Source organism: Aegilops tauschii, chromosome 2, assembly GCF_002575655.3.
Source record: "Aegilops tauschii subsp. strangulata cultivar AL8/78 chromosome 2, Aet v6.0, whole genome shotgun sequence".
NCBI lineage: Eukaryota > Viridiplantae > Streptophyta > Magnoliopsida > Poales > Poaceae > Aegilops > Aegilops tauschii.
Window position 1 is genome coordinate 557,158,886 of NC_053036.3, and position 72,089 is coordinate 557,230,974.

At 46.7% G+C, this 72,089-nt stretch overlaps 2 protein-coding genes and 2 pseudogenes across 2 annotated transcripts; all 4 read left to right on the top strand.

Moving 5' to 3' along the window:
* Positions 1-39,024: 39,024 nt before the first annotated feature.
* On the top strand, positions 39,025-46,275 carry LOC109754759 (uncharacterized). The gene is made up of 4 exons (XM_073509614.1): positions 39,025-39,296; positions 39,450-39,510; positions 45,387-45,877; positions 45,971-46,275. The coding sequence occupies exons 1-4, from the start codon at positions 39,025-39,027 to the stop codon at positions 46,101-46,103; spliced, it is 957 nt and encodes a 318-aa protein (XP_073365715.1). The 3' UTR covers positions 46,104-46,275.
* A 3,612-nt stretch (positions 46,276-49,887) lies between these two features.
* Positions 49,888-52,209, top strand: LOC109754749 (uncharacterized; annotated as a pseudogene).
* A 10,203-nt stretch (positions 52,210-62,412) lies between these two features.
* On the top strand, positions 62,413-63,569 carry LOC109754750 (transcription factor MYB93-like). Its single transcript, XM_045233805.1, has 2 exons — positions 62,413-62,728; positions 62,882-63,569. The coding sequence occupies exons 1-2, from the start codon at positions 62,457-62,459 to the stop codon at positions 63,567-63,569; spliced, it is 960 nt and encodes a 319-aa protein (XP_045089740.1). The 5' UTR covers positions 62,413-62,456.
* Positions 63,570-70,173: 6,604 nt separating this feature from the next.
* On the top strand, positions 70,174-71,375 carry LOC109754748 (uncharacterized; annotated as a pseudogene).
* Positions 71,376-72,089: the final 714 nt, after the last annotated feature.

Below are 72,089 nucleotides of genomic sequence, written 5' to 3' on the forward strand. Positions count from 1 at the left end.
CGGCTCAGAGCAGCAATGCGACCCGCCAGACGTTGGACGTCGTTTATGCACGCCGGCTTAGCCAGAGAGGTGATTGCCTTGATCTTTTCTGGGTTAGCTTCAATGCCTCTGTGAGAAACCAGAAAGCCCAAGAGCTTGCCTGCAGGAACACCGAAAACACACTTGGCCGGGTTAAGCATCATCTTGTAAACCCGGAGATTATCAAAGGTTTCTCTAAGATCATCTACCAAGGTCTCCTTCTCCCTGGATTTAACCACGATATCATCCACATAGGCATGAACGTTGCGCCCGATCTGGTTATGAAGACAATTCTGCACACAACGCTGGTAAGTCGCCTGTGCACTCTTGAGTCCAAAAGGCATAGACACATAACAGAAGGCTCCAAAGGGAGTGATGAACGCCATCTTCTCCTGGTCCATTTTGGTCTGATGGTATCCAGAATAAGCATCCAAAAAACTTAAGCGCTCACAACCCGCCGTAGCATCAATGATTTGATCAATACGGGGGAGAGCGAAAGGATCAGCCGGACAAGCCTTGTTTAAGTCCGTGTAGTCCACACACATCCGCCAAGTGCCGTTCTTCTTGAGCACGAGTACCGGGTTAGCTAACCATTCTGGATGAAAAACTTCAACAATAAACCCGGCCGCCAAGAGCCGGGCTACCTCCTCACCAATGGTTTTCCGCCTCTCCTCATTGAACCGCCGGAGGAATTGCCTAACCGGCTTAAACTTCGGATCAATATTGAGAGTGTGCTCAGCGAGTTCTCTAGGTACACCCGGCATGTCAGAAGGTTTCCATGCAAAGATGTCCCTGTTCTCATGGATGAACTCGATGAGCGCGCCTTCCTATTTCGGATCCAGATTGGCACTGATGCTGAACTGCTGAGATGAGTCATCTGGAACAAAGTCAATAAGTTTAGTCTCATCAGCTAATTTAAATTTCATTACCGGCTCATGCTCCGTGGTTGGCTTTTTCAAAGACGGCATATCTGCCGGGTCAACATTGTACTTGTAAAACTTCAACTCCTCTATGGCACAAACAGATTCCGCATAAGCCGCATCACCTTCCTCACACTCCAAGGCTATCTTTCGGCTGCCATGAACCGTAATGGTCCCATTGTGACCCGGCATCTTGAGCTGCAAATACACGTAACACGGCCGTGCCATGAACTTTGCGTAAGCTGGCCGCCCAAATAAATCATGATACGGACTTCTTATCTTAACCACCTCAAAGGTTAATTTTTCCGCCCTGTAGTTGTACTCATCTCCAAAAGCCACTTCCAGCTCGATCTTACCAACTGGATATGCCGACTTACCAGGCACCACACCATGGAAGATAGTATTGGACTGGCTGAGGTTCTTATCAATCAATCCCATACGACGGAAGGTCTCATAATAGAGGATGTTGATGCTGCTGCCTCCGTCCATGAGCACCTTAGTGAATTTATATCCCCCCACCCGAGGAGCCACCACCAGGGCCAGGTGACCCAGATTATCAACCCGGGGAGGATGATCTTCCCTACTCCACACAATAGGCTGCTCAGACCATCTTAAATAGCGTGGAACAGCCGGCTCAACAGCATTCACAGCCCTTTTACGAAGCTTCTGATCTCGTTTGCACAGACTGGTGGTAAACACATGATACTGTCCACCATTGAGCTGCTTTGGATTGGTCTGGTATCCCCCCTGCTGCTGCTGATGACCCTGGCCGGACTGCTGACTAAAGCCCCCTTGAACATTCTGAGAATTGGAATTTGAGCCGCCGCCCGGGCCATGAAAGCCGCCGGCGCCTGAGCCGCCGCCCGGGCTATTGTTGCCTTTGAAAGCATTGGAATTCTTAAAGGCCTTCATGATTGCACAGTCCTTCCATAGATGAGTGGTTGGCTTTTCCCTAGAGCCATGCCTTGGGCAAGGCTCATTTAACAATTGTTCAAGCGTCGGGCCTGAGCCGCCGGCTCGGGGAGGTGGTCTCCCCTTGCGCCGGTGGTTGTTACCCTGTGAATTGGTGTTGGCCACAAACTCCATACTGCCATCAGCCTTACGCTTGTTACCTCCCTGGTTCGCCGGGTTATGCTGGGGGCTCTTGCCATTGCCATTCCATTTTCCCTTCCCTGTCCTTTCATCATCCGCGCGGGATCCTTGGTACTATCAGAGTCGGCGTACTTGACCAGAGCCGCCATCAGCGTACCCATATCATTGTAGTCGCGCTTGAGCCGCCCGAGCTTCATCTTCAGGGGCGCAAAACGACAATTCTGCTCCAACATTAAGACCGCAGAGCCGGCATCCATCTTATCATATGAAAGTATTATCTCCTTGACCCGGCGAACCCAATGGGTTGTAGACTCACCCTCCTGCTGCTTGCAGTTAGTCAAATCCACAATTGACATAGATTGCCTACATGTATCTCTAAAGTTTTGGATGAACCGGGCTTTTAGCTCAGCCCAAGACCCGATGGAGTTAGGCGGCAGTCCTTTCAACCAAGTGCGGGCAGTCCCATCTAACATCATGGTGAAGTACTTGGCCATTGCTGCTTCACTGACCTCCAGCAACTCCATGGCCATCTCGTAACTCTCGATCCATGCTCCGGGTTGTAAATCAGCCGTGTAATTAGGCACCTTCCTAGGCCCTTTGAAATCCTTGGGCAGACGTTCATTGCAGAGAGCCGGCACCAGACAAGGGACACCTCCAGTCCTCGTAGGTATACCCGCATCGACAAAAGCCGTCGGATAAGCCGGGGGCGGCTGGTAAGCCGTCAACTGAGGCGCCTGCTCTGCCTCTCGCCGTGCTCTGTCTTGGTCTGCCGCGTGAAAGGCTCCGTTATGAGCCGGGGCGTGGCCAAGAGGCAAATCATGGTGTCGGACATTGCTTGAGCCGGTCGCTGAGACCATGTGTCTACTATAACTCGGGCTCCGGCCTGGACGAGGGGTTGAATGAATCCTGTCCCGGCTATATGAATATGCCTCCTGTTGCACCAGAGCCGTCTGAAGGAGCTCTCTGACCCGGCGGGTTTCGACCGCCGTTGGAGAGTCGCCATCGATTGGGAGAGCTGCCAGTTGCGCCGCCGCGGCGACCATGTTTTCCAACGGGTTGGCATAATGACCCGGTGGTATTGGCACGTACTGAGGCGGGGCAGCGTTCACCCGGGGAGGCCCCATCACTTGAGGCTGAACTGACGTTCCAGCCCCAGGCGTCGTGATCTCTGGCGGGTTACTGGGCCCTGCACCAGGCGTGTTGAAGAGGTTTCGAGGATCGTAAACCGGAGGGAGTCGAGATTGGGCCTTTTGATGTCTCCTTCTCATGACCTCATTGGACGCGTTCTGATCCATCGTGAGCCGGAAAGACTGTGCCTGAATCAGCTGAGTCTGGGCGTCGAGAGCCGCCCTCTCTGCAGCCATCCTGATCCCTTCCGCTGCTAGATCCTCCTTGGCTTTTGCTAGATCGAGCTTTAACTGTGCCACCTCTGCGTCATGCTGAGCTTGATCCGCCGGGGCGACCGTAGCGGTTAACAGGACCGTCATCTTATCTGTGAGATCCATCAGCACCTGAGCCGGCGAGGGCACAGGGCTTCCTGCCCCGGCGGTGGGGTTTTGAACAGGTTGTGCGCCAGCCATGAAGATTCCAACCTGGCTTGGCGGCTCAAAGTGGTCCGGAATACTGTCGCCATCGGAACAACCCCTGAGCCTGCCATCTTGAAGTTGGTATAACGAATCGGTCTCCTCTGTGGATGACTCGCTGTTAGAGCAAGCGGCCGTCTCATCACCAGATCCAGATCCTTCAGAGAGCTCTCCATGGACGCATCCCACGAAAGCACGCTTCAAGGCAGGCAAAGTCCGGGCGGGTCGTGCACGTTGAGCCGTCTCGATGAGATCGGCGCAGAGGTCCGGCTCAGGCCCCGGCTCACCAATCTTGCCAATAAAGACATGGATTCCGCCGAAGGGGACCCGGTACCCGTACTCAATTGAGCCGGCGTCGGGGCCCCAATTTGCATCGTCGATGTAGAGCTTGCCGCGACGACTCTTGGTCATCCGGCCCACAGCGTATCCCTTGAGCCCTTCGAAGCTGCCCTTCAAGAACTCAAATCCACCGTGAGCTGGCCCCACGGTGGGCGCCAACTGTCGTGGAATTGTCATGGCAGATGCCCTCATGCAAGGACTTAGTCGTGGAGCCATCGCAGCTAGGAAGCTTAAAGGGGTTAAGCGGGTCAAGGAACACGAGGGTTATACTGGTTCGGCCCCTTACGATGAAGGTAAAAGCCTACGTCCAGTTGAGGTGGTATTACTTAGGGTTTCGATGACCAGGGAGCTTAATCGCTATGCCTGGCTCTCGATCTGTTGTCTCTCTCTGAACCGCCGCCGGGTCACCCCTTTATATAGAGAGGTTGACGCCCGCGGCTCTCAGAGTCCCGGCCGGCTTATAACAGTATCCGGCTCGGACTCTTAACTACTCTTGCCTTACATTACAAGTCTTGCCATAACGGCGGGTTATCACTACGGGCCTTAAGCCGCCTCCGGGTCTTAAGCCCATTATTGATCCGCCATCCTCAAGCTTGGTATTGGGCTTCACGTGATGATCATTATGACGTAACCCGGCCCCTCCTGGGCGGGTGACTCTAATGGTTATATCCTCAACAGTATCCTCCCCCGTCGGCCCTCGTCCTGTCTATGATTCGGATGTGGTATATATTATCTTTTCTAACTATTTTGTTCATTTATTTTTTATGACAATTATGCCGACCAACGTGACATAAATTTTATTTATCTAGGAGGTATGTGAACTGGAAATTCCAACCGACCCTATTGTCGAGAGGTTAAATTTAGTTGAAGAAGAAAACAATTACTTGAAGGAAAAAAATTCAAAAAAATTGAGGAGGAGAAGATGATATTGGAGTTGCATGTTGCGGATGTCGTCGATGATCACAACATCAAGATGGACGCAATGCGTTTGAAGATTAGAAAGATTAGAAAATATGCCATTCATACCGAGGCTTGGTATCATTATGCCGTAGGATCAATTGTTACCTTGGTTGCAATTATGATCGAATTTGTTGTTGCATTTAAATATTTTACATAGTTTCAATGTATGGTTTAATTAGATGCTCTGGAGAGCTATATGTTGTTCAATGAGAACTATGTATACTTTGGTTTTAATGTGATGATGAACTTCTATTAATTTGGTCACTTATCTATCCATGATATTCTGTAATGGTTTTTGACACACTTAATTATATATAATGCACGCAGATGAACCGACAATGGATGTACGGTGACAGACACACCTCCGAGTACGTTAAGGGCGTGCATAATTTTCTCGAAGTGGCTGAGGCAAACAAGCATAATGGTTTTATGTGCTGTCCATGCCCTCTATGTGGGAATACGAAGTCTTACTCTGACCGGAAAATCCTTCACAGCCACCTGCTTTATAAGGGTTTCATGCCACACTATAATGTTTGGACCAGGCACGGAGAAATAGGGGTTATGATGGAAGACAACGAAGAAGAAGAGGACGATGACAACTATGTGCCCCCGGAATACGGTGATGCTGTAACGGGGGAAACTGCTGAAGATCAAGAGGACCCAGACGATATTGTGCCCAATGATGATCTCCGCCGGGTCACTGTTGATGCAAGGAGACAGTGCGAAAGTCAAAAGGAGAAGCCGAAGTTCGATCGCATGTTAGAGGATCACAAAAAAGGGTTGTACCCCAATTGCGAAGATGGCAACACAAAGCTCGGTACCGTACTGGAATTGCTGAAGTGGAAGGCAGAGAATGCTGTGCCTGACAAAGGATTTGAGAAGCTACTGAAAATATTGAAGAAGAAGCTTCCAAACGAATTGCCCGACAGTACGTACGCAACAAAGAAGGTCGGATGCCCTCTAGGATTGGAGGTGCAGAAGATACATGCATGCCCTAATGACTGCATCCTCTATCACGGTGCGTACGAGGATTTGAACGCATGCCCGGTATGCGATGCATTGCGGTATAAGATCATACGAGATGACCCTGATGATGTTGATGGCGAGCCCCCCAGGAAGAGGGTTCTTGCGAAGGTGATGTGGTATGCTCCTATAATACCACGGTTGAAACGACTGTTCAGAAATAAAGAGCATGCCAAGTTGATGTGATGGCACAGTGAGGACCGTAAAAAAGACAGGAAGTTGAGAGCACCCGCTGACGGGTCGCAGTGGAGAAAAATCGAGAGAAAGTACCGGGCTGAGTTTGCAGGTGACCCAAGGAACGTATGGTTTGGTTTAAGCGCGGATGGCATTAATCCTTTCGGGGAGCAGAGCAGCAATCACAACACCTAGCCCATGACTCTATGTATGTACAACCTTCCTCCTTGGATGTGCATGAAGCGGAAGTTCATTATGATGCCAGTTCTCATCCAAGGCCCTAAGCAACCCGGCAACGACATTGATGTGTACCTAAGGCCATTAGTTGAAGAACTTTTACAACTGTGGATTGGAAAAGGTGTATGTGTGTGGGATGAGCACAAACAGGAGGAACTTGACCTGCACGCGTTGCTATTTGTAACCATCAACGATTGGCCCGCTCTCAGTAACCTTTCAGGACAGACAAACAAGGGATACCATGCATGCACACACTGTTTAGCTAACACCGAAAGTATATACCTGGACAAATGCAGGAAGAATGTGTACCTGGGCCATCGTCGATTTCTTCCGACTAACCATCAATGTAGAAATAAAGGCAAGCATTTCAAAGGCGAGGCAGATCACCGGAAGAAGCCCGCATGCGTACCGGTGATCACATACTTGCTATGGTCAATGATTTACACGTAATATTTGGAAAGGGTCCCGGCGGACTATCTGTTCTGAATGACGCCGAGGGACGCGCACCCATGTGGAAGAGGAAATCTATATTTTGGGACCTACCCTACTGGAAAGACCTAGAGGTCCGCTCTTCAATCAACGTGATGCACGTGACGAAGAACCTTTGCATGAACCTGCTAGGCTTCTTGGGCGTGTATGGGAAGACAAAAGATACACCGGAGGCACGGGAGGACCTGCAACGTTTGCACGAAAAAGATGACATGCCTCCAAAGCAGTATGAAGATCCTACCAGCTACGCTCTTACCAAAGAAGAGAAGGAAATCTTCTTTGAATACCTGTTCAGTATGAAGGTCCCGTCTGGCTTCTCGTCGAATATAAAGGGAATAATAAATATGCCAGAGAAAAAGTTCCAGAACCTAAAGTCTCATGACTGCCACGTGATTATGACGCAACTGCTTCCGGTTGCATTGAGGGGGCTTCTACCGAAAAACGTCCGATTAGCCATTGTGAAGCTATGTGCATTCCTCAATGCAATCTCTCAGAAGGTGATCGATCCAGAAATCATACGAAGGCTAAGGAGTGATGTGGCGGAATGTCTTGTCAGTTTCGAGCTGGTGTTTCCACCATCCTTCTTCAATATCATGACGCACGTCCTAGTTCATCTAGTCGACGAGATTGTCATTCCGGGCCCTATATTTCTACACAATATGTTCCCCTTTGATAATTTCATGGGTGTAACGCCCACGATACGGCTATATCTCCCACGTGTCGAGGCACGACTTAGAGGCATAACCGCATAGTGGTTTTGTCGCAAGAAGGGTCATCTTCACACAATGCCATGTAATGAACAAGAATGGGATAAAGAGTTGGCTTACAATCGCCACTTCACACAATACATAAATATTATTCATACATCATCCAAAATACAAACATATAGACCGACTACGGTCAAAATCCAGATGAAAATAAGACAACCCCAAATGCTAGATCCCCGATCGTCCCAACTGGGCTCCACTACTGATCATCAGGAAACGACACATAATAACGACCACGTTCCTCGTCGAACTCCCACTTGAGATCGACCCCATCATCTGCACTAGCATCGTCGACACCTGCAACTGTTTTGGTAGAATCTGTGAGTCACGAGGACTCAGCAATCTCACACCCGCCAGATCAAGACTATTTAAGCTCATAGGAAAGGATGGTGTAATGAGGTGGAGCTGCGGCGGCAATAAGCATATATGGTGGCTAACTTGCGCAAAAGAGAGCGAGAAGAGAAGCAACGGAACGGTCGTCATCTAGCAATGTCCAAGAAGTGATCCTGAACACCTACTTACGTCATACATAACTCAGACCGTGTTCACTTCCCGGACTCCGCCGAGAAGAGACCATCACGGCTACACACGTAGTTGATGTATTTTAATTGGGTCAAGTGACAAGTTCTCTACAACCGGACATTAACAAATTCCCATCTGCCTCATAACCGCGGGCACGGCTTTCGAAAGATAATACCCTGCAGGGGTGTCCCAACTTAGCCCATCATAAGCTCTGACGGTCAACGAAGGATAAACCTTCTCCCGGAAAGACCCGATCAGTCTCGGAATCCCGGTTTACAAGACATTTCAACAATGGTAAAACAAGACCAGCAAAGCCGCCCGAATGTGCCGACAAATCCCGATAGGAGCTGCACATATCTCGTTCTCAGGGCACATCGGATTGTCCAAGATTCCGATAGGCCAGCCCAGAGTTGCCCCTGGTGGCCACCGACGACTAACAGTTTGGACCAATACTCAAAGGAGCACTGGCCCGGGGGTTTAAAATAAAGATGACCCTCGGGCTCGCGAAAACCCGGAGGAAAAGGCTTAGGTGGCAAATGGTAAAACCAAGGTTGGGCCTTGCTGGAGGATTTTTATTCAAGGCGAACTGTCAAGGGGGTCCCATAAATCACCCGACCGCGTAAGGAACGCAAACTCAAGGAACATAATCCCGGTATAACAGTAACTAGGGCGGCAAGAGTGGAACAAAACACCAGGCATAAGGCCGAGCCTTCCACCCTTTACCAAAATATATAGATGAATTAATTAAATAAGAGATATTGTGATATCCCAACATATCCATGTTCCGACATGGAACAAACTTCAACTTCACCTGCAGCTAGCAACTTTATAAGAGGGCCTGAGCAAAAGCGGTAACTTAGCCAAACAACGGTTTGCTAGGAAAGGATGGTTAGAGGCTGACATGGAAAAATGGGAGACATGATATAGCAAGTGATAGGTAGCGAAGCATGGTAATAGAGCGAACAACTAACAAAGCAAAGATAGAAGTGATTTCGAGGGGTGGTCATCTTGCCTGCAAGGTTCTCAGAGTTGTCGAAAGCTTGATCCTCGTAAGCGTACTCGACAGGTTCCTCGTTCATGAAATCGTCTCCCGGCTCTACCCAAGACAAGAACACAAACAAACGGAACCACAATCAACCAGGAGAAATGCGCAAGCAACATGATGCAAAACATGTATGATATGCAAGATATGATATGCGATGCATATGCGTGCTCCGGAAGGAAAATGATGAACATGGCAGTAACTTGACAAACCAAGCATGCCACTGGAAAGATAGGATGATTTCGGTCGAAATCGATATAAAGATCACCGGAAACGGATGCACGGTTTGCAAATGGCAAGCAAAACAAGAATGACACGAATCTGCGATTAACAGCATGATAGCACTTAAATCCAACAAACAACAATGCTACAGCACCCCAACATAGCAACAAAGGATATGAAAGTAATCTACAGGAGATGCTGGACAAACGATGAACACTGAGCTACGGCTAGTTCACAACATATCAAGCTCAAACAAGCATGGCAAAAGTGCAAAAGATAACAGGATCACAGACTTAGTGAAAAACTGGACATGGCAGAAAACAGCATCAGGTAGCAATGTTCAGAGCACGAAATCAACATGCTGCAGGAACTTAACATAGAAAAACAAGGCATGGAAGTGTTCTACTAAATGCACATGACAAAAGTCCCTTACTGACCATAAGCCAAAAAGGACCAGAAGATATCATGGCAAGCATGTGAACATAGCAAGTTTCGTTATCAGGCCTCTTTGTGAGCTTGATGCACTCACTACAGAGCAATGCATAACAAACCAAGCATACCTACAGCAAGATGGCATGTTTATGAAGCTAACCATGGCAAGAACATAAACATAGCATGTACGGATCAACTACAATAAGCTTGGCAAAATTGCATATCACTTTAAGAATCTGCCAGAAATATTTTATAGCAAAAGTAGAGCACGATTGAGTCATGCTATGTTACTCCATAATTGCAAGCAATTGCAGGAATGGATCAATTACAACTATAGCTACAAAACATCCTTACTGAACATCTCCAAAATATGTATGGATCTCTCTGTAGCATCAAGTTTACCTGGCAACAAAATAACAGAAGACAAGGACTCAGAGAAATCACCAAGTCCCTGAAATCAGAAACATTACGGGGCCTACTTTGCATGCTTGTGCTAGTCACCACATAGATCACAAAAATACATGGACTATACCACTGGAATGATGGCATGGCATAATTCAAAACACATGTAGAGCTCATTCCCAAAAGAGGCACAGATTTAATAATACAAAAATGACAAATCTCCAAGTTCTGCTAAGAACCAGAAGATAACAGCAACTAGCCCTCTTTCAACAGAGATTCGGCCATCAAGATGACCTCTAATGAACATGGTGCAATTGAACAAAATGTAGAGCATCACGAGACGAACAATTTGAAATATTACACGCGCGAATCGGAGCTACATGCAAGAAGTTACGCACTGAGGAACAAGAGCACTTTCTGTGAAATAACAATGACTTGGAGAAAATTAGGGTTTCGGGAAGTCAACCTCGGTGCCCTCTCGATCGGATCTGGCCGGGGCGCGAGCGCGGGCTCGTCGCTGGCGATGGAGAGAGGGAGGAGACGGCGGCGGGGCAGCGACGTGGAGAAGAGGAGGCGAGGTGGCGGCGCCGGAGGAGGAGAGGGAGGCCGGCTGGGCTCGGGCTCCGGTGGAGGGGGCGCGGCCCTAGGCGGCGGTGGTTCGGGCCGGCGGGCCTGCGGGCCGCGGCGGTGGGAGGCCGGAGGCGGGCTATGTGGCGCCTCGCCACTGGCTCGGGGCGGCGGCGCGGATGTCCGGCGGGCGCGTCCACGGAGAGGGGATTTTAGGGTTACGGGAGACTGCGAATGTTATTTCTGGATGCTCACATATTTATAGGTAGAGGGAGCTAGGAGGCTCCAAATGAGGTGCGGTTTTCGCCCACACGATCGTGATCGAACGACCTAGAGCATGGAAGAGAGTTTGGTGGGTTTTGGGCTGGTTTTAGAGGGGGATTTTGCTGGACACTCAAATGGACATGGCGGATGCCCGGTTAACCGTTGGAGTACAAACGACCTCCAAATGGAACGAAACTTGACCGGTGGTCTCCGGGTGGTATATTAAGGCCACTTGACAAGCCTCGGTCTATTCCGAGAAAGTTTGACACCCGCTCACGAAAGAAAACAAGAGGGGTGCACCGGAGGAGATAGGAGCGCCGGATTGGAAAACGGACAACGGGAAAAATGCTCGGATGCATGAGACGAACACGTATGCAAATGCAATGCACATGATGACATGATATGAAATGCATGACAAGGACAAAAACAAAATGAAAGACAAAACCCGACCATGGAGGGAATAACATAGCACATAGCCGAAAATGGCAAGAGTCGGAGTTACAAATATTGCAAGTTACATGCGGGGTGTTACAATGGGAGTCCTAAAGAAATATGTCTGTAACCGCGCCAGGCCAGAAGGAAGCATCTCCATGGGCCATCAAATAGAGGATGTCATTGGATTTTGTGTTGACTTCATTCCTGGCCTTAATAAGATTGGTATCCCTAAATCACAGTATGAGGGGAGACTGACTGGAAAAGGCACCCTTGGAGGGGACTCAATAATATGCATGGACGGGCATTCTTGGTCTGAAGCACACTACACAGTTCTACAGAACTCTACCTTGGTGACCTCGTATGTCGATGAACACAAGAACAGTCTGCGCTCCAAACACCCGGAGCAGTGTGACGACTGGATTACATGTGAACACATCAGGACTTCCGGCAGTTGGTTGGAAACACATCTCAGAGGTGACAACACTGTTTGTGATGAGCTATACTCGTTGTCCAGGGGACCATCTTCGACTGCATTGACTTACAAAGGATACGAGATAAATGGGAATACATTTTACACGATCGCCCAAGATGAAAAGAGCACCAACCAAAACAGCGGTGTCCGCTTTGATGCAGTAACCAAGAGGGGAAAGGACACATATTATGGTTACATAGTGGACATATGGGAACTTGACTACGGACATGATTTTAAGGTCCCTTTGTTTAAGTGCAAATGGGTCAATCTGTCAGGAGGCGGGATACAGGTAGACCCACAGTACGGAATGACAACAGTGGATCTGAACAATCTTAGGTACACAGACGAACCGTTCGTCCTAGCCAATGAAGTGGCGCATGTTTTCTATGTGAAGGACATGTCTACCAAACTGAGAAAAAGAAAAGATAAGGAAGCGAACACATCATACGATGAGCCAAAGCGCCACATAGTTCTTTCAGGAAAAAGAGACATCGTGGGAGTGGAGGGCAAGACAGACATGTCCGAAGATTATGAAAAGTTTCATGAAATTCCTCCCTTCAAAGTCAAGGCTAACCCAAGCACCCTGTTAAACGATGAAGATTATCCATGGTTACAACGCAATAAGCAAAGGACAGAAGCGAAGAAAAAGTGAAGACTTTCTCTCCACGACTATTATGATGATGCCTTTGATCTAGAATATCCATGTAGCAGACGAGTTTCCGTATGAAACCCTGATGCTTCGAAAGAGATTGTCCGTTTTGTACACGAAGTGCATCCAGTTTTTGCCGTAACCCTCTCAACTTTTTAGCATATGCTATTTGGGTGAAATTATGATACCATGCCAACTTTCAACCTTTTCAGAGTTCATCTGTAGTGCTTTTCAATTTCAGGGTCATTTAGCTAAAAAATATCAGTAAATGCATGAAAAATAACAAATGAAGTCAGAAAGGGTTGAAAATTGCTGATGTGACTTTGAATGGTGCATTTTGAACACACAAAAATTCTGGAGTTCAAATAAGTTAAAAAAATGAAATTCCTTTGTAACAGATGAGTTTTCGTCCGAAACCCTGATACTTTGAAAAAGATTGTCCATTTTGTACACGAAGTGCATCCAGGTTTTTCCCATAACCCTCTCAACTTTTTAGCACATGCTATGTGGGTGAAATGATGATACCATGCCAACTTTCAACCTTTTTAGAGTTCATTTGTAGTGCTTTTCAATTTCAGGGTCATTTAGCTCAAAGAATGAACTAATATAAAAAAAGAATGAACTAATAGCCAAAAAAATGAACTAATAGCTAAAAGAATGAACTAAAAATAATCAATTAAAATATTCTATTATGATCAACTAAAACAAAACTATAATATTCTTCAATAGCAAAAACAAAATCAACTAAAAAACTTTTATAAAACTCTAATAGCAAAAGGAATCAACTAAAAAGCTTTTATAAACCTCTACTATTTTTAAACTAAAATTATATAAAATTTATGCAACTAAAATTATCAAAGTATTTTCTGTAAAACATGAAAACCAGAAAAATTATCATAAAGAATTTTTTCTTAGGAACTTTAGTAGCAAAAAGAATTTTCATAAAGAATTTTTTTGATAGAAACTAAAATAACAAAATCTGTTTTTGAATATAATGAGAAAACGCAGTAATATTAAATAGGAGGAAAAATAATCACTCAAAAAATATTTTTATAGTGAAGTTATTCACAAACTAGTGATTCACACAAATTTCAAAGAATTCAAATTTAAACTATTCAAATTTGGAAACTAATGGCACTAACAGAAAGTTTATAAATATTCTGACCTAAAAGCAAAAAGAATAAAAAAATAAAGCAAAAAATCAAAAGAAAATAAATAATTCAAAAAACAAAAAAATACTGGAAAAATAAAAAAATGCCGCCTACTAGGCCACACGGCGTGCATACGACTAGAAACCCATCTGTACATGGGCCAGGATGCAGGCCCAATAGGCCCAACATGGCAGTGACAAGGGTAGGCAAGTACTGCCTGCATATTAGAGAGGAGCTCAGCACCTGAGCCGCAACGCAGCTTATAAACAGGTGCTGAGCTCTCTCAGCTAGCGAGGTGGGACTAAATTCCCACCACACTACCGCTGTGCCACCCTTTGGTCCCGGTTGGTGGCACCAACCGGGACCGATGCACCCGTTTGGTCCCGGTTGGTGGGACGAACCGGTACGACTACCACCCTTTGGTTCCGGTTCGTGCCACCAATCGGGACCAACGGTCTCTGTTTCCCGCCCTATGGGCTGCTGAAAAGAGACCTTTGGTCCCGGTTGGTGGCACGAACCGGGACCAAAGGGGGCATTGGTCCCGGTTGGTGCCACCAACCGGGACCAAAGGGTTTGCTATATAAGAAACACTTGTGAAAATTTTGGTTTTCATCGCCAGTTACCCCCGACGACGCTGACCTCCTTGACGCCGCCAGGCTGCCCCGACGCTGTCCGCCGCCCCTGCCGTTGATGACCCACAAGTATAGGGGATCTATTGTAGTCCTTTCGATAAGTAAGAGTGTCGAACCCAACGAGGAGCAGAAGGAAATGGTAAGCGGTTTTCAGCAAGGTATTCTCTGCAAGCACTGAAATTATAGGTAACAGATAGTTTTGTGATAAGATAATTTGTAACGAGCAACAAGTAACAAAATAAATAAAGTGCAGCAAGGTGGCCCAATCCTTTTTGTAGCAAAGGACAAGCCTGGACAAACTCTTATATAAACAAAAGCGCTCCCGAGGACACATGGGAATTATCGTCAAGCTAGTTTTCATCACGTTCATATGATTCGCGTTCGGTACTTTGATAATTTGATATGTGGGTGGACCGGTGCTTGGGTGCTGTCCTTACTTGGACAAGTATCCCACTTATGATTAACTCCTATTGCAAGCATCCGCAACTACAAAAGAAGTATTAAGGTAAGCCTAACCATAGCATGAAACATATGGATCCAAATCAGCCCCTTACGAAGCAAGGCATAAACTAGGGTTTAAGCTTCTGTCACTCTAGCAACCCATCATCTACTTATTACTTCCCAATGCCTTCCTCTAGGCCCAAATAATTGTGAAGTGTCATGTAGTCGACGTTCACATGACACCACTAGAGGAGAGACAACATACATCTCATCAAAATATCGAACGAATACCAAATTCACATGACTACTAATAGCAAGACTTGTCCCATGTCCTCAGGAACAAACGTAACTACTCACAAAGCATATTCATGTTCATAATCAGAGGAGTATTAATATGCATATAGGATCTGAGCATATGATCTTCCACCAAATAAACCAACTAGCATCAACTACAAGGAGTAATCAACACTACTAGCAACCTACAAGTACCAATCTTAGACTTAGAGACAAGAATTGGATACAAGAGATGAACTAGGGTTTGAGAGGAGATGGTGCTGGTGAAGTTGTTGATGGAGATTGGCCCCCTCCCGATGAGAGGAGCGTTGGTGATGACGATGGCGATGATTTCCCCCTCCCGGAGGGAAGTGTCCCCGGCAGAATAGCTCTGCCACAGCCCTAGATTGGTTCCGCCAAGGTTCTGCCTCGTGACGGTGGAGTCTCGTCGCGAAAGCTTACTTATGATTTTTCTTCGGACGAAAGACTTCATATAGCAGAAGATGGGCATCGGAGGGCCACCAGGGGGCCCACGAGGCAGGCGGGTGCACCCAGGGGGGTAGGGCGCGCCCCCACCCTCGTGGCCAGGGTGTGGGCCCCCTCTGGTATTTTCTTCGCGCAGTATTTTTTATTATTTCCAAAAACAACTTCCGTGGAGTTTCAGGCCTTTTCGAGTTGTGCAGAATATGTCTCTAATATTTGCTCCTTTTCTAGCCCAGAATTCCAGCTGCCGGCATTCTCCCTCCTTATGTAAACCTTGTAAAATAAGAGAGAATATGCATAATTATTGTGACATAATGTGTAATAACATGCCATAATGCAATAAATATCGATATAAAAGCATGATGCAAAATGGACGTATCAACTCCCCCAAGCTTAGACCTTGCTTGTCCTCAAGCGGAAGCCGATAACAATAAATATGACCACATGTTTAGAGGTAGAGGTGTCAATAAAATAAAATACGGACATGAGGGCATCATGATTATTCTTATAACAGCAACATATATAGATATTGTCATATGATTTCTTATGCTCAAGTAATAATCTATTCACAATGTCAAGTATGAATCAGAAACTTCATTGAGAACCAACAAACTATAGTCTCAGTCACTGAGGCATTTGCAATTTATCATAACATTGGAAAGAGTCTATGTAAGAGCTTTTCAACAAGTCCACATACTCAACTATCATTTAGTCTTTCACAATTGCTAACACTCACGCAATACTTGTGGTTACGGAGTTTTAATCGGACACAGAGAAAGATAGGGGCTTATTGTTTCGCCTCCCAACCTTTTACCTCAAGGGTAATGTCAACAATAATAGTTCATGCTAACTTACATCCAATTGGATATATATATCAGGATCTTTCCAACACACCGTGCTTGCCAAAGGATAAAATGTAAAAAGGAAAGGTGAAAATCACCATGACTCTTGCATAAAGTTAAGAGATAAAAGTAAAAGATAGGCCCTTCGCAGAGGGAAGCAGAGGTTGTCATGCGCTTCCATGGTTGGATGCACAAAATATTAATGCGAAAGAACGTCACTTTATATTGCCACTTGTGATATGGACCTTTATTATGCAGTCCGTCGCTTTTATTTCTTCCACATCACAAGATCGTATAAAGCTTATTTTCTCCCACACTAATAAGTCATACATATTTAGAGAGCAATTTTTATTGCTTGCACCAATGAAAACTTACTTGAAGGATCTTACTCAATCCATCGGTAGATATGGTGGACTCTCATGGCAAAACTGGGTTAAGGGTATTTGGAAGCACAAGTATTATCTCTACTTGGTGCTAAGAATTGGCTAGCATGAGGGGGAAAGGCAAGCTCAACATGTTGGATGATCCATGACAATATACTTGATCTCAGATATAAGAAAACATAACCCATTACGTTGTCTTCCTTGTCCAACATCAACTCTTTAGCATGTCATATTTTAATGAGTGCTCACAATCATAAAAGATGTCCAAGATAGTATATTTATATGTGAAACCTCTCTTACTTACTTCCTATTAATTGCAACGATGACCAAAACTATGTTTGCCAACTCTCAACAATTTTTAATCATCATACTCTTTTTATGTGAAGTCATTACTCTCCATAAGATCAATACGATCTCTTTATTTCCTTTTATTCTTTCTTTTTCTTTTATTCCTTCAAGATCAAAATAATCTAGCCCTTGACTCAACACTAATCTTTATTATATAGCTCATGGACTCGATTACATAAAGGGATCATAAAGCAAAACTCAAAACTAAATCATACCAAAAACTTTATTCTATTAGATCAAGATACTACTAAAAGGATCGAACTAAGAAAAACGGTAAAGATAGAGATGTGATGGTGATACGATACCGGGGCACCTCCCCCAAGCTTGGAAGTTGCCAAGGGGAGTGCCCATACCCATGTGATTATGTCTCCTTAACTGGTGAAGGGGTTATGTCTCCTTTGCTGGTGAGGGGGTTGTTGATGATGTAGGCTTGTCGTTCATCTTCCAAGGCATAGGCTCACCATCATAGAAGGATGATCGAGTCTCCGGGATCCTTAAATCTGCAGCCAAACTCATCCTCTTGAATCTATATTCATACTCACAGTTTTGGTTTTGCAGGTCATAGATTTGGGCTTGGAGGTGCTCGATTTTCTCGTGGAGCCTGAAGATGGCCTCCCCAATGTCCTTGGCATCCAGCTTGTGGTTGTTGGTGAACTCCGTGATCATTATGTGATTGGATTCAAGTCCTCTCCACCATCTCCTGGCACTTGAAAACTTGTTGCTCCATTGCCTCGAGCCTTGTCTCCACGCTTCCGGTCCTCCTTGGTCCCTCAACATCGCGGATGTGCAGCACCCCCTCATGCATCTTAATGGTTTGAGGGTGTTGCAGCACCTCCGCGAGGTAGGGGTTGATGACCTTCTCGAAGAACTTGTCCTTGGGGGCACTTGGAGACGTCATGATGATCTAGATCTGTCAGAAAAACAGCTTGAAACAAGAACAGAGGACAATTGCGTGATACAGTGGTCAAAACCTTTGGGAGATTATGTAATGAACTTTTACCGACCAAAATACGTATCGTGCAAGAAAACGGAGTCCGGAGAGCGCACGAGGTGCCCACGAGGCAGGGGGGCGTGCCCAGGGGGTAGGGCGTGCCCTCCACCCTCGTGGAGCCCTCGTGTCCTTCCCAGACTGCTTCTTATTTTTCTATTTTTCTAAATATTCCAAAACGGATAAAAATTGCCATTAGAACCGTTTTGGAGTCGGTTTACTTACTGTACCACATACCTATTCCCTTTCGGAGTCTGAAACGTTCTGGAAAGTGTCCCTTATGTATTCCTCCGGGGTTACGGTTTTAATAACATTGGTTTCAACATTTATAGGATTACCTGAGATATAATGTTTGATTCTTTGACCGTTCACCACCTTCGGATTTGTGCCTTCGAAGTTGTTGATTTTTATGGCACCAGAACGATAGACCTCCTCGATAACGTAATGACCTTCCCATTTGGAGAGAAGTTTTCCTGCAAAAAATCTTAAACGAGAGTTGCATAATAATACATAATCACCTACATTAAACTCATGCTTTTGTATTCTTTTGTCATGCCATCTTTTAACTTTTTCTTTAAACAATTTGGCATTCTCATAGGCTTGGGTTCTCCATTCATCAAGTGAGCTAATGTCAAATAACCTCTTCTCACCGGCAAGTTTGAAATCATAGTTGAGCTCTTTAATGGCCCAATATGCCTTATGTTCTAGTTCGAGAGGTAAGTGACATGCTTTTCCATAAACCATTTTATAAGGAGACATACCCATAGGATTTTATATGCAGTTCTATAGGCCCATAATGCATCATCAAGTTTCTTGGACCAATTCTTTCTAGATCTATTAACAGTCTTTTGCAAAATTAATTTGAGTTCTCTATTACTTAATTCTACTTGACCACTAGACTGTGGGTGATAAGGAGATGCAATTCTATGGTTAACATCATACTTAGCAAGCATTTTACGGAAGGCACCATGAATAAAATGTGAACCACCATCAGTCATTAAGTATCTAGGGACTCCAAACCTCGGAAAAATAACTTCTTTAAGCATCTTAATAGAGGTGTTATGATCAGCACTACTAGTTGGAATAGCTTCTACCCACTTAGTAACGTAATCAACAACAACTAAAATATGTGTATATCCATTAGAGGCAGGAAACGGTACCATATAATCAAAGCCCCAAACATCAAATGGTTCAATAACAAGTCAATAATTCATAGGCATTTCCTGATGTCTACTAATATTACCAATCCTTTGACATTCATCACAAGATAAGACAAACTTACGAGCATCCTTGAAAAGAGTAGGCCAATAAAAACCGGATTGCAATACCTTATGCGCAGTTCTATCTCCAGCGTGGTGTCCTCCATAGGCCTCGGAGTGACACTTGCGTAGGATCTATTCCTGTTCATGCTCAGGTACACAACGTCTAATGACACCATCTACTCCTTTATAAAGATGTGGGTCATCCCAAAAGTAATGTCTCAAATCATAGAAAAACCTTTTCTTTTGCTGGTATGTGAAACTAGGTGGTATAAATTTAGCAACAATGTAATTAGCATAATCAGCGTACCATGGAGCAGTACGAGAAGCATTTATGACATTTAATTGTTCATCAGGAAAGCTATCATCAATAGGTAGTGGGTCATCAAGAACATTTTCTAACCTAGATAAGTTGTCTGCAACGGGGTTCTCAGCTCCCTTTCTATCAGTAATATGCAAATCAAATTCTTGTAACAAGAGAACCCATCTAATAAGTCTAGGTTTAGCATCTTTCTTTTCCATAAGATATTTAATAGCAGCATGATCAGTGTGAATAGTTACTTTAGAATCAACAATATAAGGTCTGATCTTATCACAGCAAATACAGCTGCTAAAAATTCTTTTTTAGTAGTAGCATAATTTCTCTGGGCATTGTCTAGAGTTTTTACTAGCATATTGAATAACATATAATTTCTTATCAACTCTTTGCCCTAGAACAACACCTACAGCATAATCGCTAGCATCACACATAATTTCAAAAGGTAAATTCCAATCAGGTGGCTGGACAATAGGTGCAGAGATTAATGTTTTCTTAAGTATTTCAAATGCTTCTACACAATCATCATCAAAGACAAATGGTATATCTTTTTGTAATAGATTAGTCAGAGGCCGAGAAATTTTTGAGAAGTCCTTAATGAACCTCCTATAAAAACCGGCATGACCAAGGAAACTTCTTATACCTTTGATGTCCTTGGGACATGGCATCTTTTCAATAGCATCGACCTTGGCTTTATCAACTTCAATACCTCTTTCAGAAATTTTATGCCCCAAGAAAATACCTTCATTAACCATAAAGTGACACTTCTCCCAATTCAAGACAAGATTAGTTTCTTCACATCTCTGCAAAACTCGATCAAGGCTGCTCAAGCAATCATCAAAAGAGGATCCATAAACGGAGAAATTGTCCATGAAAACCTCACAAATCTTTTCACAAAAATCAGAGAATATAGCCATGATGCATCTTTGAAAGGTAGCAGGTGCATTACATAAACCAAAAGGCATACGTCTATAAGAAAAAGTACCGAAAGGGCAAGTAAAAGTGGTCTTAGCTTGATCATCAGCTGACACAGGTATTTGAGAGAAACCAGAATAACCATCTAGAAAGCAAAAATGTGTATGTTTGGATAATCTTTCTAGCATTTGATCAATAAAAGGTAAGGGGTAATGATCTTTCTTAGTAGCCTTATTTAATTTGCGGAAATAAATTACCATCCTGTAACCTGTAATTATTCTTTGAGGAATCAATTCATCTTTATCATTCGGAATGACAGTAATACCTCCCTTCTTAGGGACACAATGGACAGGACTTACCCACTGACTATCAGCAACGGGATAAATTATACCTGCCTCAAGGAGCTTTAGTATTTCCTTTCTTACCACTTCTTTCATCTTAGGATTCAGCCGTCGTTGATGATCAATAACTGGTTTGGCATGTTTCTCCAAATTTATTTTGTGTTGGCATAGAGTGGGACTAATGCCCTTAAGGTCATCAAGAGTATATCCAATAGCAACACGGTGCTTCTTCAGAGTTTTCAACAATTTTTATTCCTCCTTCTCTGAAAGGTTAGCACTAATAATAACATGATATATCTTCTTTTCATCGAGATAAGCATATTTAAGAGTATCAGGCAATGGTTTAAGCTCAAACACGGGATCGCCCTTGGGTGGAGGAGGATCCCCTAAGATTTCAACAGGCAAGTTGTGTTTCAGAATAGGTCCCTGTTTAAAGAACACTTCATCTATTTCCCTTCTTCCATTCATAAACATATCATTTTCATGGTCTAGCAAATATTGTTCTAAAGGATCACTAGGAGGCACAACAATAGAAGCAAGACCAATAATTTCATCTTTACTAGGCAATTCCTCTTCACGGTGTTGTCTACGAAATTTAGAAAAGTTAAACTCATGAGACATATCACCTAAACCAATAGTAACAACATCCTTTTCGCAGTCTATCTTAGCATTAACAGTGTTTAAGAAGGGTCTACCAAATATAATGGGACAAAAACTATCTTGTGGAGAACCAAGAACAAGAAAATCAGCAGGATATTTAGTTTTCCCACACAAGACTTCAACATCTCTAACAATTCCAATTGGTGATATAGTATCCCTATTGGCAAGCTTAATGGTAACATCAACTTCCTCTAACACAGCGGGTGCAATATCATGCATAATTTCTTTGTATAAATCAATAGGTATTGCACTAGCACTAGCACCCATATCACACAAGCCATGATAACAATGATCTCCTATTTTAACAGAAATAACAGGCATTCCTACCACAGGTCTATGTTTATCTTTAGCACAAGGTTTAACAATTCTAGCAGTCTCATCACAGAAATAAATAACATGCCCATCAATATTATCAGCCAAGAGATCCTTAACAATAGCAATATTAGGTTCAACTTTAACTTGCTCAAGAGGTGTATAGGTTCTAATATTGCTCTTACGAACCACAGTTGAAGCTTTAGCATGATCCTTTATTCTAACAGGGAAAGGTGGTTTCTCAACATAAGCAGTAGGAACAATAGGATCATTATAAGTGATAGTCTTTTCTTCAACTTTAATAGGTGCAACTACTTTTACTTCTATGGGAGGATGATATTTAAACCACTTCTCCTTAGGGAGATCAACGTGAGCAGCAAAAGATTCACAAAAAGAAGCTACTATCTCAGAGTCAAGTCCATATTTAGTGCTAAATTTACGGAAAACATCGGTATCCATAAAAGATTTAACACAATCAAACTTAGGTGTTATACCTGACTCCTTACCTTCGTCGAGGTCCGAATCTTCAGAGTTGCATTTAATTCTTTCCAATAAATCCCATTTGAATTCAATAGTCTTCATCATAAAAGAACCAGTACAAGAAGTATCGAGCATGGTACGATTGTTGTTAGAAAGCCGAGCATAAAATTTTTGAATAATCATTTCTCTTGAGAGCTCATGGTTGGGGCATGAATATAACATTGACTTAAGCCTCCCCCAAGCTTGAGAGATGCTTTCTCCTTCGCGAGGCCAAAAATTATATATGTAATTGCGATCACGATGAACAAGATGCATAGGATAAAACTTCTGATGAAATTCCAATTTCAATCGTTTGTAGTTCCATGATCCAATATCATCACATAGCCTATACCATGTCAATGCATATCCCTTCAAAGATAAAGGGAAGACCTTCTTCTTGATAACATCATCGGGCATACCTGCAAGCTTAAATAATCCACAAACTTCATCCACATATATTAGGTGCTCATCAGGATGTAATGTTCCGTCTCCTACAAAAGGATTAGCTAGCAGTTTTTCTATCATACCCGAAGGAATTTCAAAGTAGACATTTTCATTTTCAGTAGGTTCAGTAGGTTGAGGAGCAACTCTTTGCTCTACTGCTCGGGGTGGAGATACCCCGAACAAGCCCCTCAGAGGATTACTTTCCATAGTAACAAGTGAAAGTAAATTTCAGCACACTATATAAATTTTTCCTTACCAAATTCCACCTACCAAAGGCGCTTCACTCTCCGGCAACGGCGCCAGAAAAGAGTCTTGATGACCCACAAGTATAGGGGATCTATCATAGTCCTTTCGATAAGTAAGAGTGTCGAACCCAACGAGGAGCAGAAGGAAATGATAAGCGGTTTTCAGCAAGGTATTCTCTGCAAGCACTGAAATTATAGGTGGCAGATAGTTTTGTAATAAGATAATTTGTAACGAGCAACAAGTAAAAAAATTAAATAAAGTGCAGCAAGGTGGCCCAATCCTTTTTGTAGCAAAGGACAAGCCTGGACAAACTCTTATATAAAGAAAAGCACTCCCGAGGACACATGGGAATTATCGTCAAGCTAGTTTTCATCACGTTCATATGATTCGCGTTCGGTACTTTGATAATTTGATATGTGGGTGGACCGGTGCTTGGGTGCTGTCCTTACTTGGACAAGCATCCCACTTATGATTAACTCCTATTGCAAGCATCCGCAACTACAAAAGAAGTATTAAGGTAAACCTAACCATAGCATGAAACATATGGATCCAAATCAGCCCCTTACGAAGCAACGCATAAACTAGGGTTTAAGCTTCTGTCACTCTAGCAACCCATCATCTACTTATTACTTCCCAATGCCTTCCTCTAGGCCCAAATAATGGTGAAGTGTCATGTAGTCGACGTTCACATGACACCACTAGAGGAGGGACAACATACATCTCATCAAAATATCGAAGAATACCAAATTCACATGACTACTAATAACAAGACTTCTCCCATGTCCTCAGGAACAAACGTAACTACTCACAAAGCATATTCATGTTCATAATCAGAGGAGTATTAATATGCATATATGATCTGAACATATGATCTTCCACCAAATAAACCAACTAGCATCAACTACAAGGAGTAATCAACACTACTAGCAACCTACATGTACCAATCCCGGACTTAGAGACAAGAATTGGATACAAGAGATGAACTAGGGTTTGAGAGGAGATGGTGCTGGTGAAGATGTTGATGGAGATTGGCCCCCTCCCGATGAGAGGAGTATTGGTGATGACGATGGCGATGATTTCCCCCTCCCGGAGGGAAGTGTCCCCGGCAGAACAGCTCTGCCGGAGCCCTAGATTGGTTCCGCCAAGGTTCCGCCTCGTGGCGGCGGAGTCTCGTCCCAAAAGCTTGCTTATGATTTTTTTCGGACGAAAGACTTCATATAGCAGAAGATGGGCATCGGAGGGCCACCAGGGGGCCCACGAGGCAGGGGACGCGCCTCGGGGGGTAGGGTGCACCCCCACCCTCGTGGCCAGGGTGTGGGCCCCCTCTGGTATTTTCTTTGCTCAGTATTTTTTTATTATTTCCAAAAACAACTTCCGTGGAGTTTCAGGACTTTTGGAGTTGTGCAGAATAGGTCTCTAATATTTGCTCCTTTTCCAGCCCAGAATTCCAACCTCCGGCATTCTCCCTCCTTATGTAAACCTTGTAAAATAAGAGAGAATAGGCATAAGTATGGTGACATAATGTGTAATAAGAGCCCATAATGCAATAAATATCGATATAAAAGCATGATGCAAAATGGACGTATCAGCCGTCGCCCCCGACCGCGCCGTCGCCGTCGCCCGTGCCTCGTCGTCGCCGACGTCGTCCCCGAGCCCGCGCGCCCCTGCCCCCGTCCACCGAGCGCGCCTTCGCCGTCCGCCCCCCCCCCCCCCCCCCGAGCACGCTCCTCGTCGCCGACGCCACCTCGCTGTGAGCGTCGCCCCGATCCCCTCCTCCTCCTTCCTGTACTGGCCGCCGTCGCCGCCGCCCCTGCCCTTCGCTGCCGCCGTGCCGCTGCCCCTGCCTTGCGCTGGCGCCGCGCGCCGCCCCGCTGCCCCTGCCATGCATTTTTTTCATACATGTAATTTTTTGTGTATATGTGTGTGTATGTGTATATATGTGTATATGTGTATAAATGTATTTTATTTATATTTTTTGCATTTTTATAAAAATGTATATATGTATGTATGTATGTTCTCTGTGTATATATGTTCATATATGCAAACGTTAGATTTTTAGAAAAGTTTTTATCTATGTATGCAAAAGTTAGAAGAAGAAAAAGTTTTATATATGAAAAAGTTACATTTTTAGAAAAGTTCTATATATCTAGCTAGGAAGAAGGAAGAAGGAAGAAGAAGAAGAAGAAGAAGAAGAAGAAGAAGAAACACTTTTATATATGCAAAAGTTACATTTTTAGAAAAAATTTATCTAGGAAGAAGGAAGAAGAAGAAAAAGAAGGAGAGGAAAAAGGAAAATAAGAAGAGGAAGAAGGAGAAGAAGAAGGAGAAGAAGAGAAGAGGAAGAAGAGGAGAAATAAATAAGAAGAGGAAAAAAGAAGAAGGAATAGTGGAGAAGAAGAAAAAAATTCTCCTCTATTCCGTTCTTCTTTTCCTCTTTTTTTCTTCTTTTTTTCTTCGATCTTCTCCTCTATTCCTTTCTTCTTCTCCTCTTTTTTTTTTCTTCTTCGTCTTCTTATTTTTTAGCTAGGGTAGAGGGTCGAGGGTTCGAGGGTCGTCGAGGGGCCGAGGGGCCGAGGGTCGAGGATCGAGGGTTCGAGGGTCGTTGAGGGGACGAGGGGTCGAGAGGTTGCCTAGCTAGTGTCAAAGTATTGAAGAAATCCATGGCTTTTGCATATGAACCCTTGAAGCGTTGCCGAGGCCACCCAAATTTACCAAGTTAAAAGAGCGTTGTCGTCGAGGCCACCCCGATCCCTTGAAGCGTTGCCGAGGCCACTCCCCCAAACCCTAGAGAAGCGTCGAGGCCACTAATATGATTCCTTGTTGTGATTAGGTAGCTAGGTCCACTTTTGCCACTAATATATCCACCTGTTGTCATGTTTGTATAATAATTGCCATGTTGTAATATTTTCATAAACAATGGAGCACGGACGAGAGGAGGCTGTAGAAGAGGTGTTGGGGGACATAATCTTAGCCGGAGCTGATGTCTTGTCGTATCTTAACGACAATGATGGTCTGGAAGGACAGGGTGAAGAAGCAGGCTACGGTGATCGAACAATGGAGGAGGAAAGACATGAGTATGATGGCTCCGGTGACCGAATGCCGGTGCAAGAAGGAGACCGTGATGACGGCTCCGGTGACCGAACAGAGTCCGGCCAGGTATATATATTAATTAATCCTGTGCTGACTAGCTAATTGATGCATTCATTGTTTTGGTATGTACACATATTAACTCTAGTCTTTCTTCTTTTTACTAGCCCTCCGGATCGAGCACAACTTCGGTAAAGAAACGAGGCCCGAAGAAAAAGCTGCGCTCGGATGAAAGGTTTGAGATCACAGCAATCGCGCGCGATGGCCAACCGATTGAACCCATCCGGACCAAGGAGGCATTTTCTGCTCAGTGCGGGGTTCTTGTTAGGGACAAGATCTCGATCAGCATCCACCAATGGTTTAAGCCTAAGAAGGAAGACCCTGAGGTGTCTTATGTCAACGATATGCAGAAAGATGATCTTTGGATCACGCTGAAGTCAAATTTCACCCTACCGCCAGAGGAGGATTCGGAGAAGCCAGTTAAAGAGCAATTGATCAAGTCTCATGCTCTTAAGAAGATGGAAGATCTATTCAGGAGGTGGAAGAATGAGCTGAAAACAACGTTTGTCGACAACGAAAAGACACCAGAATTCACCGACAGGTATGAGAAGATCAGAGATCACTGGACCATATTTGTGGCCCACAAGACATCGGACAAGAGTAAGAAGATGTGAGCGAGAAACAAGAAAAATGCTGCGAAGAAGGAGCATCACCATCGCACGGGGTCAGGTGGCTACCTCAAAGCCCGACCGTTGTGGGCCAAGGCTGAGAATGACCTGCTTGATAAAGGGGTCGAACCAGAGACATTGGACTGGCAAGACCGTTGCCGGACTTGGTTCCTCGGGGTTGGCGGAACCTTGGACCCTGTATCAGGGAAGTGCGTTTGGACGAACGAGCAAATGCAAATACCCGTCATGAAGCTTCAGGACTATATCGCCGCAGCGTAGCAAGGGACGTTCGTTCTAGACAGAGAGAACGACGAGCTCACAATGGCCCTCGGGAATCCTGAGCACCTTGGACGGACACGAGGCACGCCAGGCTCCGTTCCGTGGAAGGCTGGGTTTCCGGGCAGGCGGTTACAAATGCCAGGAGAGGAGGAAGAAAGTGGAGTAGACCCAACTGCAGGTGCTGCACACAAGGGTACAAGCGATAGAGGAACGAGAAGCAGTTCGCAACAAGCGACCTGCCGAAGCTACCCCGCCATCTCAGCGGAGAAGCAGTGTGGCTTCCACCGAGCTGCTTCAGCTGGAGCCTGTCTTCACGGCTCCTGCTAGCTACCCCGTGGATGCTATCACGGAGTCTCAACATTGCCACCTTATGACGCAATGGCAGAACTTCAAAGTCAAGGCGGCTGTCGGCTCTGTTCGACCTCCTGAACCGGACGCAACTTTTCACTGCTGTCCAATTCCAGAAGGATATGCTAGGGTGACGGTGGACGAAATAACGGAGGGATTTGAGGACCTCTAGCTTGACCACCCTACCGGTGAAGGGGAGACTCGGCTGGGTTCTGCTCTGAAGACTCCATGCCTATGGCGGAAGGAGGTCATCAACCTTCCGTACTGGACGCCTCCTCCTCCTCCTCCGGCGAGTCAGGGCACTCCTCCTCCTCCTCCGCCTCCCCCTCCGGCGAGTGATCAGGGCACTCAGCCTCCTTCTCCGGCGCGTGGCGGCACACCGCCTCCTTCTCCGCTTGTGCTGGCGCGCCCGAGCAGCCAACCTCCTTCTTCTCCGCCTCTTCGGCAAGGGCGGAAGAGACCCGCCGCCGCTCCGGCTGCTCCGGCGCGTCGTAGTCCTTCTCCTCCGCCTCGTAAGCAAGGAAAGAAGACAGCCGCAGCCGCTCCGTCTGCTCCCGCGTCTAGCAGTACAGCCAGAGGCGGGAGGCAATACAGATTCGGTCCATCTCTTAAGCCTCTAGAGAAGTTACCATACGAGATGACCGAACAGGAAAACGCGGAGATCGTGAAAGCCGAAGTGAGGGACTTCTTTGGAGCGGTGAAAGCAAAGAAACATCCACCTCCGGAGGAGAAGATAGACCCGGTGAAAGCGAAGTGCACTATCGATGCCCTGAAGCTACCACCACCTTCTCCGCCGCAATCCAACTATGATCGCATTATTGAAAGGTCATTTATCGAAGTGGATCAGTCGGGAAGTACTATTAGTGATCGAAGGTTAGCAGAACGACGAGCTGGGCAAAAAATTGCCCAGCTCGGCGAACAAGTGAACCAATCGTGCCCCCCGCTCAAGGTGTCTAGCGATATCGTCACTAATCATCCGGAGATTTTGCCCAATACCAATCTTAGAGATTACCTGCCCGACGATGTACATTATGATTTCTTGGAGGTGGACGAACACAAATACCATTACGGGAAGCCTCTCGTCAAAGATGAAAGATCTCTAACAACGATGATGCGAAGATTCCATGATTGGTACATGAAAACCTCCAGAGAGTCTGGGGGGGAGGATACTTTGACGTTGAGAGTTAAAGAGGAGGATGACCTCGTTGGGATTGAACTGTTGTCTGTTCCATTTGAGGAGTTCTTCCAGTTTTTTAATCAAAAGGCCCTCGATAAATTAACGGTCACTTGCTACTGTCTGTAAGTACTACTTCTGTCATTAAGTCTCTATATATAGGTCAGCTCTTTCATTGCATGTATATATAATTATCCTCACTATACTATGCAGATTGAAGATCGCCGTATTAAAGAAAAGACAAATCGGTGATATTGGGTTCATTAACACAAATCTCATAGATCCATATACGGTTGAATTTCATGCCAAAGATACCGAGGCCAACTTGCTACGATCGTTGGTATTAGCTCAAAACAAAGATATAATACTCTTTCCTTACAACTTCAAGTGAGTGTTACTGTCTTGTGCATATTTAGTTTCCCTTATTAGTCGAGGTTATAGTAATGTAACTGATGAGTTATGCATGCGTGCGCAGGTTCCACTATATTCTCCTAGAGATTAAGCTTGAGCAGGGACTAGTAACCGTCTTAGACTCGAGACGAAAAGATCCCCAGGAGTACGCAGACATGACTGAAATGCTCGAGAAATAAGTTAAATCGATCATTATCGCACCATATCGGCAACTTTGTTCATTTTCTGATATCAAGTAATTGTTTTCTTTGTCTGGCAGGGTTTGGAAAAAATTCACCTCAAAAGCTCCGGGACTGTCGAGGAAGCTACGATTTACACACCCGAAAGTAAGTACTACTAGCTAGTTCCGCGCATCTCCGGATTCAAGCGCTAGTTTCATCAATACCATTTAGCATGCTTGCTTATCAGTTTGATTGACCTCTATTTCTTGTAAAGTGGTTGTGGCAGGAAGCCGGGAATAATTACTGTGGATACTACGTTTGCGAGTCCATCCGCCACACGACCTGTGAGCGGGGCTACTCTAACAAACAATATGAAGTGCGTAAGCAATAATATTCACAATTTTATTTTATTACCATCATTTGTGTTGATTTTCATTCATTCATATATATGTATTGACCCCCTTCTTCAAATTAGATGTTTCGGATGCGGGATGAACTCCTAGCACCAGATCGCATGCGAGCAATTCAAGAGGAATTGGCGGCATTCTTTGTTGACCACGTGATCGATAAAGACGGAGAATACCATGTGAACCCTGAGTTCATATATAATTAGAGAATTATATTGTAAGAGATCTTATATTGTATATATGTAGCCAGTAGCGTCGGATAGATATACGAAAACTTGTTGTTCGACCAATCTCTCGGAGAAGGAGAGGTCGATATCACTTCTCTCTGTATGCATGTGTTCATGACGATCTTCTGTTTTCTTCATTTGCTTACTAGCTAGCGTGTCGAGTCCTCTCTATACGTATAGTATGTAGCGTCGACCAAGCATGGAGATAAGAGAGGACACTTATCTCTATTAATTAGCTAGCTAACACAATATATGAAACACCTGAATTAACCGCCCAAAACCCACCCCCTTTCAAAAAAGAAAAAGAAAAACCTCAGCTCCTGCCAGCTGCTGACGCGTGGGTGCCTTTTGGTCCCGGTTGGTGCTACCAACCGGGACCAAAGGCCCTCCTACCTGGGCTCGCCGCAACGGCCACATGGAGGCCCATCTGTCCCGGTTGGTGTAAGAACCGGGACTAAAGGTGTAGGGCTTTAGTACCGACACTTTAGTCCCGGTTCCCCAACCGGGACAAATGGCCCTTTTTCTACTAGTGAGTCGACGACGGCGAGGAGAGGGGCACCAACCGCGGGGGGGGGGGGGGGGGGGGGGGTTGACTAGGGGTAGGTTCTGCCCAAGCCGCTTCCTAGGAACGGCGCGAGGGCTTTTTCTAATTGGGAAGGAGTCAATTGTATCATCCCCCTATCACTACCTTTTCATATGAAGAGAAGGAGGGTTCATGTACAGAGGTCACAAGTTTTTGTAGAGAACTAGCCGAAACTCGACGTTTTCAACAATGTATACGCCTTCAATACAGTTTTATGTAAATATGTTTGTAGGCAAAGGTTTTAAGAAGTTATTTAGATTAAATAGCTATTGTAAATGACATAGGAATAGCAAGACCACCTTTTGTAAAGACTTATTTCTGGATTAAAATTGTTTCATGATGTTTTTTCCCACGGTAGTTTCCTAAAAAAATTCCACTAAGAACCATATACTTTCTAGCAAATTAAGTGACGATTTCAAAGCCAGATCAGCACAAAACCATTTTGAATAGAACCGTAGTTAACTATTGGACAATTTTTTACTTGATGGCAACAGTCAACATGACATGGCGCATCCGGTTGGACTACAACTAAATGTGTTTGAAACATAATAAAGAAATAATCATGCTAAATCCATTCACTCAAGAAAAATTGTGCTAAATCCATTGTAGTGACTTTACACACAAAAAACACTTGAGCATGTTTCTGTGTCACAAATATTAGATTCATTTTGTTAAACTATTATGTACCCTAGCAGAAAAAATTGATCCACAAAAATAATTACCGAGCTTCGACATATGTAGAGGACTAAATTTAGAAAATGTTACAGTCCCAACCAATCTAATAGGAAAGCTCGAGATATTAATTAACATTGGGTGGTTCTTATCGATTACTTGGTCTTGGTCTCCGGGGTGAAAACCCTAGGTTTGACCCTACTTGGTTATACCTAGCAATGACGGTGTTCTTTGTGTCATTACCCTGATGAATGCATTGCTTGAAATTTACTCTGACTTGATCTTTGGGGTGAAAATCCATGACCCGTCCTTCCGTCGTTGGATCTGGCGACGGCGGCGCTTGCGCGTCGCTCCCTTCTCCTGAAGGCGTTGCTTTTTGAGAACCATTTTCGTTGTCTTTATGCTGTTCAAGAGATGGTTGGTGCTAATGGTCACTGCTGTATATTATCAAGTGTTGTTTTCTTTGCTTCGGTTTTCTTTTTCTTTTTCTTCCTCCGCTAAGGCATAGCTTCGGTCTTGTATGGCTTTGCTTCTGCCGGCATGATTGTGTGGGCGCGCGCGCGCGCACGTGTGTTGGCTATGTGCATCATAGTTATGCAGAGGCCAGGTGTATGCTCATTATGATTGTATCCCTCGATGCTGCACCCTTTATCAAAAAGAAAAAAACAGACTTGCATTTTATGGACGTAACACCATCAGATAGATGAATTGTCCTATATCTCTATGGTACCTTATTAGTTGGGGTAGGAGGTTGTTTGTGCAGTGTTGAAAGGTGATGGAGCTTGGACTTCAAAAGAAGTGTGATGGAGCTAGCTCAAGCACCTTGAGACCGATGCGCGGCCTTCTACAGCCAAGACGGAAGTCTAAACGAAGGGTTTTACCTCTCCGATCATGTAACAGCATCAAATTAAATCTAATGGCTAGATATGCTAAGCATAAAGAAGTGATGACTTGGTGCTCTGGCTGATCGATCCCTACAAGAGCAGCAAAAGGGTCGTTTATAGTTAGGAGTTGGGTAGGTTAAAAGCTTGCCCCATGTTTGAAGCCTTTTTTTCTTTCTTTTTTGCGAGACGTATGAAGCCATTGACTTGTTCCAACGAAAATAAGGAAAGAGAAGAAGGATCGCTGTGAGTGACCAATGATCATCGTTGGGTTATTCTTATCTTACATCTTTAAGGAAGTCCTTTGTGCCATTTCAATGGATAATGACTGGTAGCATTTTTTAAGTACAAGGTTAAAAGAACTCTATTGACTTTAGTTGCTCGTGCCAAGCTAGTTGTAGTTGAGGAGATATTGTTTCCTCTGGGTTCTTGGAGCTGAATAGGAAACGGGGTGGAACAATTGAACTCGGTGCACGTTTTTTTAATGTGAATATGAGCGAACTGGATTGGCACGGATCGAGCCGCTGGGTCATACCGAGTAATTCTGGCCAACAAAGTAAAAGGTGAAAATGGTGAATCCAAACTTTTTTTTTGCAGGCTGGTGAATCTAAACTAAATTATGAAAGGGCGATGCTAGGCGCCGGCGGTAAAAGATCTGCCGCCTCACAAGCCATTGGATTCAACGTAAGATGATCGTCAGATTCAGCTGCAAGCTTTGCAACAAGGATGATGTTGCGCTCAGACATTTCAACAGAGTTCATGTTGTTGAACTTTTGCAACAAAGGTAAGTCTTTCAACAACGATAATGTTGCAGAAATCTTTCTTGCAACAGGGAGGATGTTGCAAGAAAAAATATCACGGTCGGTCGTTCTCCGCGAGCTCCGGTCAAACAGTGGTGAGGGAGGAGCGGCACTGTCCGTCCCCGCCATTGCACCACCGCTGATGAGCGCTGGACCCCCGACAAGGTCGCCTCGCTGCCATCCTCCTATCTGGCGAGGTGGGCGCACCGCGCGCGGCCGACGGTCGTGGTGGAGGCAGGCGGTAACGGCGGCCACCGCGCCTGACCCCGACTGCAACCTCTCCACCATCCTTCTCTTCGGCAAGGTGGGCGGTTATCGGCGCTAAAGGGTCGAGTGACGCGTGTGGGATCTAGATGTCGCCGCGTCACAGTCTCGCCTTCGTCATCATCGGTCTGCAGCAGACCAATTGTTGCGGGGCATAAGATTGCAACAAAGGGTGTAAATCTAATGGTCGTGGTCCATGGGCCACCTGGTGTGCAGAGAAGACGGCGGACGCGAGAGCTGCAATCCGTCGGGTGATTAGAAGCGTTTCTCATCGTGAAACGGATTTGTCTACTTACTATCCTGGTTAGAAGCGTTTCTCATTGTGGAACGGATTTATCTACTTATTATCTCTTAAGGCAGGGAGTTTTGTACACCCAGAAATGATGGCGTTACATGCCTTGTCTCAAAGGAAACACTTGATGACGACAGGAGACAGGACCCATGGTTAATATCGTTGCTGTTTTTCTACTTACCCATGCACATACCACACATGAACTGCTAAATGCTCGTGAACGTGGGTAATTGAGGAAGATTGTAGGTGAAGCTAACCCTGCCTCGCCGAACCAATCACCAGGCCGGGCAAAACAAACAGTAGCTAGCTGATTGGGTTAATATGATCATGGTTTGTGTATCATGCGTGGAGTACAGAGTAAGATACAATTCGGTTGAAACAGATACTATCAAACCTTCGCGTGGCCTTCGCCAGGGTGACCCATTATCACCCTACTTATTTTTGTTGGTTACTGAGGGACTGACAGCACTACTGAACCATGCAGAGCAATCAGGTGAGATTGTGGGGATTAAGGTTTGTCGAGATGCACCCTCTGTTACAAATCTCTTGTTTGCTGATGACTCCTTAATTCTAATGAAAGCTAATGTGTCGAATGCGATAAGTTTGAAATCTGTTCTGGATTCTTATTGTGGTGCTTCTGGCCAGTTGGTGAGTGTGGATAAATCCAGTATTTTTTTCAGCCCTAGTACGGATGCAAACATCAAATCTCAAGTCTGCACTATTCTTAATATCATGATGGAGGCTCTGAATGACAAATATTTGGGGTTGCCCACAACCCTAGGACTGGACAAAACTGAGAGTTTTCAATACTTAATTGATCGATTGATCTTGAAATTGTCAGGGTGGAAGGAAAAATGTTTGTCTTCTGGAGGTAAGGAAGTGCTTATCAAAGCTGTTGCACAAGCTATACCAACGTATGCGATGTCGGTGTTTAAAATTCCTAAGAAAATCTGCAAAGGAATTATAGATGCGATCTCGCGTTACTGGTGGGGTGATGATGCGCCACACAAGAGAATGCACTGGTTTACTTGGTGGAAGATGTGCATCCCAAAGAGCAGAGGAGGAATGGGGTTTCGAGACATCCATTGTTTTAATTTGGCGCTATTGGCTAAACAAGCATGGCGGCTTATTGATGATCCCGAATCTCTCTGTGCAAAGATTCTTAAAGCAAAGTATTATCCTAATGATGACCTTATGAATGTTAGGTTGAAGAAGAAGGCTTCTTATACGTGGCAAAGCATAATGGCAGGAGTGGAAACTTTGAAACATGGACACATTTGGAGGGCGGGTGATGGTCAAAAAAATTAAGATATGGGAGGATAGTTGGATCCCACAATCACCATCCAGGAAAGCTATATCTAGTAGAGGAAATCATCTCCTCTCGCGGGTGTCAGAACTTATTGATCCAGTGTCAGGTGACTGGGATTCGCTGCTTGTGAACCAAACTTTTTGTAGTGTTGATGCTCAGAGAATTCTTGCAATCCCACTTCCAGTACATGAAATGACAGATTTTGTAGCATGGAGCTTCACTAAAACAGGAGTGTTCACGGTGAAATCAGCATATCATACCGTGTGGGAAGCAAAGTTTGGCCACAATCTGCAGGACATGGAGTGCTCATCCGCGCCAACACCTACTTGGGATTTGGTGTGGAGTCTGAGTTGCCCATCAAAGATTAAAATTTTTGTCTGGAGAGTACTTCTTAGTGCTATTCCATGCCGTTCCATTCTTGCTGATAAACATATCAAGATCAAGCCACACTGCCCAGTATGCAATCAAGGACCGGAGAGCATCCGCCACCTTCTTTTTGAATGCCCTGTTGCGGTGCAGGTATGGAAACTCCTGGGAGTGCTGGATGTGATAAAGAATGGACTACAGATTAGTGTGTCCGGCGAGGTAGTGTTGGAATTTCTTCTCAGCTTACGAGACAATCATGTCCATGTGCTACGTCTGCCAAAACTGAGAGAAACTGTTGCTACATGCTGTTGGTTTTTGTGGTGGGAAAGGAGGAAGATTACACATGGAGATGTTCCACAATCTGCGGCACAAATCAACCTTGCTGTTCGAGCCTTGGCGGCAAACTTTACTGCTGCGTGTTCCTCAAAGTCGAAAATTCGCGTGGGTGGCTGGACAAGACCAAGGACGGATTACGTCAAACTAAACGTGGATGCGGGATTTGATCCCGATTCACTTGAAGGTTCTGTTGGTGCTGTCATCAGAGACCATAATGGTAAATTCATAGCTGCCGCGAATGAAAAACTGGAAATATGCTATGATGCTTTCACTGCAGAGGCCATTGCAGTTAGGTTTGGACTCAACCACGCCCGTACAGTTGGGTGCAACAAAATTGATGTGAATTCAGACAGCGTGAAGGTTATTTCAGCACTCAAAGAGGGATACTCATCTTCGGTGGCCAGCGCGATCTTTGATGATTGTTTTTTCATTTCCTTAGATTTCAATAATATTGTTTTTGAACATTGTTATAGAGAGAACAATAAAGTAGCCCACAAATTAGGTAGACTAGCTAGATTCACTCCTCCTGATGTATGGATGGAAGCAGCCCCGATGGCTGTTGTTCCTTTTCTGGTTTCTGATGCTACAATTGTAGTCAATTAATAAAGGAGGTGTTGAACGTCAAAAAAAAAGGGAAACGTATTTGACTGCCGTTTGTCCCGAGGGATCGGCATGCATGCATGCACCCTGAGAAAACGCAGGTCGCCCTACGTGACGCCAAGAGAGATTTCAGTTACGTACGCATGGACGCCGTGTTTACCGAAGCGACGACGTCGCAGGCGTGCCAACCAAACCACTGTGCAGGCAGGCTACACGTACCGGCCGGCTGCCGGATGTTGTCTCGGTGGCTTTTGTCCCTTCCCTTGCACAAGGGATCAGGTGGCGGTCTGAACGGGAAGGCAACGTGTGGTTTTCCACGGGAAGAAATGGGTGATGAGCCACGGTCCCGAGTCCTGACGCTCGGCGCCGTATGGATATGGTCATGAGCACTCAGATGCAGAAGCTGCACATGAGCTCCTACAAGAGCCACGGTGCCGTACGTTTAGTTTATACTCCAAAAGCATCGGTCATAACGCAGGCCTAACTGTTGGGACTGGGAGCGGTTTTCCACGAGTATTTTAGTTGGATTCTTCACCGAATTCACGACCCAAATCATATGGCGAAACCTCAATCCAGCCGCCAGTAGGATTAGCTAAGGACATATCAGTCTAGTATAGTAGGCCAAGGCCATCTCCGACGCTGACCCTTAAACTTTTCGTATCAGTCCAGACCACGGTAGCCATCCAACATTGTGCTGCATCGGTCCGCAGCACAGTCCGGATATACTTTTTTTCGTAAACTGGAGACAAATGTGGAGGGGCTTTGCAGGAGTCCGAGCCGCTCCCACGCTCGCTTCTGACCATCCTGGCCCACCCAAAACCCCTCCCTCACCCGCGCGAGCTTCCCACCTGAAACGGTCAGTGCCGCTCCAGAGCGTCAGTGCCCGAATTCATGCCCGGTCAGGGCGGCCGCTCATTGGCGCCGGCATTGAAGCGGCACGCCGGTCGAGAGAGCGCCGCCCACGCCGCTTCCCTGCGACTACTACGGGTTCAAACAACAGGAGACCGCCCGTCTGTCCGTCAGCTGCCCACATTGATGGCACACGGTTGCCGAGGCGTCTCCTCCGGTGCCACTTGTTCGTCTATGTGCCGCCTGCCACTACTATACAAACCTCTGCCCCGGCCATACCCACAGTCATCCGCCTCCAATCTCTCTCCGCACCACTCCCCACCATGGATTCCTTCCCTGCCAAAGCTCTCTGGGATGGGCTGACGCCGGACCAGAAGAAGGAGATGACTGCCATTGCTGCCGGCAGGCAGCCGAAGGACAATGACGTCCCAATGGAGGACGCGGCCAACGACGATCCGGCGCCACCCTCCTACTCCTCCGCACCACCCTCCTCTGCCACCATGCCACCCTCGCCGGTGCACTGCACCATGACCATCGACGAGGCCCGTGCCCATTACATGGACATGGTGCGGGAGGAGCAGGAGGAGTAGTTCTGGGACGTGCAGGCTGATGCCGCCTACAACCACCACCTTCTCTAGGAGCATCTGTAAGCGGAGGTGTAGCTTGCCGCCTGTAGGGCGATCGCGCCGGACACAGACCTAGCGGAGCAGGAGGTGATGCTCGAGTCCTACCGCTCCACCCGCGAGATCCTCCTCGCCCGCTGGCGATGTCGGCAGCGGGTGGGGGAGGTGGCGGGCGCCTACAAGGACTGCGACAAGGCGGGCGAGGCCGTGTTCAGTAAGACCGACGAGAAGGAGAAGGACACCGCCGAGGCAGCGCCCCACCGCCACGACCACGAAGCCGGCACGTCTGTGGGCGCCGCTGGCAGACAGAAATAGTAGTGCACGATAGGTCGCTATCGCTCGGGTACCAAGAAGGCCACCGCTCTTCCCCTCCCGTTGAAGCCAAGCTTGGTGGGATCAACATCGTCGATCGATCGATTAGCCGCTTGGCAGCAATGTGGAGATGGGTTGCTTCGCTTCCAAGGGCTCCGGAGGAGGAGGTTACGGAAGCAGAGCTGGAGAGCGCCGAGGTGGAGCTTGAGAAGGAGAAGTTTCAATTCTCGGGGCTCATGACAGGACACGGGGAACGGGCGCCGGCGACTATTTAGATTACGTATTAATTATACCTCCAGATCCGGACCAGCACCGCTTAGTTGATGTAAATGTAATGAAATCCATCATGTGTTATATGAAATTCGACCATGTTTATATTAAAATTCGCCCGGTTTGCACGAATTTCGTCCGGTTAATTCAAACTGTCGTCGAAATGTATTCGGCTAAGCTTGGATGGCGGCATCCCGCATTCGTATCCGCGGACTGGTCTCTTCCTGTCCGTGGATGGATGCGGGAGAAAATTTGCGGGTCGTTGGAGGTGCCCTAAGAATTGTAGTTTATTTGTTTTCTTGCGTACATGGACGTAAACTATTGCAGTCATGCATTATTCAGCAGTGAGATCGCAGTATCGATCTGCACTGCAAGGAAGGAACCAAGGATAGCCCGGTCCCTTACCTCATTCGTTCGTGGCGCTAACTATGTACTCCTTGGTTCTATCAGGCGTGCTTAAATAGATCCTGAATTAGAGGTAGTGTACTACACAGACCGACCCCAAGATTAAGCATTCATTTTCTATGCGGCAGGCTGCCACTTGTTGACAGTGATCACTTTATTTGTTCCTCCTTGTTGCCTGCCTCGCGACATGCATACACCGTGTGTGTAGTCCAGCATGCAGAATATATCTGGTCTTACGTGGCCAAATCTCCGGACCAACCGCCCTCTTTGACTTACATCGTACACACGATTAGAGTATCCGACATGCACAAACCGTCCAATACTAATGGACAAGACAGAAGAAGAAGAATGGAAGGAAAATTCGTAGCTTCTGCGGCACCTCTCGCGCGTGCATATCAATTTGTCATGGACTACGACCACCGAATGACTGTGTCCTCTATATATACCTGACGAAGAGAGGACACGAACATAGCTTCTGACTTCTAACAACCCCATCCATCACAGCGACTAGTCGATAGTCATCGAGGAAATCGATCTGATGAGGAGGTCGCCGTGCTGCTCCCACGACGCCGGCGTGAAGAAAGGGCCGTGGACGGAGGAACAGGACAGGACGCTGGTGGAGCACATCCAGAAGCGCGGCGGGAACGTCGGCAGCTGGCGCGGCCTTCCCAAGGCCGCCGAGCTCAACCGCTGCGGCAAGAGCTGCCGCCTCCGCTGGACCAACTACCTCCGCCCCGACATCAAGCGCCGCAACTTCACCGACGATGAGGAGCACCTCATCATCACCCTCCACGCCGGCCTGGGCAACAAGTACGTAGTTCACGTCAAGTCCAACTACTCCACACACAACACAGAGCTTAGCCGCCATGCCCCATGCATGCACTGTCAATTTCCTCGTGGACCTTTTGCCATAGTCTTTGAGTTTGACACTGACATGGATAAATTTCTGTTGGGCGTTATTAGGTGGTCGATGATCGCGACGCACCTGGAGGGCCGGACGGACAACGAGATCAAGAACTACTGGAACACGTGTTAAGAATGGGTAAAGCGTCTCAACCCCTATACACAGGAGCCCGCGGTGTATTTATTGATTAGATCGAGAGCTAGGTCTCGTAGGTTTACAGGTGGTTGATCGTACAAACGACCAGAGAGAGAGATACATGCGAGGGATAGAGAGATAAGAAGATAAACAGGAAAATCTCTAACTATCTCTAACTAAACCCTGACCTATACTTGATGTACACGCCCACACATTGGTACTGACATACAAAGAATATTTCCAACACTCTCCCTTAATCACAACTATACTAAGTTGAGATTACGCCTGAATTCTTCAAAACTTCTAGTAGGCAATGCTTTGTGAATCCATCTGCAAGCTGATCCTTTGAGGGAATAAATCTGACCTCTAACTGTTTATTTGCAACTCGTTCTCTGACAAAGTGAAAACCTATCTCAATATGTTTAGTCCTGGCATGGAAAATTGGATTAGCTGACAAATACGTAGCACCAAGATTGTCACACCAAAGACAAGGAGGTTGCACTTGTGCAATTTTAAGTTCTTTCAACATGGACTGGAGCCAAATGACTTCTGCTGTGGCATTTGCTAGTGCTTTGTACTCTGCTTCTGTACTTGACCTGGAGACAGTTGCCTGTTTCTTTGCACACCAAGAAATTAAATTTGGTCCATAGAATATAGCAAACCCACTAGTGGACCTTCTATCATCCACACAGCCAGCCCAGTCAGCATCAGAAAATGCACTTATAAGAGTAGATGACGATTTGCTAAATGTGAGACCAACAGTTAACGTGTGCTTCACATACCGTAAAATCCGCTTGGTTGCTGTCCAATGAGCTGTGGTAGGAACATGAAGAAATTGGCATACTTTATTGACTGCAAATGAAATGTCAGGTCTTGTGAGAGTCAAATACTGAAGACCACCAACTATGCTTCTGTAACTGGTGATATCCTCCTGATTCAGGAGCTCTCCCTGTGTTAGTGACAGAGATTCTGAACTAGACAATGGTGTTGGTGAAGGTTTGCAGTTTTGCATGCCAATCCTGTTTAACAACTCAGTTGCATATTTTTCTTGAGATAGATGAAGACCATTACTATTTTTCTGAACCTCAATGCCCAAAAATAAATGCAGATCTCCCAAATCCTTGAGAGCAAACTCAGATCCTAAATCCTTAAGCAACTTTCTTACAGCCTCATTAGACGAACTAGTGACAATAATAGCATCAACATATAGAGTACAAATATGGATATGTGAGATTTGGTATAGATAAACAGAGAGGTGTCAGATTTTGATGGAACAAACCCAAGTGATTGGAGTTTCGTGCTCAACCTTGAATACCATGCTCTAGGGGCTTGTTTTAACCCATATAGAGACTTATCAAGCTTGCAAACATGGAAGGGTTTATTTTTATCTTCAAACCCAGGAGGTTGCTTCATGTACACATCCTCTTCCAGAACACCATGAAGAAACGCGTTCTGAACGTCTAGCTGTCTAAGGCTCCATCCCCTGGACACAGCAATAGATAGCACAAGGTGAATTGTTGCACCTTTGACAACAGGACTGAATGTGTCCTCATAATCCAATCCATACCTTTGCTTAAACCCCTTTGCCACGAGTTTTGCCTTGTAGCGATCTATGGTGCCATCTGATTTCTTTTTGATGCGGTACACCCACTTGCAGTCAATCAAGTTGTAGCCGCGCTGAGGAGGAACCAAGTGCCACGTTTTATTCCTTTTTAAGGCCATGTACTCATCATTCATAGCTGTCTTCCACCTGTCATCAACAAGAGCATCTGATAATTTAGTAGGTTCACCTGCCATACAAGATAAACCAAACTTGGAAAAGTTTTTATAATTGATTCTGGAAGTAACTCCCTTCTGTAGTCTGGTTCGCGGTTGCACAGGAGAGACCACAGGAGCGCTCGATGTAGACGGTCCAGCCGCGATCACAGGGGATCCCGGAGCAGTCGCTGTGCGCTCCGATCCCGAGGAGGGTTCGACCGCAGGGTGCACCGACCGGCCCGATCCCAAGGGAGGTTCGGGCGCATGTGGCTGCATGCAGCCTGGCGATGCACACGGGCCGCCTGGCGACGGGCCAGCAGCGGGACCGGGTGAGGGTGGCTCCAGCCACGTGTCATCTGCAGATTGGCGCGGAGAGGTGAGGGAGGCAACGTCGCTGGCGTCGCCTGCATGCGCGCTCGCCCCCGCGGTGTCGTTTGTGGGTCGCGCGGAGGACGCGGCTCTATCAGTGGGAGGGACGGATCCCGATGTGGATCTCCCTGGCATCTGCGTCAAGTGCTGCGGGAATAATCCCGAGGCGGAACTGCCTCGAGTTTCGCTGTCTCCATGCGGGGAACACATGAAATAACTGCCATTTTCTTTGCTGTTTCTTGCCCTGTTTGCATCCAAAGTAAATTCTGCAGCCACAGACTCAGATAAATTTTGATGAGTAGTCAAGGAAGGAACAGTGCTATTACTTTCACCCCCGTGATCTGTTCCAATAAGAGATGGTGGTAGAAGCAAGATTTCCTTGCGAAGAAGAGCACCGGCATTAGGGTGTAGTTTCTCAAAGGGAAATTGAGTTTCGTCAAAAACAACGTCACGTGGTATGTAAACACGACCAGTAGCAACATGAAGGCACTTGACACCTTTATGTTGTGCACTATAGCCAATAAAAACGCATTGTGTGGAACGAAACATGAGTTTCTTGTTGTTGTAGGGACGAAGATTGGGCCAGCAAGCACAACCAAACACACGGAGTGGAGCATAGTCTGTTTTGACATGAAGAAGTCGTTCGGTGGGAGTTCCGTTTTTTATGACACGACTAGGCAGTATGTTTATGAGATGAACATCGGCTAAAAAGGCTTCATCCCAAAATTTGAGCGGCATGGATGCAACAGCAAGAAGGGTGTCGTGGTTTTGTCACGGCAGATGTCCTTAGGGTGAGGACTTAGTCGCGAGGCTAACGCATCTATGTGGTAGCTTTAGAGGGGTTGAGCAGAATCGAGAGACGCAACACAAGACGAGGATTTAGACAGCTTCGGGCCCCGGGAAACATCATCCGGTAATAACCCTACATGCTGTTTGAGGCTAGATCTCATTACGCTCATGAGGGAATCACCATAAACCGGCTCTCCTCTAATTGTGTCTAGCCCTAGAGATTATTGATTGTTGCCCTCTCCCTTTCTGGGGAGCCCTGCCCCTCCTTATATATGTTGAAGGGGCGGTTTACATGACTAATCCTAGTTGGATTAGGATTACTCTATTACAAGTGGAGTCCTAGTCTTGCTTCCTTTGTAAGGGAATATTCCTTGTGCTTTCCTCATAAACCGGCCCATACCATTAAACGTGAACCGGCCTTCTGGGCCTTGGGCCTCGTCATCCATTTGACCCGCCCGCCGGGTTACTAATGAACCGCCAAGATCGGGCGGGTTACCCGTGAATCGCCAAGCTCCGGGCGGGTTACCAGTGAGTCGTCCAGTCCGGCCGGGTTATACTTCCGGCCGGTTTATGCCGCGGGGTATATCCCCGACAAAGGGCAATACCTATTTCAACAATATGTCTGTGTTTGCGTTCTGCTGATCCGTTCTGTTGATGAGCATGGGGACAAGATACATGATGGGAAATGCCTATCGTTTGAAAAAAAGAGTTTAGCTTTTTGTACTCGCCACCCCAATCAGATTGCATGGCAATTATTTTACTATCAAACTTGCGTTCAACGAGAGCTTGAAAGTTGTGAAAGACTTGGTAAACATCCGAAAGTTTTTTGAGGAGATAGATCCACGTGTACTTGCTATAGTCATCGATAAAGCTTACGTAGTATGTGTATCTACCAACAGAGGAAGGGGCCGGTCCCCACACATCAGAAAAGATAAGTTGCAAGGGTTTTGTAGAAACTGGGTATGACAATTGATGACTTTTTGCTTGCTGACAAGAATCACAAATAGTTTCACGATCACGCTCACCAACATACGGGAGCTTATTTCTACCAAGAATTTGGTAAACAATGGAAAAAGATGGATGGCCTAAACGCTTATGCCACCTTTCTGAAGAGACTCTGGTGGCGCCATACACTTGTTTATTGGAATTGCAAATTTGTGGAATCAACGGATAGAGACCATGCACGCATTAACCGCGGTAGAGAACCCTCCTCGTGGCCTGGTCCTTTATCAAAAAAAAGGGGTGAAATTCGATAAAGACACCATTATCAAGGGTAATACGGTGAACAGAAAGGAGGTTTTTTGATGCATCAGGAACATGTAGAACATCTTTGATATGGATATCACGATATGGGGTGTTAATAATAGACTGACCAACATGACTAATCATCATACCTTGCCCGTTTTCAGCCGCGTGGACTTGATCTTGACCGGTGTACTTCTCATGCATGCTCATCTTGGCAAAGTCTAAAGTGATATGCTCATTCGCACCGGTATCAACATACCAGTTTGAATCAACACCATAGGAGGTGTCTGCTGCAGCTGCAACACGCCTTCGTTGGGAGTTGTCCTCTGCATAACGCCACTTGCACTCATTGGCAATATGGTTAGTTTTCTTACAGATCTGACATTTGTTTTTGTACTCTTCATACCCGGCAAAGTGACCACCTCCTCCGCCCCTATTGTTGTTGTAGAAGGGACGAGGTGGGTGGTTGTTGTTGTAGCCGCCGCCATTGCCATTGTTGTTGTAGATGCGTTGGCCGACGGCAAAGTTGTTGTTGTGGTAGCCGCCGCCGGAGTTGTTGTAGCGGCCGCCGAAGTTGTTGTTGTGGTAGCCGCCGCCACCACCGTTGTGGTAGCCGCCACCAGTGCCGCCACCGCGCGACCCACCGCCGCTACCCCCTTTAGGTGAGTTGCGGTTGGCCTTGGAGGAGCTCCCTTGGCCACGGTAGGCCGCATTGGCTGAGGACTTGAAGCCCCCTGCCCCCCGATCCATGGAACATCTCTACTCGTTGATCGAAGTTGGCTACCATGCCGAAGAGGTCGTCTACGGAAAGAGGTTCTGTGCGCACATCAAGGGCCGAGATTAGGGGCTGATAGTCCATATCAAGACCAGCAATAATGAACGAGATCAGCTCGTCCTCAGTTATGGGTTTTCCAGCCACGGCGAGCTCATCTGCGAGCGATCGCATCTGGCCGAAGAAAGCGGCAGCTGATTGCGTGCCTTTTTGGGCGTTGGAAAGGGCTGTGCGACAGTTGTTGGCTCAGGAGCGTGACTGGGCTGCGAACATATTGGCAAGGGCGGTCCAGATTTGATGGGATTTTTCAAGGGACGCAACCTGGATCGGGACTTCCTTAGAAAGATTACGAAGCAGGTAGGCCACGAGCTGTTGATCCTGGATCAACCAGGGGTTATGGGCGGGGTTAGGAACCGTCTGGTCCTTCCCTTCGGAGTTCTTTGAGACTATGGTGGTGGAGGGTTCAGGGATTGTTTTGTCGAGATAGCCAAAAAGTCCCGCCCCCATGATCTGAGAACGGGCCTGAGCTCTCCATAGGATATAGTTGGTACGATTGAGAGGCTCGGAGGTGGTGTTGTTTAGGCCGGAGGAGATGTTTTGTGAGGAGGAAGACATGGCGGAAGTGGTGGTGAAGATGAAAGCTAGACGAGGAAGAAGGAGGCTCTGTATACCATGTTAAGAATGGGTAAAGCGTCTCAACCCCTATACACAGAAGCCCGCGGTGTATTTATTGATTAGATCGAGAGCTAGGTCTCGTAGGTTTACAGGTGGTTGATCGTACAAACGACCAGAGAGAGAGATACATGCGAGGGATAGAGAGATAAGAAGATAAACAGGAAAATCTCTAACTATCTCTAACTAAACCCTGACCTATACTTGATGTACACACCCACACATTGGTACGTGACATACAAAGAATATTTCCAACAACACGCACATCCGCAAGAAGCTCCTGCGCATGGGCGTCGACCCCGTCACCCACCAGCAGCTGCCGCCCGACCAGACCAGCCACCACGTCAACAGCACTGCCACCGCGCTCCTCCCCGAGGCGCTCCTCTGGGCTGCGGCGGCCGCGAGCCTCGGTGGCCTGGACACCGGCGCCCTCATGCAGGCGCAGCTTCTGCAGCAGCTACTCCAGGCCATCGGCTCTAACAACAGCACCTCCGGCCTCATAGCCAACCTGGCTGCAGCAAACACAGCGTTGAAGCTGAACTCAAGCAACAGCATCGTTCCGAACCAGATGAACTACCTGCAGCCGGGTTACCTCTGGAACACCTCCAATTTTGTAGAGCAGCACGTGGTGCAGCAGCAACGGACCGATGATACGTCTCTGGGAACGAGCTCCTTTTCAACAGCTGAACCGGCTGATCAGCTCTGCAACACTGCCTCTTCATATGATGTTCCGAAAGGGAACAATGCATGTTTGATGACGAACGGGAGATAGCTTCCTCTTACGGCCTTTAAATTTTTTTCTACGTTTAACGTGCACTAATACAACTGTCATGTGAAAACACCCGTGAGTGACTGGTCACCGGCGCAGGAGTTCGGCGGCTTGCTGGAGCCCATGATGGAGCTGCCCGGGCTGTGCTCTCTCGAGGGTGACTCTTTCTGGAAGGACATATTGGAAGACAGCTACCGTTTATAGATGTCTTGTGTATGACAGTTTTGTACAGAGTTAGATCCATCATAACGGTGTACTACAACATTCATTGATTTGTTTGCGTTCATTGTGGTTCTTCCAATAGACTTTTCAGTGAAGTTGAAGGTTGTCAATTGCTGATTTGATGCGACTCGTGCTACACTTTCCTTATAAGTTAACATGTTGCCACTCGACACAAACGCGAGGACCATCTAAGTAAAATGAGATTCCAGATAACTGAAACACTTTCGTCGCAATAACGGTGGCGCTTAAGATATAATTTGGTTACAATCCGGCCTTAGCGATAGTGTTATACTGGGTTACTCACAGCCCATTTAGCTAATACGAACGAACCTAAGATGTACGTATTAAAAAGCTGAGTACATTTCATTTTCAATAAAAAACTTTTATTTCGAGGAACCAACAAGAGCATTGCATTTTTATAAAAGAAGAAAAGGAAAATTTATGTATAGAGCTGCAAATTTTGAGGCAAACTTGCCGAAACCCTACATTTTCTCTTACAAACATAGTCAAGATAACCATACGGAAAACAGTAGCGATGATTTAGAATAAATACACATTCCTTGGTCACCTTGAAAATAGCAAAACCACCTTTTGTTTCTGGATTAATAATTGGTTCAGGATGGTTTTCGTCTGACGTAGTTTCCTAAAAAAGTTCCACTTGGAACCTTGTATTTTCTAGCAAATTCAGTGGCAACTTTAAAGCCAGATTTAGTACAAACCATTTTGAATAGAACCACACTTAACAATTGGAAAGTTTTCACATGATGGTCACATTCAAAGTAACATGACGCATTCGATTGGACATGTCGCAGAGGGCACACGGCGAAATAGAAGCCTATTTTTGTAGGACACATTCGGTGTGGCTGGTTTGAGGGGATAAAGCCAAATTGTCTAACCCTCACCGTTCTGGTTGGTTCATTGTATCTATAGTATCACTCTTAGATGTTGTTCCAACCTGGGGCTATGGGTGCGCAACATGTAATCAAGGTCAGCTTATAACTCCAAGAGCAAAAGGCTAACCCCAACCTGCCCTATAAGAGCAAGTACAATAGAGTGACATAGGCGGGATATAAGAGATGCCACAAAAGATTTATGCCTAGTTTGAGGGGAGAAAAGATGAGAGAGAAGTGAAACGAGCTATAAACTTACAGTCGGCTGTAGCACGAACTCTAACACCTTTGGGAGAGAAGGAGGTGGACCATGTATTAATGGTATAAACACTAGTAGTTTGACTAACTATTGTATGAGTGAGCTATCGGATTGTCTATAAGTGACATGGCAATTCCATATAATCTATTGTTGGCTATACTATTAACCAACCTCTAACAGAAAACAACAATTTGGTTCAAGACTGGTCGGTCCATATTACACATGCCTTCGCCATATACATTGGTATGTGGGCCAGTTCTTTCAAGTCCCAGGCAACCTAAAATTCTGTTAAATCGGATGCAGTGCCACAAGAAAACATCCTTTAACCTAAAAAAATTGTTTCAAAATAAAAAAGAATTAATTGTGCTAAATCTGATGCAGTGACACAAAAAAACATGCTTCAACATGTTGCTTTGTCACAAATATCATATTCAATCTGTTAAACTTATTTGTACCCTAGCTGAGACAATTGATCTACAATTTTGTTCTAATGAACATCAACATATGTAGAGGACTAAAACTACATAATGAGCTAACGTTACCGTCTCAACCGATGCAACATGAATGCTCCGAGTTATTAATTATGGGTGATCTATCTCTCTATGAGGCTTACATTTTATGGATGTAACACCATCCAATTGATGCATTGTCTTGTTTCTGTCTGATAACTTATTAGCTAGCTCAAGCTCCTTGAGACCGACGCACGGCCTTCTAGAGCTGACACCGAAGTATAGACGAAGAGTATTATCTCCGGTCATGTAACAACATTGATTAAATCTAATGACAGTGTTAAGTCTATACAAGTGATGCCTTCATCGGTGACTTGGCTGTAAGACTTAGGTTTTTGGGAAACTGCCCAACACCCGTTAAGGGTGTGGCTATCTCATATATATAAGGGGTACACCAAGGTGTACGATACAATATACAAGACATATACAGAAGCTATATGTAAATACAGTCTAACACCCTCCCTCAATCTTAACTATGCATACCTGCTCCACTGGCGCTGTGAACCTGATCATGACCACGGTATGGCTCCTGAACCGAGAGTTTGCCCATCTCGCCCGTCAGATGATTCGTAGCGCCCGTGTCCATATACCAAGTCGGATCAATGGGATATGATGGAGTGTGGCCTGCTTGACGAGCAGGCTCGTGAGTGGCCAAGGCAGCTTGTTTCTCGTTGCCTTTGCCATTGTTGCCGACGCCGAGGAAGTCCTGCTTGAAACGGCGATGACAACGGGAAGCAACGTGACCTGGAATGTTGCACAGTTGGCAGGAGAGCTGAACACCACATGAAGGGCAGCAAGCACACGAACGGCCACCCCCGGTCGGGGGGAAGGGGGCAGCGGCAGGCGACCGCGGAGCCTGTGAAGTCAGTGGTACTGATTTGCCCGCTGCAGATGACTTGAAGGGCTTCCCTTTTCCACGAGTGGCAGCGTTGGCAGCAATGAAACTCGGGTTGGTACGGCGGGACTTGACGCGCTGTTCCGTGGCAAGGAGGCGGGCGTAGAGCTCACGGGGTTCAAGTGGAGTATCACGACCATTGATGTTCTCAGCAAGGTTATCACAGTCGTCGTCCAGGCCGTTCATGACGAAAGTGGTGAAATCCTCTTTGCGAAGCGGTTGACCAATGGAGGCCAAAGTGTCTGCGAGACGCGTCATCTTGCCGAAGTAGTCGGTAATGCTGAGGTCAAGAAGCTTGGTCTCCCCCAGCTCCGTACGAAGAGTGTGAGCACGGGCCTGCTGCTGAGATGCGAAGCTGGTGTGAAGGGCAGACCACGCCTCCTGGGACGTGGCAGTGAACAGCACCAAGGAGGACACCGCCTCGGTGAGTGACGACTGGATCGCCGAAAGGATGGCCTGATCCTGAGCCACCCACGCATGGTATGCCGGGTGATGTGGTGGAGGACACAGCAAGGAACCGTCGACGTAACCCTCCAGGTAGCGACTGCGGAGAAGTGGCAGCACCTGTGCACGCCACGACAAATAATTGTCCGTCGTCAGCTTCACTGGGATTAGATGCGCGAAGTAGAACGGCGCACTGGCCACGGCATGATCAGCAGGAGGAGGCGACGTGTAGTAGCTCATGTGGGATGAACCACCAGATGCAGCCATGGCCGGAGGGTAGTAGCCGCCGTAGGGCAATGGCGGTGGCGGAGCCCTGTCCGACCCGGCGTTCGCGGCGCCAGGTGCAGCCGCATAGGGTTGCGGGTTTGAAGACGCGTAGGGCGCCGCTGTGACGGCGGCAGAAGGTGCAGCCGCAGCGGCCGCGTAGGGCGAGGCGCCATATGCCGCGTTATACGCGGCAACGGGTGCAGGCGGCGCCCCGTAGTGGCCCGTCGACGGAGGAGCGGCCCCGTAGGGGCCGTAGGGCAGCGATCCGGCAGGGACAGGCGCCGCCCCGTAGGGGCCTGCTGGCGGCGGGGGAGCGGCCCCGTAGGGCCCGTAGGTCGCCGATCCCATCCAGGGACCAGCGTACGAAGGATCTCCCGGGACCAGCGGAGGCGCGACCGGTGACGGCGGCGGTGGCTGATCCGAGGAGGCGCCCACCATCAAGGACTGGCCGGTGTAGACCGAGACCAGGGGGCGCGAGGAGAGGAACGGCGATGCAGGCGCCATGACAGGGGCCGGCGCGACGGCGGCGACGGAGTTCGGTGCGATCGCGGCGGCGGCGGCAGCGGAAGACATAGGACCGGTTAGGGTTGATACCATGTAAGACTTAGGTTTTTGGGAAACTGCCCAACACCCGTTAAGGGTGTGGCTATCTCATATATATAAGGGGTACATCAATGTGTACGATACAATATACAAGACATATACAGAAGCTATATGTAAATACAGTCTAACATTGGCGCTCTAGCTGATCCATACAATCGCAGCAAAAGGCTCGTTTATAGTTAGCAGTTAGGTAGGTTAAAGGCTTGCCCGATGTTTGAAGTCATTGACTTGTGCCAACAAAATAAGGAAACTGAGAAGGATCGATGTGATTAATCGATGATCATTGTGTTATTCTGTCCTTCGAGCTTTAAGGAAGTCCTTTGTGCCGTTTCAATGGATAATGACTGGTAGCATTTTTTAGGCAGAAGGTTAAACGAACTGTGATGACTTTTGCAGCTCGTGCCAACTTGAGAATATCCTCTCCGTTGGGTTTCTTGGTGTTGAATAGGAAACGGAGTGGAACTGTTGAGCTCGGCAAAGGCATTTTCCAGTGTAAATGACCGAAAACTCACACGTTGCAGGACCGAGCCTGTGGTATTATATGATCAAGGTAAAAGGTGAAACGGTGAATCTAAGCCAAATCAAGATGAGTATACGAAATGGATTTATCTACTTCTATCTTTGGCAGAGAGTTTCTTTTACACGCACAAAATGATGGCGTTGCATGGTCTCGATCGGTGAAAATGACGAATGGGATTATGATGATGGCAACACTTGACGAAGGGAGACAGGAGGAACGATGGTGAAATACCTGTTTTACTTAGCCCTGCACGAAACCCCCAGGAACTGCAAAATGCTTGTGAATGCGGGCAACCGGGGAAGATTCTACGCGAAGCTACCCCATTGCCTCTGCTGAACCCAATCATCTCGCCGGGGCAAAACAACGACAGTAGCTTTTTCTTCCTTCAAAAACAGTAACTGATGGATCGGTTCGCTGTTAAAGGGAAACGTATTTGACTGCCGTTCGTCCGGTCGCCAACGCATGCACATTGAGAAAACGCGACGCACGTCTCGCCGGCCGGCGAGAGATTTCACGCACGCCCGCACGCCGCGTTTACCGAAGCGACGACGCCGACGTGTCAACCAAACCACTATGCAGGACGCAGCCCTCGGTGGCTCGTCGCTCACACAGGGGAATGTTATGCGTGCCGTGCGTTTTCCATGTGAAAAAGGTCAGGCGAAGACTTTGGCCCTGTGACCGTGAGACTGTAATGATATGCTTTTGAATTTTAACCTGGAGGATGTGCCAGTCGCTAACCGCCGGAGAGAAATGCCGGGAGTGTTTCGGGATAAGACAGGCGATGCTGACGGTCGGATAACTGGACCTTTTGCCATTGTTGTGGAGATAGTTGCGGATGTACAAGAGATCCTGAAGATACTGATATGGATGCACTAGTTAAGACAGGCGATGCTGACGGTCGGAGAGAAATGCCGGGAGTGTTTCCTACAGCTGGACCTTTTGCCATGGTTGTTAGTCTTGAAATGACACTGATATGGATAAATTATTGTTGTACGTTAGGTGGTCGATGATCGCGACGCACCTGGAGGGCCGGGCAGATAACGAGATCAAGAACTACTGGAACACGCACATCCGCAAGAAGCTCCTGCGCATGGGCGTCGACCCAGTGACGCACCAGCAACTACCACCCGACCAGAGCCACCACCACCTCAACGCCACCTCCATCACCCACCTCCCCGAGGCACTTCTCTGGGCTGCGGCGGCCGTGAGCCTCGGCAGCCTGGACACCGGCGCCCTCATGCAGGCGCAGCTCCTACAGCAGCTCCTCGGGGCCATCGGATCCAACTATGGCACCAGTGGCCTCATCGCCAACCTAGCTGCAGCAAACGCAATGCAAAACTCAAGCGGTAGCATGGTTCCGAACCTCCTGCTCCAGGACCAGATGAACTGCCTGCAGCCGGGTTACCTCTGCAACACCTCCAATTTTGCAGAGCAGCACGTGGTGCAGCAGCAGCAGCTGACCAAGACACGTCTCCATGAGTGAGCTCCTTTGCAGCAGCTGAACAGGCTAATGAGCTCTCCAACTCTGCAGCTTCATTTGCATCGCTTGACGTTGCACCCGCGGGTGACTCCGCGGGTGACTGGTCGCCCGCACAGGAGTTCGCTGGCTTGCTGGAGCCCGTGATGGAGCTTCCCGATCTGTGCTCTCTGGAGAGTGATTCTTTCTGGAAGGAAATACTGGAGGACAGCTACCGTTTGTAGACTGTTCCTTCCGGCTGAAACAAATGTGCCGTGTACGATAGTTTTGTACAGTGTTTAGATCAATCATAGAGGTGTAGATGAGAAGATAAAACATGATGCATTGATTTGTTTATGTGTTGATTGTGCTTCTTCCAATAGATTTGTCGGTCAAGTTGAAAGGTTGTCAATTGCTGATTTAATGTGACTTGTGCTCTTTATCAGATAAGATGTTGCCACTAATTAAGATGGCAGACAACTGAAACACTTTTGTCGCAATGACCGTGGTGCTTATTAGATAGAATTTGATTATAGTTGGAGCTTAGCAATATATACTGCAATGGAATGTTATACTAGTTAACACGGCCCATCTTAGCTAATACACGAACGGAGCTAAGGTGTCATAATAAGCTAAGTAGATTTCATTTTCAATGTTTTCTTTTCAAGGAATCGGCAAGAACACTACCTTTCCATAAGAAGAAAAGGAGGATTTATGTACAGAGGTGACTAGTTTATGAAGAGAACTAGCCGAAACCCTATGTTTCCAAGAATGTATCCACCTTTATACATTTTCTTGTAAATATGTTTGTAGGGAACGGTTTTAAGCAATGATTGATGCAGAGGCCGGAGGTATTCCTCCTTTTCAAAAAAAAGATAAATAGCTATTATATATATACCACAGAAATAGCAAAACCACCTTTTGTAGAGACTTTTTTCTGGATTAAATTGGTTCATGATGTTTTTTTTCCTGCCGTAGCTTCCTAAAAACAGTTCCACCAAGAATCCTATATTTTCTAGCAACTTAATTGATGATTTTGAAGCCAGATTTAGCACAATACCATTTTGAATAGAACAACACTTAATTATTGGTCAATGTTTTACATGATGGCCACAGTAAACATGATGTGGCGCATCCGGTAGGGCAACCACTAAATGTGTTTGGAAACATAACAAAGAATAATTGTGCTAAATCCATTCACTCAAAAAAATGTGCTAAATCCATTGTAGCGACTTTACACAAAAATAAAACATGCTTCAGCATGTTGATTTGTCAAAATTAGTAGATTCATTTTGTTGAACTATTAGCACCCTAGCTGAAAAAAAAGATCTGCAAAAACAATTAATGAACATCAACACACACACACACATATAGAAAATTTTGCAGTCCCAATCGATGTAATATGAAAGCTCAAGATATTAATTAAGGGTGATCTAATGATCTATCAGACATGCATTTTATGGACGTACACTACCGCATAGATGCATTGTCCTGTTTTTCTCTGATACAAAGTTGGGGTAGGAAGTTGTTTGTACAGTGTTGAAAGGTGATGGAGCTTGGACTTCAAAAGAAATATAATGTGATGGAGCTAGCTCAAGCAACTTGAGACCGACGCGCGGCCTTCTAGAGCCGAGACCGAACTCTGCATGAAGAGTATTACCTCCGATCATGTAACAACATCAAATTAAATCTAATGACTAGATGTGCTAAGCATAAAGAAGTGATGACTTGGCGCTCTAGCTGACCGATCCCTACAAGAGCAGCAAAAGGGTCGTTTATAGTTAGGAGTTAGGTAGGTTAAAGGCTTGCCCGATGTTTGAAGCCATTGACTTGTTCCAACAAAATACGGAAACAGGCGGAGGATCGATGTGAGTGATCAATAATCATCGTTGGGTTATCTGATCTTAGACCTTTAAGGAAGTCCTTTGTGTCATTCCAATGGATAATGACGGTATCATTTTTTAAGTAGAAGGTCAAAATATTTCTGTTGACTTTCGCTGCTCGTGCCAAGTTAGTTGAGGATATTGTTTCCTTTGGGTTTTTGGAGCTGAATAGGAAACGGAGTGGAACAATTGAACTTGGTACACGTTTTGCTAGTGTGAATATGAGCGAACTGACACCGATCGAGCCGCTGGTCATATTGAGTAATTCTGGCCAACGAAGTAAGAGGTGAAAATGGTGAATCTAAAGTGAATTATGAAACGGATTTACCTACTTATGTCTTAGGCTGAGAGTTCTGTACACCCAGAAATTGTGGCGTTACATGCCTTGTCTCAGGGGAAATGATCGACTTCGGGAGACAAGGCCGGTGGTGAAATATCGTTGCAGATGTTGTACTTACCCATGCACAAAACCACATACGATGATACGAACTGCTAAATGCTTGTGAGCGCGGGCAACGGAGGAAGATTCTACGCAAAGCTAACCCTGCCTCGCTGAACCAATAATCAGGCCAGGCAAAACAAACAGCAGCTAGAGCTGATGGATGAGTTGGTGCACAAAGGGAAACGTATTTGACTGCCGTTTCTCCAGAGGGATCGGCATGCATGCACCCTCCCTGAGAAAACGCAGGTTGTCCTACGTGACGCGACGAGAGATTTCCGTTACGCACGCATGCATACCGGCTGCCGGATCTAGTCTCGGTGGCTCCCTTGCACAAGGGGTACTTCGTGCGATGCGTTTTCCATGCATGTGAGAAAGGTCATCCGCGAGGATTTTTGCTCAACGAAGACTGAGGTGCTTTTGATTTTTTAACCTGGAGGATTTAGCTTCTACCTGTCGGAGAGAAACGCCGGCAGTGTTTTAGGATAAGACAAGCAATCCCTGTTAGAATAAATAAGAGGCCACCGTTGATCATCCAAGGACCAAGCAATCACATACAAGCACGACATCGAGATTTGTTAACGAGGTTCACCGATATGGCTACATCCCCGAGGCCTGACTATGGGCGCTCCTCCCCATGACACCGCTACAATACCGCACCCGGTAGCCCTGGACACCTGCACATGCCGCCGGCTTCCCCTGCGTTCCGGTGCTATTATGTTGGCATAGGTTACATTGTGTGTCTAGCCCCGCTATATATGAGAGGCCTAGGATACAAGTGTCCTACTAGAACACGACTCCATATCCTATCTAAACACAATACAACTCAGAGTCCAACTGTAACCTACCTTGTACACTATATTCGACACAACTCCAACAAACTCCACCTTGGCGAATATTATCCACCACCTTGAATTCGTCAATGCGTCAAACTTCCATGTACATTGGACTCGAGCTTATCCCATGAGCACCGCTGCTACTCCAAGACTCCATGTGACTCCACCTACAACTTGTAGTCCCTTCTTTTCTTGACCATAGTCAACGCTCGAGCAAAATTAAGTTCCTCATTACTCTAGTCTGTGCTCCCAACTTCCAGAGTATCAGTCCAACGCCATCACACACTGATCACTGACCTGCGTGAAAGTGAACAACTCACATATTGGGTGTCACACATAAGAGTTACGTGAACTCAACATCACCGCTCCTTTCTTGACTGCCTGTCTGAAACTTGAAGAAATTTCACCATTGCTTGTAGTCATCCCGAGTCAAATTCGCAGTTGTCTCACCACATGTATAACCACCAGAGCCCTGGCCCGTCTCCATGCCCCGTGCGTACCGCACGCCTCACCGCTATTACCGCGTCGAGCCTCCGCTGTCCCGGTCGAGTCTCAAGGGTTGCGAACCGACACCACTCAACCCCCACTGCAGAGTACCGCCGATCATCACCGACCGATGACGAGTTTCACCCTTCCATCAAACCACTGGGCTCCAGTCCGAACTGCGTGTCACTCGCTTTTCCCCGCTGAATAGGCTTCGATTCCCTGGATCCTTACACCGTAGCCCCTCAATCCAGCTCCACCTTCAACATGACTCCATGGTAGATGATCAGTCCACCCTCGCGCCCCGTCGACTCCAAGCTCACATGTGCACCGTCTTGAATCAACCCCGCGCCATAGCCTTGTTGAAGCCACACAAGCACTCGGGCATGTGCCACGTGTTTCCACGCCCAGAAGTCGGTCACCATCAGCATCACGCTCCTATGACGTTGTCGCCGATCCAACCACCGTCTTCTGTACCAACCAACTCGCGTCGATCCGTCAGACTGCCTAGTCCGACCTAGCCGAACTCATTCGACCGCGCAACATGCTCCAGACTCCACAAGCCTTGACACACATCACCAATCTGCCATCGTGATGGTAAAACCTCATGTGCACTTAGCAACACTTCCAAAAGAAAATGTTAACCCTCGTGGTAGTCTCCATGGGTACACCAAGCCTTTGCCCCCATAACCTCCAAAGCTCCCTTTTCTTTATTGTGTTGTTGTCCATGCCATGTCAATACCAATACCGCAGATTGTTCTTCCTTTTTTTTGTCTCAAACAAATCTCACGTATTTGCATCAGCATGTACCGATGTACACGCAGCCTCATGGCTCATGCATCACGTGCTAGCAGCAGCCTCCCGCATCATCCGCCGGCCACTGTGCCCAACCATAGGCCAGCAAGCGTCCACCTGTGGGCCGCTGCCCGCACAAGCCCTTCGCAGACCTAGTGGACCGAAGCCGCTGCCAGCCTGCCACGCGTACGCGCCTCGGACTGGGCCGACTTGTCCACGTTCCTTCGCCGCATCGATCTCGTCAAGACCGAGTCGATCGGGAATATCTTGATACATCGCCAGCTCGATCCGACCTCGCCGGGATTTACGTATGCTCGCCCGATTGATGCACCTGATCAATCGCAGCGTCTCGCTCTGCCACTGATGCTTTCGCCATCTGCCTATCGATCCGATCTAACACACGCACCCGCGCTTCGATCACTTCCTCCAGATCAACAATCCAGCAACCTCCCGACAACCTAGCTCATGATACCACTTGTTAAAATAAATAGGAGGCCACCGTCGATCATCCGAGGATCAAGCAATCACACACAAGCACGACACCACTAGTAGAAAACAGGGCTTTGGTCACATGGCAGTACTCACATTAGTCCCGGTTCAGTCACGAAGCGGGACTAATGTGAGCATTGGTCCCGGTTCGTGCGGCTAAGGCATTAGTCCCGGTTCACCTGGGCCCCTTTAGTCCCGGTTGGTGCCACAAACCGGGACTAAAGGGTGCGATGCCCATTAGTACCGGTTGGTGGCACCAACCGGGACTAAAGGTGCCACCAACCGGTACTAATGAGCTTTGAGGCATTAGTACCGGTTCATGGCACGAACCGGTACTAAAGGTCCCATTTTCAAACTCTACCACCCACCCCCCCTTGGACCGTCTTTTCAGTTTTAGAAAAAACAAAAGAAAATGATGGAAATGTCAAAAAAATAAAATAAAATAAGTTTCCCATGTGATATGTGGTCTAGTTGTTGGGAAAATTTACAAATATGAATTTCGACTTTATTTGCAAAATCTCTCTGAAATTTGTAAAATGGGCATAACTTTTGCATACGAACTCGGATGAAAAAGTTTTTTATATGAAAAATCATCTACTCGAATAGTTACATCCGAGTTTAACCGGGAGAACCCCGTTAAACATTTTCAAAATCCTCAAAAACCTAACAGAAAAAAGTTACGGGGCTTTTAAGATCTAGAGTGGAAAAAATATGGTCAAATCTGGTCAAACTGTGGTCAAACTAATTATTCTAGAATATTAGTGTTACTAAATAATTATTTCAGTTTTTTGAATTTTGGTCAAATCTGGTCAAATTGTGGTCAAACAATGGTCAAACTAATTATTCAAGAAATATTAGTGTTACTAAATAATTATTATTTTTTAAAACTATAGTTTCAAACTCAAACAGTGAAATGTGTCATTTCATGCTCAAGCTAAATTCCTGAGGGTTAATAGGATTGACAACTTGCTATTGTCAGGAAAACAACAAGTGCAGACTTGGAAACAAGGGAGAACAGAACCCGGAAATTAAGCGTGCTCAGGCTGGAGTAGTGAGAGGATGGGTGACCGTCCGGGAAGTTAGATGATTTGGAATGATGAGGGGTGATTAGAGATTAGAGGGTAAATTGAGCAGTGATGAGGGGTGGTGATTAGAGATTAGAGGTTAAAATAATTCAGAAATTTAAAAATAAAAAAAAATTCAAAAAAAATTAAAAAAAATCATAAAATTTCCTTTAGTCCCGGTTGGTGTTACCAACCGGGACTAAAGGTGGAGCTCCACGTGGCCGTGGCCTTTAGTCCCGGTTCGTGTAAGAACCGGGACTAAAGGGGAGAGGCATTAGTAACGACCCTTTAGTCTTGGTTCAAAAACCGGGACTAAAGGGCCTTACCAACCGGGACAAAAGCCCCTTTTTCTACTAGTGCACCGAGATTTGTTAACGAGCTTCACCGATATGGCTACATCCCCAGGGCCTGACTATGGGCGCTCCTCCCCATGACACCGCTACAATACCGCACCCGGTCGCCCTGGACACCGGCACATGCCGCCGGCTTCCCCTGCGTTCCGGTGCTATTATGTTGGCATAGGTTACATCGTGTGTCTAGCCCCGCTATATATGAGAGGCCTAGGATACAAGTGTCCTACTAGGACAAGACTCCATATCCTATCCAAACACAATACAACTCAGAGTCCAACTGTAACCTACCTTGTACACTATATTCGACACAACTCCAACAATCCCGAGGTGCTGACGGTCGGCGAAGTTGTTCTTCTTCCAAGAACACCTCGGCTTCTGAGTGTGCTTGGACTTTTTGGATGGTCAAGTACGGGACAACAATGGTAAAAAAGAACCCAGTAGAGACCCATGTGATTATATATACGTGGGTACGCTCACTCCTATGAACATACACACGCACACCCTATCCCTATAAGGACCTCCGAGAGACTGAGCCGGCATATCATTTTAGATTGACGAAGTCAGCACAAGGACCTCATAGTCGAGGATAACGTCTCCTCCCACTGAACGCGCATCATCGAAAATCCTGAAATAAATCAAGGAAAAAGCGAGTACCGAAACTTGAACCCTGATGGCTTGGGGATACCACTGTCCTCCTAACCATCCAATCACAGGTTGATTTTTGAAGGGAAAACTATTTTTTCTTCTTCTTTCATCGTCTTTGCAAAAACTAGCACATCTTAATATATACCCCCTCCGTCCGAAAATACTTGTGGTAGAAATACATAAAAGTGAATGTATCTAGAATGAAAATATGTCTAGATACATCCATTTCTCCGACAAGTATTTGCGGACGGAGGGAGTATAAGTTGTACAACATTAGGCATGGCCATTGAAGAAGAAAGCACAACCTATTATTCTTAAACATAATAGAACCTTGGACATCGGAAATTGCCTTTGGTGACCGAGCTCACTGGAGGTCTCCAGATTCAAAATTCAAATTTCATCGAAATTCATATTTTTATATTTCAAAAAATTCTGAGAAAAAGTACAGATATACATGACGGCATAACACACATGTATGTAAATTTTCAGGGCAAAACACGTTGAAATGAGGGCTGTGCAAAAAAGACAAATCTGGGGCTGTTTTACACATGATACTATTCATCCTCTCAAGCCATGAATTTGTCTTTTTCGTACAGGTCGCATTTCAACGTATTTCATCATGAAATTTTACACACATATGGCTTACATCCTTACATACACGCATATTTTTTCAGAATTTTTTGAAACATAAAAGTTTGAATTTGAATTTTTCAAAAATAAAGGCCTCCATGGAGCTCGGCCTCCAAAACGCCATTCTCCTTGGACATTCATTAATTACGCTCTTCACATTTAAAAGCAAGTTAATGGTTGCCAAAGAAAATGGTGGCAGCTGTTTAGGTTTGGTTACAAAGACGTGTTTGTTGTCAGAAAGATGCCAGTCCATGGCAGATAACTAGACGCCACCACGTCCGGGTGCTGCAAAGAGAGTTGGAGGGCTCGGTTTCCGTGATCCCGAGGGTTTCAACCAAGCATTACTAGCGAAACAGGGGTGGAGGGTTCTTCAAGAACCGAACTCACTTTGCGCAAGGGTGCTCAAAGCTCGCTATTTTAAGGAGCAAACGATCATGTCGGCCTTGCCCTTCCAATGCCTCCTATGCTTTCCGTAGTGTGCTGCATGGAAGAGACCTTTTACGGGAAGGAACAATTTGGCGCATAGGAGATGGTTTGAAGGTGAATATACATCACGACAACTGGATCCCTCGGAACGGGAGTTTGAAGCCAGTGGGCCAAATCTTCATGCCGGGGGTAACGAGAGTGGCAGACTTGTTAACGCCTGATGGTCGTTCATGGGATGCAGCAAAGGTTGATGCTATGTTCAGTCTGAGTGATGCGGTGGATATTAAACAAATCGCCATCGGAGGGCCGGAGGAACATGATTTTTTGGCTTGGAACTTCACAAAGAATGGGTGCTTTATAGTTAAATCCGCATACCATCTGAGAAGGTCAATGGGAAGATCGAGGACCGGACAGCCGGAGTCCTCTAATACGGTTTCTGCGCACAAGGGATTCATGGAGCTGTGGGACACTTGTGCACCATCAAAAGCTAAGATGCATATGTGGCGTTTGATCAAAAATGGGCTGGCTGTAGGGTATGAACTACATAGACGTCGGATCAAACCGGGTGTTTTTTGTGTTGCATGCGGTCAAGAAGAAACCTTATATCACCGCTTCTGGGCATGTCAACATTCAGTAAGGTTCTGGCAGCTCTTTCACTCAGAGAAGGGAGTTGCGATGGCGATCCCACCGTGCTCGATGGACTCCCAGAGTGCTTTAGCCCGCTGGCTCCTCGACTGGTTCGCTGGAGCGTCTGACGAAGAGCGAGAGGTGATGGTGCAAGCAACGTATGGCCTTTGGTTGGCCCGGAATGATGCAAGGGATGGCAAGCCGATCGCTCCAGCACATGAAATAATGAACACAGTTTTTGCCCATATGAAAGAATGGAGGGAAGTTCACCCACGGAAGACCGGTGTTCCTGCACGGCAGCTCTAGCGCTGGGAACCCCCTGATGAGGGGTGGGTGAAGGTGAACTCAGATGGTGCTGTATCCAAGTATGGTGAGAAGGGTGGCGGTGGTGCAATCCTTAGAGACCACAATGGAGCTTTTCTTGCAGCTACTTGTTATTTTTTCCCAAACATTATGGATCCGGAAGCTACAGAAGTTTTGGCGCGTAGACGTGCTTTGCAACTGGCTGCAGATGTTAATGCTCCGAGGGTTCACTTGGAACTTGATGCTCAGGCGGTAGTGAACATGTTGCAACAATCAGAGAGGAATCTATCTGCAAATGGTCCATGGATTGAGGAGGTTAAAGCTCTTCTTGGGTCCTTCATCGAGTACAAGATTTCTTGGGTTCGTCGTTCTGCTCATATTGCCGCGCATAAATTAGCTAGGGTTGGTGTTGGTAATGAACTGCGTAAGGTGTGGTTGAGGGTGCCCTCAGACTTTGTTCTTTCTGTAATCGCGGATGACATTCCGGCGTTTGAAGTTTAAATAAATGCGGCAATATTTACCCCAAAAAAAAAAAACCACGTCCGGGTGCATGCGCACGGCTCGGCTACACGAACACGGGTTCTTCTAGTGGATCAGGTGGCGGTCTGAACAGGAAGGCAACGTGGTTTTCCACGAGAAGAAATGGCCCCGAGTCCTGACGCGGGAGCCATGTCCCGTGGAAAATCTGACGACGAGAGAACGCTACAAGAGCCACGGTCATGATGAGCACTCAGATTCATCGGTCATTTTTCATCGAACGCAGGCCTGCCTAACCTTTGGGAGCAGTTTTTCCACGAGTATTTTAATTGGATTCTTCACCAAATTCCGACTGAAATCATTTGGCGAAACCTCAATCAAGCCGCCAGTAGGATTAGTTAAGAAAAAATAGTATAGTAGTAACATAAGAATTCTTGCGTCGGATCCAGAGACCAACACATGGACGTAATTTGGAGCATACGATTGCAGCCATGCATTATTCAGCAGTGAGATCACTGTGTCGATCAGCACTCCAAACGGAGGAACAGAGGAAGGTTCCTCCTTCGTGCGTGGCACAAGCTACGTACCCGAAAATTAAGGATCTACCTGGCTTGGTTACCAGATCCTTAATTACAGGTGCTACACTACATAGAGCGATCTCATAACGAATTTTCTATGCAGCAGCCTGCCACTTGTTGAGGGTGATCACTTTATTCCTGTTGCGTGTGTCTTACGTGGCCAGATCTCCGGACAATTGCACGCTTTGACTTACATCGTACACACGCCTTTTGTTTACAGTATCCGACATACACAAACTGTTCAACACTAGTGGCGATGACAACAGAACGGAAGGAAAATTCGTAGCTTCTGCTGGACTACGAACACGAACTGGCCGTGCCCTCTACTCCTCTATATAGACCTTACCAAGGGAAGACACGAACATAGCTTCTGAGTTCTGACTTCTGTCCACTACATCCATCACAGCCACCAGGTGACTAGCTAGCAGAGCGTGTTTCGTACAGTCGTCGAGGAAACTAATCTGATGGGGAGGTCGCCGTGCTGCTGCCAAAACTCCGGCGTGAAGAAAGGGCCATGGACGGAGGAGGAGGACAAGACTTTGGTGGAGTACATCCAGAAGCGCGGCGGGAACGTCGGTAGCTGGCGCGGCCTGTCCAAGGCCGCCGGGCTGAACCGCTGCGGCAAGAGCTGCCGTCTCCGGTGGACAAATTACCTCCGTCCCGACATCAAGCGCGGCAACTTCACCGACGACGAGGAACGCCTCATCATCAACCTCCATGCCAGCCTCGGGAACAAGCACGTAGTTCACGTCAAGTCCAACTACTCCACACACAAAGCTTAGCCGCCATGCCCCATGCATGGACTCTCAATTTCCTACAGCTGGACCTTTTGCCATAGTTGTTAGTCTTGAAATGACACTGACATTGATAAATTATTGTTGCGCGTTAGGTGGTCGACGATCGCGACGCACCTGGAGGGGCGGACGGACAACGAGATCAAGAACTACTGGAACACACACATCCGGAAGAAGCTCCTGCGCATGGGAGTCGACCCAGTGACGCACAAGCAGCTGCCACCCGACCAGAGTCGCCACCACCTCAACGCCACCTCCATAGCCCACCACCCCGAGGCGCTCCTCTGGGCTGCGGCGGCCGCGAGCCTCGGCAGCATGGACACCGGCGCCCTCATGCTGGCGCAACTTGTACAACAGTTCCTCCAGATCATCGGCTCCAACAATGGCACCAGCGGCCTCATCGCCAACCTAGCTGCAGCAAACGCAATGCTGAACTCAAGAGGTAGCATGGTTCCGAACCTCCAGCTCCAGGACCAGATGAACTACCTGCAGCTGGGTTACCTTTGCAACACCTCTAATTTTACAGACCAGCATGTGGTGCAGCAGCAGCTGACCAATGACACGTCTCCGGGAACGAGCTCCTTTGCAGCCGGTCAAGAGGCTGATCAGCTCTGCAACACTGCAGCTACATTTGCATCGCATGATGTTGCACCGGCTGGTGACTGGTCGCCCGCAAAAGAGTTCGCTGGATTGATGGAGCCCACGATGGAGCTGCCCGATCTGTGCTCTCTGGAGAGTGATTCTTTCTGGAAGGACATACTAGAGGACAGCTACCATTTGTAGATTTTCCCTTCCGACTGAAACAAATGTGTTGTGTATGACAGTTTGGTACATGGTTAGATCCATCATAGAGATGTAGATGAGATGATAAAACATGCATTGATTTGTTTGTGTGTTCATTGTGCTTCTTCCAATATATTGGTCACTGAAGTTGAAGGTTGTCTATTTCTGATTTAATGTGACTCTTGCTCCTTATGTCGCAATGACCGTGGTGCTTATTAGATAGTATAGTTTTGTTATGGTTGGAGCGTGGCAATAGATACTGTAATGGAATGTTACTGGTTTACACAACCCATGTCAGCTAATACATGAACGGATCTAAAGTGTCGGAAAAAGTTGAGTAGATTTCATTTTCAATGTTCTTTTTTCAAGAAACCGGCAGGAACACTACCTCTTCATAAGAAGAAAAGGAGGAATTACAAAGGTGACAAATTTTTAAAGAGAACTAGCCGAAACCCTGTATTTTCAATAACGGGATTGCTAAATCTCAGTCGGTTGAGACTTAACCAAATCTCAGCCTATGCTATATTCATGAGATCTTACGTGGAGATCCATAAAAAATTTCCTTTTTTTCTTTTTATATGTTATGTGAGATCTAGCCACACCCTTTCTATAATGTATTCTCCTTCCGTACAGTTCCTTGTAACTACATTTGTAATGAACGGTTTTAACCGGTAATTTAGATTAAATAGCTATTTTAATACCACAGAAATAGCAAAACCACATTTTGCAATGACTTGTTTCTGGGTTAAAATTAGTTCATGATTTTTTTTCCTGTCTTAGTTTCCTAAAAACAGTTTGACAAAGAACCATATATTTTCTAGCAACTTAATCGACAATTTTGAAGCCAGCTTTAGCTAAATACCATTTTGAATAGAACAACACTTCACCGTTGGACAATTTTTGACATGATGCCCACAGTCAACATGACATGGTGCATCCGGTTGAACAACCACTGTGTTTGGAAACATAATAAAGAATTAATTGTTCCAAATCCATTCCCTAAAAAAATTGTACCAGATACATTGTAGTGACTTTACACAAAAATAATACATGCTTCAACATGTTTTTCGGAAATACGCAAAGCTTGCGTATCTTTTCATTGATAAATAGAATTGAATATAAGGTTGGGTACAACAGCTGGCACGAACGCAAGGAGGCTTGAACATGGTGCCCGGAGCAGAGGGACAAGGGATGGCTGGCCGGAACAGAGGATACAACATAGGTTACACAGCTGAACCACCAAGCCCGAAACAAGAGACATGCCAAACCACCATGACATCCAACATCGCCAAAGCCAACACCAGGGACACCGTGCGCGAGCAAGCAAGATAGCGCCTTCATGAAGGAGAAGGATGCCGTGACATCATCACCATCCGATCCAAAGAACGAGACCTAGGGTTTTCTCTTGAGCTCGAAGAGGGGCGCTGATGAAGGCCATGGCAGCGCCTCTAAGAAGGGGAATGACACCCACGAGTGTTGTTGCTGCCCACATCGGCAAGTTGAGCAGGGATTCTTGGCCTAGGTCTGAGCAATCCCATAGCCACCGAATCCGGATATGGACATGAGGGAGCCAGGTCGCTGGTCGGATTCGCCATGTCGGGAAGGGGGTTGGTGGGGCTGCATCTGCCGCCGGAGGATTCTAGTGGGCACCACTGAACATACGAGCATTGGATCTAGCACAAGAGTGCGGCGTGGAGGTGTACAAGGTCAGGGCGGAGAGGCGACGAGGCATAGAGGACCAACACAGGGGAGGGGACGGCGACCGGCGACGCTTCAGCATGTTTCTTTGTCACAAATATTAGATTCATTCTGTTAAACTATTTGCACCCTAGCAGAAAAAAATTATCTACAAAAACAATTAATGAACATCGACATATGTAGAGGACTAAATTTAGAAAATGTTAAGAGTACCAATGGATCTAACAGGAAAGCTCGAGATATTAATTAAGGCTGATCTAATGATCTATCAGAGTTGCATTTTATGGACGTAACACCTTCCCATATATGCATTGTCCTGTTTCTCTCTGATACCTTATTAGTTGGGGTAGAGGTTGTTTGTGGAGCGTTGAAAGGTAATGGAGCTTGTACTTCAAAATAAATGTGATGGAGCTAGCTCAGGCACGTTGAGACTGACGCGCAGCCTTCTAGAGCCGAGACCGAAGTCTGCACAAGGATTTTACCTCCGATCGTGGTAACAGCATCGATTAAATCTAATGACTAGAAGTGCTAAGAATAAAGAAGTGATGACTTGGCGCTCTCGCTGATCGGTCCCTACAAGGAGCAGCAAAAGGATCGTTTATAGTTAAGAGTTAGGTAGGTTAAAGGCTTGTTTGATGTTTGAAGCCATTGACTTGTGCCAACAAATATGGAAACAGATGGAGGATCGATCATCGATGTGAGTGGTCAATGATCGTCGTTGTGTTATTCTCATCTTGGACCATTAAGGGTGGATAAAGACCGGTAGCATTTTTTGAGTAGAAGGTAAAAAGAGCTCTGTTGACTTTTGCTGCTCGTGCCAAGCTCGTTGAGGATATTGTTTCCTTTGGGTTCTTGGAGCTGAATAGGAAACGGAGTGGAACAGTTGAACTCGGTACACGTTTTTTTAGTGTGAGTATGAGCGAACTGACACGGATCGAGCAGCTGGTCATATTGAGTAATTCTGGCCAATTAAGTAAAAGGTGTAAATGGTTAATCTATACTAAATTATGAAACTGATTTATCTTATAGGCAGAGAGTTTTGTACACCCAGAAATGATGTCGTTACATGCATTGTCTCAATGAAAATGATTGACGACGACGGGAGACGGGGCCGATTGCGAAATATCGTTGCTGTCAGCAAGTAGTTAAGTAGGGCAACTTGCGGATGTTCTACTTACCCATGCACGAAACCACGTACAAACTGCTAAAATGCTTGTGAACGCGGGCAACGGAGGAAGATTCTACGCGAAGCTAACCCTGCCTCGGCGAACCAATCACCAGGGCGGGCAAAACAAACAGCAGCTAGCTGATGGATATATCAGTTGGTGCACAAAGGGAAACGTATTTGACTGCCGTTTCTCCAGAGGGACCGGCATGCATGCACCCAGAGAAAACGCTGGTCGCCCTACGTGACGCCACGAGAGGAGTGCGACGCATGCACACCGTGTTTACCGAATCGACGACGCCGAAGTACCAATCAAACCATGCATGCCGGCAGGCTACACGTACCGCCGGCGGCCGGATGTAGTCTCGGTGGCTCCCTTCCTTGCACAAGGGAATGTACTTCGTGCGATGCGTTTTCCATGTGAAAAAGGTCACCGGCGAAGATTTGTGCTCGACGAAGACTCTGATGACGTGCTTTTGATTTTTAACCTGGATGAAGACTCTGATGACGTGTGTGGCAGCCGCTACCTGCCGGAGAGAAACGCCGGCAGTGTTTTAGGATAAGACAACCAATGCCGACAGTCGAAGACGTTCTTCTTCTTCTTCGAGGAACACCTCGGCTTCTGCTTGTGCTAGGGCTTTTTGGGTGGTCAAGTACGGCACAAGAACGGTCAAAACGAAAAAAAGGTACGGGATTAGTTTTTTTCTGCCTGAAATTAGATGAGCACATACAATTATTGTGCAAAGGAGTACATATAAATAGGCAACATTATTATTTCTCTTGAATGGGTTTTACATTTGAAAATTTCTAACTTTTGTGCTTGTTGATAAGAAAAGGGATTGCTGGGTTCATAAAGGTAAGAGTTTGGTCCAGGTCAGAAAGACCTACTAGTTGTGCCTTATTAAAAGTAATGTCATTCTTCCCGCAAAAAAGAAGTAATGTCATTCACAGGTCTAATATGTCGTGTATCTTTTTGTTTTCGATGATTTTTAGCCTATTAACATCATCGCCGTTACTTGGATTTTCTTTTCATATTTTGCATAGATGTCTTATATTATGTATTATAAATTTTGTTTCAAACATCTAACACTTCTAATAAGGGTTCGTGTTTAGGGTAGCTGTTGGAGACGCAGATTTTGCTGTGCCCTATATCTTCCTCGAGCAATTTTTGCTACCTAAAGTAGGGCAGCTGTTAGAGATGCTCCAGCAGACGAGATATTGCAACATGCGAGATGTGTCTTCTTTCGTTATATACACTTTCGACATGGCTGTCTACCTCACTTTCCCCTGGCCATTCCCCGCACGCACAACCAGTTGTTGCTCTCCGCTTGATGTACAGTGTCGTTGCTAATTACAAGCCAGTCTCGTAACCATGGCGGCATGGAGCCGGTGGCCGTCAATCAACGGTACCATGCACGAGACTCGTTTCACCCCGTGCTGCTACGTGGAGCTGGTCTTAAAAGACAGAGAGCGCCAGAGAGGGATGGGTTTGGGCTTAACAGTCATCAGGTAGATAGATTTTGGCACCAATGAACATAGACGACCATGGCAGATGACTAGACGCCGCCATGGCCGGTCATGTCTCATGTGTGCACGGCTCGGCTACTCGCCTACTCAGCCTAGCTTAGAGCATCTCCAACAGCTGCGCCAAACTAACGCCGCGCCGTAAAATTGCCCGTTTTAGTGCGCGCGCAACCGATATAGTTGCTCCAGCGGGCGCGCAAAAACAGCGCGCGCGGCATATGTAGTTCAGCGCGCGGGGCGAAACTCAATCGCGCGCCGCTTATTTGCTGCGCCCGCTCCCGCGCGCTGGACTCTCGCGCGCTCGCTCGCAACTCCCACCCCCATCCAGCCGCGCCGCCGCCGCCGACCGCGCCACCCGGCGACCATTCCCCGGCCTATCCCCGCCCCGCGGCGGCTTCTCCGCCCCCCCCCCCCCCCTCTAGTCCCGCCGCCCCTCGCGCGCGTCCGTCCTCCGACGAACAGCGCCCGCGCGCTCGCTCACTATTTGTTGTGTTTATTGCACTATTTGTTGTATTGAACGATAAACTGTTTGTTTGAGTTGTAACAACGAAATTGAACTATTTATTTTGATTTATTTTTGTTTGTGTTTGATCTTTTTGCTTCTGTTTTGGAATGCATATGTTGTTTGTGCGAGAGTCGCGCGCTGTGCATTTTTGCGCACTGCTTGAGGCGCGCGCGCTGCTTTTTAGCGCGGCTGCTGGAGCCAGCGCTGCGCGTCGCGCCAAACCAGGCGATGGGCGCGCGGCAAAGCAGTTTTTAGCGCGCGGCGCGTTCGGCGCCTGTTGGAGATGCTCTTAGTTGCTAGGCGGGTAGATGCAGGCTCTCCTTCACGGGCTCTTCTAGTGGATCAGGTGGCGGTCTGAACGGTAAGGCAATGTGTGGTTTTCCACGGGAAGAAATGGCTGGTGAGCCACGGTCTTGAGTCCCGTGGAAAATTTGACACCGAGCGAACGCCCGGCAATATGGTCATGAGCACTCACATTCAGAAGCGCCCTCTGTAACATGATTTGAAATATTGTAAACGTTGCTCCATTCTTAATGACCACGTGACATATGTGATAAGCAATTCAAACTAATCCAAAAGATGTAATCCCGAAAAGGAATATGCAAAGCTCTTACGTGTTCCGAAGAAAAAAAGATTCAGAAGCAGCACAGGAGCTACAAGAGCCATTGTCTTGTATGTTCATACTCCAAAAACATCGGTCATGTTTCATCGAAGGCAGGCCTAACTTTTGGCACCGGTTTTCTTTTTCGTGAATACGCAAAGACTTGTGTATCATTGCATTGATAGGGGGAAAGAAAGTGATTGTTACACAAGTGATCTCGTAAGCACATGCACAAAAGAGATGGTGTAAACGAGAAAAACAAGGGCGCAGCTAAGGGGGCCGCGCGACCTGAACAGTACACACTACGTCTCGTCGATCACGTGGCCAAGCCCCTTGGCCCCGGCGCGCACCCAAGCGCGGGCGTCTTCCTTGGCACCGGTTTTCCACGAGTATTCTAATCAGGTTCTTCACCGAATTCATGACCCAAATCATCTGGTGAAACCTCAGCCAAGCCGCCAGCAGGATTAGTTAAGAAAATACAATAGTATAGTGGTAGGATGATAATCGTAGGCTATTATTTTCTTGCATGGAGAGACCAAAACGTGGACGTCATTTGGAACATTATTCAGCACCGAGATCACTGTGTCGATCAGCACTCCAAGGAAGGAACCGAGGAAGGTGCCTAGCTACGTACCCCAAAATTAAGGATTTACCTAGGCACCCAGCGTGCTTAACCAGATAACTACAGGTGCTACACTACGGAGTGACCTCATAACACATTTTCTATGCTGCAGCCTGCCACTTGTTGAGAGTGATCACTTTATTCCTCCTTGTTACCTTGCCTTGCCACATGCATGCACAGAGGAAGCATTATGTGTGAACTGCCGCATGCAAGAGCATGTATCTAGTCTTACGTGGCCAAATCTCCGGAGCAACCGCCCTCTTTGACTTACATCGTACGCACGACTTTTTCTAAAGACTATATCCGACATACACAAACTGTTCAATACTAGTGGCCATAGAGCAAAATGGAAGGAAAATTCGCAGCTTCGGCTGCACCTCTCGCGCGTGCCCTGTCAATCTGTCTAGGACTACGACCACCGAATGGCCGTGCCCTCTATATATACCTCACCAAGGGAAGACACGAACATAACTTATGAGCTCTGACTTCTGTCCACTACAGCGATCACAGCCACCAGTAGTCGATCCATCCTAAGTGACTAGCTAGCAGAGCGTGTAGAAAATCGATCTGATGGGGAGGTCGCCGTGCTGCTGCCACGACGCCGGCGTGAAGAAAGGGCCGTGGACGGAGGAGGAGGACAAAGCGCTGGTGGAGCACATCCAGAAGCGCGGCGGGAACGTTGGTAGCTGGCGCGGCCTGCCCAAGGCCGCCGGGCTCAACCGCTGCGGCAAGAGCTGCCGCCTGCGGTGGACCAACTACCTCCGCCCCGACATCAAGCGCGGCAACTTCTCCGACGAGGAGGAGCGCCTCATCATCACCCTCCACGCCGGTCTCGGCAACAAGTACGTACCTAGTCCACGTCCAAATCCAACTACTCCACACACCACCACTCGCACAACACCTTAGCCACCATGCACTGTCAATTTCTTCACCGTTGGCTTTTGTATAGTTGGTAGTCCTGAAGCGACACTGACATGCATGGATAATTATTTGGTGGACGTTAGGTGGGCGACGATCGCGACGCACCTGAAGGGCCGGACGGACAACGAGATCAAGAACTACTGGAACACGCACATCCGCAAGAAGCTGTTGCGCATGGGCGTCGACCCCGTCACCCACCAGCAGCTGCCACCCGACCAGACCAACCACGACGTCAACGGCGCCGCCGCCGCGCTCCTCTGGGCGGCGGCGCCGCGAGCCTCGGCGGCCTGGATACCGGCGCCCTCATGCAGGCGCAGCTTCTGCAGCAGCTGCTCCAGGCCATCGGCTCTAACAACAGCACCACCGGCCTCATAGCCAACCTGGCTTCAGCAAACACAGTGCTGAACTCAAGCAGCAGCTTCGTTCCCAACCAGATGAACTACCTGCAGACGGGTTATCTCAGCAACAACTCCAATTTTGCAGAGCAGCACGTGGTGCAGCAGCAGCTGACCAATGATACGTCTCCGGGGACAAGCTCCTTTGCAGCAGCTGAACCGGCTGATCAGCTCTGCAACACTGCCGCTTCATATGATGTTGCACCCGCGGGTGACTGGTCGCCGACACAGGAGTTCGGCGGCTTGCTGGAGCCCATGATGGAGCTGCCGGGGCTGTGCTCTCTCGAGGGTGACTCTTTCTGGAAGGACACATCGGAAGACAGCTACCGTTTATAGATGTTTTGTGTATGACAGTTTTGTACAGAGTTAGATCCATCATAACGGAACATTCATTGATTTGTTTGTGTTCATTGTGGTTCTTCCAAAGATTTTTCAGTGAAGTTGAAGGTTGTCAATTGTTGATTTGATGTGACTCAGTGCTACACTTTCCTTATAAGTTAACATGTTGCCACTCGACGCAAACGCGAGGACCATCTAAGTAAATTGAGATTCCAGATAACTGAAACACTTTCGTCGCAATAACGGTGGCGCTTAGGATATAATTTGGTTACAATCCGGCCTTAGCGATAGTGTTATACTGGCTTACTCACAGCCCATCTAGCTAATACGAACGAACCTAAGATGTACGTATTAAATAGCTGAGTACATTTCATTTTCAATAAAAAACTTTTATTTCGAGGAACCAACAAGAGCATTGCATTTTCATAAAAGAAGAAAAGGAAATTTTATGTATAGAGCTGCAAATTTTGAGGCAAACTTGCCGAAACCCTACATTTTTTCTTACAAACATATTCACAAGAAAACCATACGGAAAACTGTAGCGATGATTTAGAATAAATAGACATTCCTCGGTCACCTTGAAAATAGCAAAACCACCTTTTATTTCCGGATTAAAATTGGTTCAGGATGGTTAACGTTTTCGTCTGACGTAGTTTCCTAAAAAAGTTCCACTTGGAACCTTGTATTTTCTAGCAAATTCAGTGGCAACTTTGAAGCCAGATTTAGTTCAAACCATCTTGAACAGAACCA

Bases quoted from the DNA above. Each gene is read 5' to 3' on its own strand.
- LOC109754759 (XM_073509614.1), top strand. From the start codon at position 39,025: ATGAGGAGGTCGCCGTGCTGCTCCCACGACGCCGGCGTGAAGAAAGGG. The intron at 39,511-45,386 runs AACACGTGTTAA...AATATTTCCAAC, and splicing joins ACGAGATCAAGAACTACTGG to AACACGCACATCCGCAAGAA. The intron at 45,878-45,970 runs ATGTTTGATGAC...TCATGTGAAAAC, and splicing joins GTTCCGAAAGGGAACAATGC to ACCCGTGAGTGACTGGTCAC.
- LOC109754750 (XM_045233805.1), top strand. From the start codon at position 62,457: ATGGGGAGGTCGCCGTGCTGCTGCCAAAACTCCGGCGTGAAGAAAGGG. The intron at 62,729-62,881 runs GCACGTAGTTCA...GTTGCGCGTTAG, and splicing joins CATGCCAGCCTCGGGAACAA to GTGGTCGACGATCGCGACGC.